At 37.6% G+C, this 72,089-nt stretch overlaps 1 long non-coding RNA gene across 1 annotated transcript; it reads left to right on the top strand.

Moving 5' to 3' along the window:
* Positions 1-37,621: 37,621 nt before the first annotated feature.
* LOC107000486 (uncharacterized) lies at positions 37,622-58,868 on the top strand. Its single transcript, XR_013400149.1, has 3 exons — positions 37,622-37,866; positions 50,937-51,121; positions 57,623-58,868. It is a non-coding gene; the product is annotated as an uncharacterized LOC107000486 (long non-coding RNA).
* Positions 58,869-72,089: the final 13,221 nt, after the last annotated feature.

Raw genomic sequence — 72,089 nt, 5'->3', positions numbered from 1 at the left:
AAGCTATCTATTTGCAGTCAGCATACTTTCCACTTCACTGTACTCTCTTTGAAAATGTTTGAAAATGGGGCATCAAAAACAGAATATGTGCAGCCTGAGATCAGCAGAGCCATTTTCTGAGTTATAATTGCAAGAAAAGCCAGAAGTGAACCCAGATGTTCTCTCTATGATTTTTACTCCCCTGCTACCACTATTATGGCCTGAATTGTGTCCCCAAATTCATGTGTTAAAGTCTCAAGCTGCAGTACTTCAGAATGTGACAGTATTTGAAGATAAGATTCTAAAAGACGTGATTACATTAAAATGAGGACATTAGAGTAAGGCCAACCTGACTGGCGTCTTTAGAAGGAAAGGAAAAGATGCCAAGAGAGCCGTGCACAGAGGGGTAAATAACCATGTTGAGGAGGCGGCAAGAGTCCAGCTAGCCAAGGAGAAAGGTGTGGAAGCAGACCCATCCTCTGGGGTCCTCATAGGAAATCACCCCTGCTGGCACCTTGATCTTGGCGTTCCAGCTTCCAGAACGGTGAGAATGTGTATTTTTGTTACTTAAGCCACTGAGCCTGTGGTATTTTGCTATGACAGCCCAAGCAAACTTATATAACCCCCTACACAGTCTCTTGGAACTACCCATCTGGAAGAAGTAACCAAAAGGCAGCCTGAGGAAACATCCATGCAGAGGGAAGCCAGTCATTAACATTTTGACTCCTGGAAATTCGATCTTCCTCTCCCTGAGAACATGTCTTGGTGCTTCTTTAAAATGTGGATGCTTATGGTAGACTGTCACACCTGAGCTAAAGCTGTTTTTTACCCATCTTCAGACGCCATGCCCGGAGCATTTTTATTCACTATTGGAAGATCCTACCTCCTTTCCTGGTTTCCTTCATCATTCTTTCCTTTCCCAGTTTTACTCCTGCCTCTCTTCTTCAGTTTCTCGATTCTTTCATCTCTCCCTTCTTACCCTATCCACTCTCTCCTTTATCCAGTCTCCCTTCTCTCTAATCTTTTCCATTTTCTTTCCCTTGTCCTGTCTTTTCTCCCCTCTTATGTCTTCCCTTTTCACCCCAACTTTCTTCTCATCTCTCTAAACAACTTCTTTTTAAAAGACAGATTTTCAGTTATTTTTATCCTAGAGCAAACATGTTTTAAATATAAAATACCCAATCAGGTGTTTTCCCTGAATTCAACAGCTGTTTAAATGGCACCTGCGATTTATATCTATTTAAATAAATGTCTCCACCAACCCCTAGTGGAATGGTAGGCATCAGGGAATAGATGTGGAAGGACTTTGCAGTTGTTGCAAGGCTTTCCATGTGGTTACGCTCATATTACCAGCAGACATCAACTCTATCAATTTAAAAGTTCTCCCACAGCCAGGTGAGTTAAAACTTCTGTGAAATTTCTACACTGTGTCAATGTATTAAAAATACTCTACCTCAGTGAGAGTGGAGGGAGGAAGTTGCAAGTGTCAGCTGGCAGACATGACTGAAATGAACAGTGATTATCAAACCTACTGGTATAGGACCAAGCCAGAATGTTAAGCTTAAAACACAGATTATCAGCACCCCTCATATCTTAGGCACATGTTTGTTTTCTCCAAAGCATTTCTTGCCATATTAATTTGAGCTTTATAAAATGAAAATCTCTCAGCACTGAAATCAACATTGCAGATTTTCCTATTGTTTGGGTTCTTTGTAGGAAACAAACGGTGAAGAACTGTCTCAGCTTGTCACAAAACAACATTCCCAACTCTCCACTTCAGCTTTTTTGGATTTCATCCTATATACAAAATAGCATAGTTAACATTCATTAAAAAAAATTCTTAAATTACAGGAGAAATATGGCTTAACACTTCTTGTCTAGCCCAAAGAAAATAATTGGTATCCAAATAAAGTCATTATTGAAAGTAATAAATGTGTAAAGCCTGGAAAAATCATTTTGAATATTTCAAAACAGGACGAAACAGGAAAATGTCTGGTTTCACAGCATTATTTAACAAACATACACTGTCTGTTCAGGAGACCTGCACCTCCTCAATCATGAATTAAACATTGTCTTGTGATGTACCTTCTAATGATGGTATAATCCATGACTTCCAGGTGTGGTTTCAGAAAGAATTTTTAAAGCAAAGCTTTCTACAGTTCTAAACGCTACACATATTAATTACCAGGTTTATCTTGAGTAACAGGTGAATAAGAAAAGGCAAAGCTGCATGAGGTCCTCAGACTGGTAAAATGTACCATTCCTGAAGGCAAACAAGAATGCTGCTGCTTTGATGGGCACGGGCGATCTGTTCTGTACACATTACAGGGAGCATCAAGGCACACGCTAAGTTAAATTTTGAAGTCATGGAACTGGATCATCATTTATTCCCTAGCTATCTCTTTCTACATGTTTCTGTATATGTTTCCCCTTCAGATTTCCACAGTCCTCTTTTCTTCTCTCTTTGCCTACTCACATATGTAAATTTGTTCTCACGGGTATTGGCGTCTCCTACATAAAAATGGAATTTCAGGTGTCAGTCCTAGGAAAAGTACTATTGATTTCTCACAATCCAATAACCATGGCACTTCTACCTGTCAACATCCCTGTAGACAGACCGTACATCACCTTCAATATCACTACAATACTCATATCTCCATTAAGGTATCCATATTCAGACCTACTGCCATAAGTCTAGAGAAGTGAGTTGTCTCTGTAAAGGACCTTGCAGCAACCTCATTTTTATTCTAACTATAGACAGTCTAACTGCTTGTTGGTTAAAAAAAAAAAAAAAAGAAAATAGATAATGAATAAAATATAACTATGTGTCTTTTCAGAGTGTCATAGCCTAAGCAATCCTTTACATAGTAATTCCAAAATTAAAATTTATATCTAGCTCTTTATATCTCTGTGTCGAGTTTTATAAAATATAAATTTCAGAAATGGGAGGGTTGGAAATAAGAGTAAAGGAGCTTTCATAAAAGCTTTAAAATAGAGCAAAAAACAGGCACTGGACTGTCTTGAGTTTACCTGATTCAAATATCTGCCCACTGTTGCTCTAAGTACACTTGCCATTGCCCATTATTTGTCTTGCTTCAATTCTGAAGGTTGTGATGCAAAAGGATCATTGAGCAATCTAGAAAGATGTAGATGAATCATGTCTCACAACTATTTCAGCCGTGCACGTTTCTTTCAGACTGCAGTGTTGTTGAACTTTCATTCCACAATGTCTATACCACTACATTACATATGGACAGTTGAATGAAAACTATTTCTCTTTCAAAGATTTGCTTTAAATCCTGACCCTTTTAATATGGTCTAAACCCTCTTTGCCTCGTTTACTTTCCTATCAAATGGCCATGTTAGGTGAGGTGATATCTAAATTCCCTTTTAAACACAATCATTTTGTGAAACTGAGTTGAATCAATTGTATTCTACATTAGCTCTGATATGAGGAGAAGAAAGGAAATCTACACAATATAGGAAAGACAACATGAAGTTACTAATGTCACCTTTCCTGGCTATGCTGTCACAAGGATTTAGATTTTCCTGTTCCAGACATGGGACACAGAGAGAACAGGCAGAAAATCAGGGTGAGGCCAGTACAAAGTTTATAAACCTAAAGATACTTTCAACCTTTAAAGGTGTTCACAAAGCTAATATACATAGAAGCTTATTCAAATTGATGATTGTTGCACAGGAATCCATCACTCAGGTCTGGTATATACCAGGTGAATATTTTTGAGGCCATTGTTTATCATCCTTCTTTACCAATTTTTGACCACTTAATCATTTGGACTATCATTGAGTTCTAATCCCAAGAGGCAAAAATGTAAAGTGAGAGGTACATAATGTGTTATATGGACACAATAGAGTTTGTGTGTATGTGTAGATATATATGTATGCATATGTAGAGTGTGTATGTGTATATATATATATGTATGTACCCAGTGTGTATGTATATGTATGCTACATATGTACACATATATATACACATACATACACATACACTGATAACATGTACAAACACTCTACAGACACTTATAGCTTCTCGTCAACAGCCTCTAAAACTATTAAGAGAAAATGTTGGAATCAATACACAAATACAGTTTTAGGGCTTATCTCATGCTTTTCTGCACACATACCTTAATTTCCCAAATTTTCATATTCATTGTCCTTTAGCCTATTTTTAAGTCTGTGGAATATCTGCTTTTGCCTATGGGTAAGGTAAGGAGATAGCACTTGACAATATAATAGGCTGGTTTTAAAATTATAAGTAACTTTTTCTAATTTATGGGAAATTTGTTTCACTAGGATTACATATAAATTTTTCTAAACCTACTTGCTACCTCTTGGAGGGTCTTTTCAGTGTAAATAGGAAAGGATCCTCTGGGATGGTCAAAAAATAGGTAATCCTCTAAAACAAAGAGTGATTAGAAAGTCCAGATACAATAAACATACATGTGCACATGTCTTTAGAGTAGAAGGATTTATATTCATATTCCTTTGGGTATATACCCAATAATGGCATTGCTGGTTCTGGTTCTAAATCCTTGAGGAATCTCCATGCTGTCTTCCACAATGGTTGAACTAATTTACATTCCAACCAACAGTGTAAAAGCATTCCTATTTCTCCACAGCACTATTTACAATAGCAGAGACATGGAACCAACCCACATGCATATAAAATAGGCTGCATAAAGAAAATGTGGTATATATAAACCATGGAATACTATGCAGTCATCAAAAGGAATGAGATCATGTCCTTTGTGGGGACATGGATGAAGTTGGAAGTCATCATCCTCAGCAAACTAACGCAGGAACAGAAAACCAAACACTGCTTGTGTTTCACTCATAAGCAAGGACTGAAAAATGAGAACACATGAACTCAGAGAGAGGAACGACACACACTGGGACCAGTTGAGGGGTGTGAGGCAAGGGGAGGGAGAGTATTAGGACAAATAGCTAATGCATGCGGGGCTTAAAACCTAGATGAGGGGTTGACAGATGCAGCAAACCACCATGGCACACATATACCTATGTAACAAAACTACATGTTCTGCACTTGTATCCTGGAACTTAAAGTAATATTTTAAAAAAAGAAAGAAAGAAAGTCCAGATACAAATTGTGGATTTAAAAACCTGAGTAGGATAAGCCAGGAGAGAAGTTTAGTTTTGATGCAGTAAAAAACAAACTAGGAGTTAATCCTTTAAAGAAGTATAAAAATAAATCACATGATCAAGGAACTCGCTGGAGTATAAATTGGCATAAGAAGATACTAACGTCTGGTATTTTTATACTACCCAGAAAGCTATTCTAATAATTCAAGTAAAGGGTGACCACATTGTTGATAAAAAAAAAAAAAAAAGATCTGTGGAAGATTACTGATAGAGTACACATCTGAAATCAGCTGGTCCAGTGGCCTCTGCAATTATATGGAAAGCTTTATTCATATTATACACATCTACATCTTCCTCCTGCCACTGAACATTTTTGATCTAGGTCAACGGTTCATGATATAGAGACAGTGACTCAGAGAAATTAATGTAAGTTTTTGCAAATCAGAATGTTGCTTATGGCTAGGCGCAGTGGCTCATGCCTGTAATCCCAGCACTTTGGGTGGCTGAGGTGGGCATAGTGCTTGAGCCCAGGAGTCCACGACCAGCCTGGGCAACATGATGAAAGCCCATCTCTACAAAAAAATTAGCCACGCATTTTGGCTTATGCCTGTAGTCCCAGCTACCTGGGAGGCAAAAGTGGGAGGGTCAGTTGAGCCCCGGAGGTTGAGGCTGCAGTAAGGGATGATAGCAACACTGCACTCCAGCCTGAGTGACAGAGTGAGACCCTACCTAAAAAAAAAAAAAAAAGTTGTTCATGAACATACGGGGAGCAGCATAAAGAAACTTGCATTGAACCATCCTGGGCACACCAGGATTCCTTGCTTTGGAGAGGGAGAATGTTTTCTCTTAAAGTCATAGAATTGGGAAGCCCTTTGAATCTTCTTGTGTTATTTCTAAATCAAAGTTAAATACTATCACTTCCTTCAATTTCAAATGCACCTATATGTCACCCAAATTTGCACATTCACACCACTAAATAACTGAAGGTTTTGAACTCTGCTTATGTGAAGGGAAAACGCAGTTCTCTCCAATAGCATCTCTTCTATTCTTTGAGAAAGTTGAGTTGAACATTTACTTATTTATTTATTATTTTTTAACTGATCTGAATTGGCTTGTTCCTTCCCTCTGGCTCTGTGAAAGATGTATATTTCTTTGTATAGTTTTTGTTAGGGTCCTTTTCCGTATTTCCATGGGAATCTAGATGGTCTTTATTATCTACATTTAGAAAATCTCAAATGCTTTTTCACACAGCCTGGCAGAGTTTTGGTCCCAGGCAAATTTCAGGTGGCTGTGGCCTAAATACTACATCTCATCTGAGCGATTTGAGTTACAAACCAAACAGACTAAATGGAATCTTAAAAGTCTTGTTAGAATATTGTTGGGGAACCCAGATTTGTTCTACTGAGCCTGCAAAAGAACTCCTGAAGTCTTCCTCTGGTATCCATCAAAATAGATTATTATTCAGCAAGGGGAGTGCAGGTGTCACCCTGAAGAGTTGCAAAGGGAGCCATTTGATCTTAACAACAGAGGTTTATTACACACACTTGTATTTTGTGGTTTAAAAAACCCATCATGCTTTGATGTGCTAAACCTCTTCAGTGTTTGGCTTCCAACTTGTTTTCTCTGACATCCTTGAAATTACCCCACAATCACTATTGTGAATAGTTCTATCACCCCTAAAATTGTTTTTATTCTCCTTGGTAATAGCTTCCTTCCAACTCTCTCCCCAAGTTCCCTTGCAACCCCCCACTGCAAAACAACCAGTGATCTGTTTATTGTTTCTGTACATTAGTTGGCATTTCCTAAAATGTTACATAAATGGAATTACACGATATGCATTCTTTTTATAATTTCCCCTTTTGCCTGATTAGCTCTAATCCTTTGTTTTGCTATTTTAGTGGTTGCATTCAGGTTTATGGTAATATATCTTTACTTTCAAATCATTTTATACTACTTCACATACAGTATATGAATCTTATGATAATATACTTCAATTTTCCCCTCCCATGCTTTATGCTATTATCATACATTTTACTTATATAAATGTTATAAACCCCATATACATACTCTTGTTTTGTTTAGACAGTCAATATCTTAAAGGATATTTAGAGAACAAGTATTTTACATTTTCTCATGAAGTTACTATTTATGGTTTTCTTCTTCCTGTGGGGAGATTCATATTTCCATCTGGTTTTACATTTCTTCTGCCTGTAGGACTTTAACATTTTTATAGTGCAGATCATCTGTTGATGAATTGGTGTTACTGTTTTCCACCGTAACTAGGACCCCTGCATTTTTCCTTTTTATAAGAGGATTAGGGGGCAAACCCCTTTGAACTCCTCCTCTGATGTGAGTTTCAGATCCACTTGGGCTGATCTTAGACGTCTGGTTCCCCACTTACATGCCAGTCTATATATGTATTCATGCTTTTCAGAATTTATTTACCTACTTTAATTTTCTTGACTTTTCAAGGGAATTTTAAAATCTGCTTGTTGCTGTTTACAAAATGGTTTACTTGAATTTTGATTGGGATTATATTGATTTTCCTGAACAAATATAGGAGTACTAACATCTTAATATTGAGTCTTCCAGTTCATGAGCAGAGTATAGCTCTTCACTTATTTAGGTTTTCTTTTATGTTTTTCATCAGTGTTTTGTAGGTTTTTATATATGGATCTTATGTATATTTAGACTTATTCCTAAGTAGTTCAGTTTTGGGTGCTATTATAAATAGTATTATTTTATTATTTTAGTTTCAGATTCCAAATGCTAATGCTGGTATATAGTAGCAATACATTTGACTTTGGTTGGTTAGTCTTATATCCTCTAAGACTGTGCAAAATTCACACATTAGTTCCAGGAATATTTTGTAGAGTCTTTGAAATTTTCTATACAGATGATCATATTATCCATAAATAAGGATAGATTCATTTCTTCCTTTCCAATGTATGCCTTTTATTTTTCCTTGCCTCACTGAACTAGCTAGAACTTCCAGGTTGATATCGAATAGGAATAGCGAGAGAAGCCATTCTTGCCTTGTTGTAGAGCTTAAGAGAAATCAATTAGTCTTTCACCACTAAGTATTATGTGAGCTGTAGGTATTTTCATACATATCTCTTATTAGAATATAAGAATTTATTTTGAAAGCATTGTTATTGTTAATATATGTCAACAATTCATAAACAATGTATGTTTGCTTTTATTGTAGGCTTTTTCTGCATGTACTAATGTATCAATTTTAATATGGTAAATTGCAATTAATGGTGAATGATGAACTCGCCTTGTACTCCTGGGATAAACTCCACTAATTGTGATTTGTTGTGCTTTTCATATATTATTAAATTTTATCTGTCAATATTTGTTATGAATGTTTGTGTCTATAATCATGAGCAATAAAGGTTTATAGCAGTTTTTCCTTGTAATGCTCTATCTGCTTTTGGAATTAGGATAATGCTGGCCTCACAGGATGATTTCAAAAGTATATCCTCTGCTTTCACTTTCTGGGAGAGGATGTGTAGATTGGTAGTATTTCTTTCTTAAATGCTTGGTAGAATTTGTCAGTAAAACTACATAGACCTAGAGATTTTTGTTTTCTTTTGTGTATTTTTCTTTTGGATAAATTTGAAACTACAACTCCGCCAAAGAAAATATACAAATGAACAGCACGTACATGAGAAGGTGCTCTGCCTCACCAATTGTCTGAATAATTCAAATCAAAACCACAGTGAAAAGCTGCCGGGAAGTTTGAACTGGGCGGAGCCCACCACAGCTCTCCAAAGCCATTGTAGCCAGACTGCCTCTCTAGATTCCTTCTCTCTGGGCAGTGCATCTCTGAAAGAAAGGCAGCAGCCCCAGTCAGGGACTTTTAGATAAAACTCCCACCTCCCTGGGACAGAGCACCTGGGGGAAGGGGCGGCTGTGGGCGAAGCTTCAGTAGACTTAAAAACATTCCTGCCTGCGAGCTCTGAAGAGAGCGGCAGATCTCCCAGCACAGCACTCAAACTCTGCCAAGGAACAGACGGCCTCCTCAAGTGGGTCCCTGACCCCCGTGCCTCCTGACTGGGAGACACATCCCAGCAGGGGTCGACAGACACCTCATACAGGAGAGCTCTGGCTGGCATCTGGCAGGTGCCCCTCTGGGACGAAGCTTCCAAAGGAAGGAACAGGCAGCAATGTTTGCTATTCTACAGCCTCTGTTGGTGATACTTAGGCAAACAGGTCTACAGTGGACCTCCAGAAAACTCCAGCAGACCTGCAGCAGAGGGACCTGACTGTTAGAAGGAAATCTAACAAACATAAAGGAATAGCATCAATATCAACAAAAAGGATGTCCACATAGAAACCCCATCCGAAGGTCACCAACATCAAAGACCAAAAGTAGATAAATCCATGCAGATGAGGAAAAACCAGCACAAAAATGCTGAAAATTCCAAAAACCAGAATGCCTCTTCTCCTCCAAAGGATCACAGCTCCCCGCCAGCAAGGGAACAAAACTGGATAGAGAATGAGTTTGACGAATTGACAGAAGTAGGCTTCTCCTCCCAGCTAAAGGGGAATATTCTAACCCAAGGCAAGGAAGCTAAGAACCTTAAAAAAAGGTTAGAGGAATTGCTAGCTAGAATAACCAGTTTAGAGAAGAACATAAATGACCTGATGGAGCTGAAAAACACAGCATGAGAACTTCATGAAGCATACACAAGCTTCAATAGCCAAATCGATCAAGTGGAAGAAAGGATATCGGAGACTGAATATCAACTTAATGAAATAAAGCATGAAGACAAGATTAGACAAAAAGAATGAAAATGAATGAACAAAGCCTCCAAGAAATATGGGATTGTGTGAAAAGACCAAACCTACATTTGACTGATATACCTGAAAGTGACAGGGAGAATGGAACCAAGCAGTAAAACACTCTTCAGGATATTATCCAGAACGTCCCAAACCTAGCAAGACAGGCCAACATTCAAATTCAGGAAATACAGAGAACACCACAAAGATACTCCTCAAGAAGAGCAACCTGAAGACCCATAATAATCAGATTCATCAAGGCTGAAACGAAGGGAAATATTTTAAGGGCAGCCAGAGAGAAAGGTGGGGTTACCCACAAAGGGAAGTCCATCAGCATAACAGCGGCTCTCTCTGCAGAAACCCTACAAGCCAGAAGAGAGTGGGGGCCAATATTCAACATTCTTAAAGAAAAGAATTTTCAACAAGAGTTTCATATCCAGCCAAACTAAGCTTCATAAGTGAAGGAAAAATAAAATCCTTTACAGACAAGCAAATGCTGAGAGATTTTGTCACCACCAGGCCTGCTTTACTAGAGAACCTGAAGGAAGCACTAATATGGAAAGGAAAAACCAGTACTAGTCACTGCAAAAACATACCAAATTGTAAAGACCCTCGACAGTATAAAGAAACTGCATCAACTAACAGGCAAAATAAACAGGATAATAAACATCATAATGACAGGATCAAATTCACCCATAACAAAATTAACCTTAAATGTAAATGAGCTAAATGCCGCAATTAAAATACACAGACTGCCAAATTGGATAAAGAGTCAAGACCCATCGGTGTGCTGTATTCAGGAGACCCATCTCACATGCAAAGACACATACAGGGTCAAGATAAAGGGATGGAGGAATATTTACCAAGCAAATGGAAAACAAAAAAGGAAAAAAGAAAAAAAAAGCAGGGTTGCAATCCTAGTCTCTGATAAAACAGACTTTAAACCAACAAAGATCAAAAAGACAAAGAAGGGCATTACATAATGGTAAAGGGATCAATGCAACGAGAAGAGCTAACTATCCTAAATATATATGCACCCAATACAAGAGCATCCAGATTCATAAATCAAGTTCTTAGAGACCTACAAACAGACTTAGACTCTCACACAGTAATAGTGGGAGACTTTAACACCCCACTGTCAATATTACATCAACGAGAAAGAAAATTAACCAGGATATTCAGGACTTGAACTCAGCTCTGGACCAAGCAGACCTTATAGACATCTACAGAACTCTCCACCACAAATGAACAGAACATACATTCTTCTCAGCACCACATCACACGTATTGTAAAACAACTCAGCAAATGCAAAAGAATGGAAATCATAAGAAAGAGTCTCTCAGCCCACAGTGCAATCAAATTAGAACTCAGGATTAATAAACTCACTCAAAACCACAAAACTAAGGAATGGAAATGGAATAACCTTCTCCTGAATGACTACTGGGTAAATAATGAAATTATGGCAGAAATAAAGAAGTTCTTTGAAACCAGCAAGAACAAAGACACAACATGCCAGAATCTCTGGGACACAGCTAAAGCAGTGTTTAGAGGGAAATTTATAGCACTAAATGCCCACAGGAGAAAGCAGGAAAGACTGAACCAACACCCTAACCTTGCAATTAAAAGAACTAGACAAGCAAGAGCAAACAAATTCAAAAGCTAGCAGAAGACAAGAAATAACTAAGATCAGAGCAGAACTGAAGGAGATAGAGACATGAAAAGTCCTTAAAAAATTCCATGAATCCAGGAGCAGGTTTTTTGAAAAGATTAACAAAATAGACCACTAGCCAGACTGATAAAGAAGAAAAGAGAGAAGAATCAAATAGACACAATAAAAATGACAAAGGGAATATCACCACTGATTCCATAGAAATACAAACTACCATCAGAGAATACTATAAACACCTCTACAGAAATAAACTAGAAAATCTAGAAGAAATGGATAAACCCAGGAGGCAAAGTTTGTGGTGAGCTGAGATCACACCACTGCACTCCAGCCTGAGTGACAGAGCGAGACTCCGTCTCAAGACAAATTTTAAAAAAGATGTAGAAAAGCCTTTTGATAAAATTTCACATCCCTTCATGTTAAAAATTATCAGTAAACTAGGTATCGAAGGGTCATAACTAAAAATAATAATAGCCATGTATGACAAACCCACAGCCAACATCACACTGAATAGACACAAGCTGGAAGCATTCCCCTTGAAAACCAGTACAAGACAAGGATGCCCTCTTTTACCACTCCTATTCAACACTGTATTCGAAGTTGTGGTCAGGGCAATCAGGCAAGAGAAATAAATGAAGGGCATCCAAATAGGAACAAAGGAAGACAAATTATCCCTGATTGCAGAAAGACATGATTCTATATCTAGAAAAGCCCATAGTCTCCACCCAAAAGATTCTTTTTTTTTTTTAATTAATTTATTATTATTATACTTTAAGTTCTAGGGTACATGTGCATAACGTGCAGGTTTGTTACATATGTATACTTGTGCCATGTTGGTGTGCTGCACCCATCAACTCGTCAGCACCCATCAACTCGTCATTTACATCAGGTATAACTCCCAATGCAATCCCTCCCCCCTCCACCCTCCCCATGATAGGCCCCGGTGTGTGATGTTCCCCTTCCTGAGTCCAAGTGATCTCATTGTTCAGTTCCCACCTATGAGTGAGAACATGCAGTGTTTGGTTTTCTGTTCTTGTGATAGTTTGCTAAGAATGATGGTTTCCAGCTGCATCCATGTCCCTACAAAGGACACAAACTCATCCTTTTTTATGGCTGCATAGTATTCCATGGTGTATATGTGCCACATTTTCTTAATCCAATCTGTCACTGATGGACATTTGGGTTGATTCCAAGTCTTTGCTATTGTGAATAGTGCCGCAATAAACATACGTGTGCATGTGTCTTTATAGCAGCATAATTTATAATCCTTTGGGTATATACCCAGTAATGGGATGGCTGGGCCAAAAGATTCTTTAGCTAATAAACAACTTCAGCAAGGTTCCAGGATACAAAATCAATGTACAAAAATCACTAGCATTTCTGTACACCACCAACAGCCAAGCCAAGATCCAAATCAGGAACACAATCCCTTTCACAATTGCCACAAAAAAAGAATAAAATATCTAGGAATACCACTAATCAGGGAGGTGAAAGATCCCTACAAGTGAGTAGAAGTCAGAGAGGCAGTAGAGCACACATTCTGCAGGTCCACGTGTACTAGTGTACAGGCTTTAGGCTTTAGGCTGTACTCCAAATGAAAGAGGAAGTCATTGCAGGATTCTGAGCCAAGGAGTGGCTACTCTTCTGCTGTGTCCCTTCACCATCAACCTGTCCAAAACTAAAATAATTAATTGAATGTACTCTCTTAAGTTTATTCAGGCTGCTATCGTAGAACACCATAAACTCTGTGGCTTATAAGCAACATACATTCATTTCCCATACTTCTGGACAGTGATAAGTCCAAGGTTAAGGTGTTGACATATTTGGTGTTTGGTGAGAGCCAACTTTCTTGATCATAGACAGTGCCGTCTCACCGTATCCTCACATCATTGTATCCTCACATGGTGGAGGGTGAGGGATCTCTCTTGGGTCTCTTTCACAAGGACACTAATCCGATTCATAAGGGAGATTCTCTCATGACCTAATCATCTCCCAAAGGCCCCACTGTAGGGGTTAGGATTCAACATATAAAAGGCTGGGGGAGGGAGATGCAAATATTCAATCCATAACAGTTACTTAATCCTCCAACTGAGCCCTACTACCCTATATTAATTTGTTAAAAGCATTCACTATGTCTTTCAAATCAGAAATAAAATAGTTTATTTCTTGATCATACGATAGTCCAAGGCAGGGGTTTCTTATCAGTGACTGTATTCTGTACGATGATTCAATGACTAAGGCTATTTGCATCTGAAGGTTCTGCCTCTTCTTAGGGCCTCATTATCAGCAGTCATTGTACAGTCAGCAAAAAGAGAAAGAACGGATACAGGAGGTTCTTTCCTCCAGAGCTGGCACACATCACTTTTGTCATATTCCATTGGCGAGAACTCAGGGATACACTTAAGCATAAACGAGGCCAGAACAAGGAGTTTAGCTAGGAGCTCAGCTAGAAGCTCAGAGAGAAAAGACTTATAGGAACAGCTAAGTATTCTTTGCCTTATCCAATAATAATTAAATTAATTGATCCTGCCAACTAAATACCTCCTGAAAATATATGTTACTTTTCCTCCATCAAAACTCTGCTGATTTATTCAGGTCTCATCCTCTTTACCTGAGTTTATGGAAAAATCTCTTAACTATTGTCGAAGCTTTCAGACTTTTCCTCTTCTAATTTATCATTATAGTGACATAAATATAGATGTCTTATTTCTAACACACAAATTTGGACATTTTCGCACTTTTCCATGAACTCTCCATAATTTCTTACATTGGTACTTAAGGCTTTTCCTGATCAGGTTTAAAGACTTGTCTGACGTCAGATTCTGCTTTCCCCACCGAGGCTATAGGTTTCCACAATGCTATGTCATCTGCTGTTTGATAAATTGTCTGTGTCCTGTCACATGCTCCAGAGGCCTAAGTCATACGATTGCCATTTGCTCATGGCAAATGCCAACTCTGCAAGCAACCAATCCATCCTTTGCAAGATGATCTCTAACCTCACCAGAAGACCCCAGGAGATGAGTCGCATGCCTGTAACCCACATCTACTTGGTTATGACCTAGGACACAGTAAGTGGCTCCTGACTTCCAGTCAGCCTTAGGTGTGTCAGCAAATGATATATTTTATTTTTTCCCACAAGATTGATTCAGTATAACAATGTCTCATTTCCTTCCTTCTTTCTCTCTGTCTTGCTTGCTTGCTTTCATCTTTCTCTCATTTTCTTGCTTTTCTTTCTTTTTCTTTCTCTCTCTCTCTCTTTCTCTCTCTCTCTCTGTCTCTCTCTTTCTGCTTTCCTTCCCTTTTAATTTAGACGATGTGTTTGTTTGGACTGGAATACCTCATATTTTCAAAGTGTAGGTGGAACAAAATGACATCCAACATTTCTTCTAGCCTCAGAAATGATAGATTCTTTAGGTCATGAACGTGAGGCCTCATCTTTCATAGCACCTGCCTTGTGGTGCCTCGACTGAGTTTGTGAAGTTATTGTTTCCTGCAGACCCAGGCATATGCTTCAGAAACCACTATCTACACACATCATATTTGTTGGGCACAAACCATCTAATCAATATTACTGGGGGTAAGGAATTAGTAAGGAATTTAAACAGCATGACTTTTTAAGGTCAGAAAAAGATGTCTAGTCCTATCTCATTCTCAAACATCTGAAAAATATTTGGAAATTAAGCAGGTGGGTAACATGTGAGTTTTCTTGATGATGGAATTTCCAACTGCTAGCAGCATTTTTGCAATTAACTTAATATTAGATGAACATGAAGGAACATACTTCTCATCTCTGCAGGAGACAAGATAATTGGGGACACATTATTCTTTTATTCTGATTTGATAATATCTTTCATGTCTTGTATCAAAATTTTTCTTGTAATATACGGAAGGCAGGGCATAAGTATGTACATGTGCACCTTTGTTATCTAAACCTGATGCTTCCCCAGAGTAGTTCAAAGTATATCAGTGTTTTGAACTTAATGATTAACCCATGAAGTTACAGCTATTGTCTCTAAAATTATTTTTAAATTACGTAAAATAAAAAGACATATTATAACAACATTGTGTGAGAACCAAGAAATTTAATTGTATCGACACAATGACTAGCACATATTAGTCACTCAATAAAAATGTGTTGGACCAAATATGTTCTTCCCTTTTATTTTTTTATGTGGAGTCAGATAAAATAAAGCCCATTAAAACAAGAAGAGAAATTAACAAACAATAAATAAAAATTATCCAGATAAATCTGAGCAATTTTCTTTTCCCATAGTTGTTGTAATCAGAGTTGTCTGAAATTTTAATTCTTATTTTTTCTCTATCGAAGGGAGTCTCAAGAGAAAAAAAAAACTTTCTTATAAAATTATGCATGATCTATATTGAATTTCCATGAGTGAGTGCTTTGACTTTACACCAAGGGGTAAACTGCCACAAATGCATGGCTTAGTTTCATTATGTTGATGTCATGCAAACATTAATTTATAAGGCACATCATTTATACTGTCTATATATTAACTCCTTCAAATTTGCTTCTGCAAAAAGATTGCATCATGAGATTCTTTTCAGATTTTAAGTGTCATTAATAGGTTCATGAATCTTTACCTGTATATCAAACTGTGTATTTAGGATCTCCACTGGAATGTTTTGTAGGTGTATGAAAGGTAAAGATAAAACTCGATTTCTTGGTTTATTACTTTCATTCATCTCTGACAAAATGGCTTCATAAGTTAAGGAGTTTCTTACAAACAAAACACAGAACAAAACCAGAAAGCAAAAAAATAGACAAATAAAAATTTCAAGTTTCCATGGCCACCACTCTCTCTCACTCTTGGATTCAATGCACGTTCTGTTAACTTCATCTACAGATTTATCTTGGAGGCACCCACTGTTTTATATTACCACCTCTATGACTCTGGACCAAGCTACCATTTTCAATTTTCTAGACTGCTGTAAAATCCCCTAACAAAATTCTCTTTTCACTGTTGTCATCTCCAATATATTCTTTAGAGAGAACATCCAAAGTAATATTTTTAAAACCTAAAAATAATGCTGCCCCATTACTTAAAAACCTGCAATGATTCCTCACTACAATTATAGTAACATCCAAATTTCTCACCATGGCAATTCCTGCCTGCTCTGGCCTCGGCTTACTTCTCTCTAAAGCCACCACAGCTTGGCCTACTTTCCTGTTCTCACAAAGCTGAGCTCTTTCCCACTTTGTTCAGGCTGCTGTCTCTGTTTGGAGCACCCTTCCTCTGCTGCTCAATGCTATCACCTTCTCAAACTCCAGTTCGTTACTTTAATGGCAACTCTTTGAAAAGAGCTTCTTGAATTAACCTATTAATATTCATAAACAGCTAGTCTTTTTTCACCATTATGTTTTTTATTCTAATACTACATAGCACTATCCACGTATTACAATTTCAGTGGAAGCTTTATAATTTCGTATAATTGGAACCAGTGGTTAATTAGATAAATACGCTCTCCACAAAACAACAACAACAACAAAAACAGTTTAAAAGTAGAATTAATAAAAATGTACATGCGTAAATTAACATTTTATTTTAGCTTAAAACATGCAGATGTGCTTTCCTTTTCTAATCTTTTGCCATAGGGTCAAGGGCTTTTTTTTAAGTATACTGTTGAATAACTGCAGTTATTCTAGATCTTTCTTGTACTAGTATAACCCATATTGTTTTGGCCATGATTTCAAGTTTTGATTACTTAATTTATGTCAAATGAGAAACCAAAGACAGATACCTGTAAAACTATAAGAATGTCCATTCATTTTAGATTTCAATTGATTCCTTTTATTATTTGCAGATGCAACAGCACACTTAATTCGAGTGTTTTAAAAAAAATAATTTGCTTTGTTTTCCATGAATCATTTTAATGTTTTTCAAAGATTTTACTCTTTTTCTCTCTGGTAGTAATCACACCAGGACTCCTTTCATCTTCTACTTTGTTTTTCTCCAGTGGCAAGGTTTTGTGGTCCAGACCTAGAAAGGCTGTGAACAACACGGACATTCTATTGGCTAGTCCCCAGTCACATGATCACACTTAATTACGGAGGAAGCCATAAAATACGTAACTCTGTGCTCAGGAAAAAGAAAAAATGGGTTTGATTAGCAACTAGACAGTCTTGGTAAGACTGTTTTTAAGTTTGATATTATGATACAACTGGGAACAGATGACTAAATTTTATAAGTAGTAGTTGTTCTAGAATGTTCCATGCTCTACTCTGTCTACTTGACTTATCCAAATCTCCTGGTAGGGATTGCTTTCAAAAGCAAACTAACAGAAAATATTACATATACACTTACGGGGTATTTTTTATTGATATGTTATAGTTGTACATATTTTGGAAGTACATGTGATATCTTGATAGATGTACACAATCTGTAGGGATCAATTCAAGGTAAGTGATAGATATTATATTTTATTAATGATGTTCCCTTTTAGAAATTAGACTTATGAAGATAGGATCAGAAAGAATCCTCTTGAAAACAAAACAAACATGTGGGTCATAATATTAGTTTACATTATTAGTAAAATAATGTTATAGACACTAAAATACTAAAATAGTCTTTACTATTTACTAACCTACCAGCCTGTTCCCTTGGCTATCATTTACCTATGAGGTATCTGCAAAATATCTATGAGCTTGAATGAAATGGATGGTATTTGTGACTATATCAAGGTAGTTTTGTTGGCTGGAAATAGTTTCCACACAGATGATTAAGCCTGTGTAGAACCATTTGAAGGCATTGAAAAGAAACCAAATATATTTCATTACTCATTAGTCAGTCACAATTCCTAAGATCCATTATTAAACAGAGTTTGCTAGATTAATCACTATGCTAACATCTTAACTGGAAAGAGGATTAAATTAACCCATAATTTACATTGTTATTTCATCATGAATGAATGTATAAATTACCTGACTATGTAAATAACTAAAGGCATACAGGAGGGAACAGTTGAAATTTTAATGGCAAAAGTTGGAAAGAATAGAAAACTGTGGATGTAGGTAATGAATGAGCTGGCAGATTGGTGGTAGTCCTGAAGGCATTAGGGTAGTAGAAAGTTAATGATAACTTATAAATATAGATTCATCCCTGGACACAGATGTGTACTTCTTGCTAAGGTTCTGCTTGCTGCAAGTGTTGCCCTATTGTTTCTGCTCTAAAAAGCAATTATAGCCGTCCCTTATAGTATGCAATAGCTACTTCCATACAATAGTCAATGATACCCTCTCCTGGTTTGATTGACATATCAAACATTAGATCAATCACATGTCAATGAGAAATCAAGATAGATTTTTTATATACTCCACAGGTGGCAGAGCTGCAATGAAGAGGGTGGAGAACCTGATATCAGAGTACCTGAGTGCAAATCTTAGATGTGTTACTTGCTAGCAATATAAACCTGGTAAGGTGACTACATTCTTTGAGCCTCGTTTAATAAGAAACTCTCTTATTATTTAGTTAGAAGTGAAAATTAATTTAACAATTTCCTAAACTAGGAAAAAAGCTATCACTTTCTTATAAATTGAAAATGCCCATGTTCTATTTATTATAAACCAACAATTTCACAGAATAGAGAAACTTTTGCCTGTCTGCATCAGGAGACATGCATGTATAATTTGAAGGTAGAAGCAAAAAGGTGAAAACAAATATTTATCATAGGGGAATGGATAAAAGTATTGTTGTAATATGTGTAATTAAGTTTAAAAACATGTTATTAAATATGTGTACATTATGAGTATGATGTATGATTTATACAGATGATACAATCCATATAAATCTTGGGCAATTCAAAAATAACATTGATTATAGCTAAATGTGTAATAAGAGACATTTAAAATAAAGGAAAAACATTTTAAACAAAAGAAACATGAAAAACTGTTTGGAGGTTTCTATTAAACATGTACCTGTCTCACAACCCAGGAATTTTGTTTCATTTCTACACAAGAGAAATAAGTATGTATGTTTCTGGAAAGACATGCCTAAGAGTGCTCATATTGGTCTTACATATAATAGCCAGAAACTAAAAGTAATACAAATGTTTATCAAAAGAAAAATGGCCAGTCTCACTGGGGTATATTTATATAATGAAATGCTGCACAGAAATAAAGACAATTGACTATTAGTAGACAAAAACATGCTTAAATGTTAAAAGATTATATTGAGCAAAATAAGTCAGGCACAAAGGAGTATATACTATGTTTATTCAAAATCCATGAAAAAACAAAATTATTGTATGATGATAGAAGTCACCACAGTAGTTACCTTGGGATTTGGGTAAGTATTGATTGAAAAGGTACAAAAGAAAATTTTCTGGAGCAATGAAAACACATTCTTATGTAGAAGATAGCTATATGGTTGTATACATTTGCCAAAGATAGGACTGTATACTTAAGATTTGAGCATTTTAATGTTCATAGATTATACTGAATTTTGTAGAATGAAAAGATTGTATAACTTCTGTAACAAATAATTTTACCATGAAAATGCACACACACAAAAATACCCAATAAAAAATTGTAAAATCTGAATTTATCCTGAATGTTTCTCTTTATGGCACTTATTTCTAATAGATCTCCACTGCAGAGAGAATGAAAGAAGAAAACATGAACAATATTTTTATTTCCTTTTCATTCTAATGAGTGCAACAAAAATTTAAATTGAAATAGCAAAGACATGAAAAATAAAATTAATAACATTGAGGAATTAAGAGATACCAGTGAATTTGAAGTAAGTCCTCCTATGAATAGTCCCCCATGGTAAATGTGTATTTACCACCTTGCACATGATTCTAGAAAACATGTACACATCTGGCTTCCTGCTATTAGACATGAGTTTAAGAATTTTGACCTAGATATTTAAATCAATACACGTAAATCCAAAAGATTAATAGCAAAAGCTAAGAGTTCACATTAGCCCCTTGGCTCTCTTTTCTGCTAAACTAAAGGAGAAGGTTTGACTTAGCTTTCAGAGAGAATTTTTAAAGTCTTAGATGTAATAGACTTAAATGAGTCTCTTAGCATTAGTTTGTCAAGTTCAGGAAAGTCAGCCAAGTTAAGCTCTGAGGTATGTCTGGGACTGATGTAGTTTTCCCTCAGATACTTGTAAGGATTTTACACATAAATTAATGAATTAATCATGACAATGTTACCACACAGACTTCTAATAGTTCTCTAGTTGCATAGTTTCAAACTTATTCCTTTAAAGTTTTCAGAAACAAAAATTATGGCAAACAAATTGTAAATGATTAGTAAAAAATCCTGTTACCTGGTCCTATTTAATAGTACTGCTTAAATAAAAAGCAGAAGTAAAAACAATACAAAAACTCTAAATTAGTTATAAAAAATTATGTAACCTAATAAATGGTAGGTTACTTAATAAATTAGAAGAAGATGTATAATCATCCAAAAGTTGCTTATTAATGAACAGATGTCTGGAACTGACATCTGGAAGGAGATTTTTCAAGGTTACATATTGGGATCAGAACTTGATCCTCTTTTATTGACCTATTAATACAATTTGGGTAGTGAGATATCAATCCCATCAAATGTATAGCTCAATGCTGGGATTCAAATAACTTAAAGAGAGCTGCATAACAAGTCATTGTTTTATTAGCTATCCATTGGTGAATAATAAACCTGCTACAACAATTTTATCTGCTCATGATACTGTTGGTCAGCATTTGGATTGGGCTGAACTGGGTGATTTCTTTTTCTTTTTTTTTTTTTGGTTTTTTTTTTTGTTTTTTTTTTTCCTATTGTAGGATATTTATAGAAAATAAAGTTTAAAAATCCAGAATAAATCATTTTGTATTTGTATATTTAGAAAATAAACTGTTAGGAATCATTTTATTAAAGAGATTAAAGCAATAGTAAGATGAACAAGCAAATTATTCACCTTAATACCTCAGGACAATTTAAAGCTTTTATTGTCCTCCCCTCCCCTCCCCTCCCCTCCTCTCCCCTCCCCTCCCCTCCTCTCCCCTCCCCTCTTCTCCCCTCCCCTCTTCTCTTCTTTCCTCTCCTCTTCTTTCCTCTCCTCTTCTCCCCTCCCCTCCCTTCCCTTCCCTTCCCTTCCCTTCCCTTCCCTTCCCTTCCCTTCCCTTCCCTTCCCTTCCCTTCCCTTCCCTTCCCTTCCCTTCCCTTCCTCTCTCCCGCCCTTTCTCTCTCCCGCCCTTTCTCTCTCTCTTTGTATCTTCCTCTTTCTTTTAGCATAATGCAACCTTAAAAAATTCTTGGTAAGGTTACTGATGCTTTTACCCCAGCTGATACAATTTTCAGTTAATTATGAATTTTCATACTAACTTTCTATTTTAATTTATGGAATTATCCAAATAATATTTCAAAAGCATTTATGCCAACTAAATAACAAAATAGATTTAATATCTACCACAGAAAAATAAAATATTAAATCTATTGACATAGAAATATTCTTTTTCTTCTGACCTTCCCTGGTGCCACTGATACAGCTGCTGTCTGCTGGAGAGTTGTCTGGCGCCTAGTAGTGCTAAGGTGCCTCAGCTGAACAGCATGTCCTTGGTCCTCATGATCTTACCTCCACTTAGCTGGCCTGAGCATGCTTACACGGCAACAGTATGTCTAAATAGGATAAGAGCAAGTAGCAAGGCCTCTTGGGGCCTGCACTTGGAAGCCATACAACCTGTGTTCCATAATATTCTGTTGTTCAAACAAGTCAAAAGCCTAGCCCAGATCCAAAGGGTAAAATAATAAATTCCACCTATCAAAGAGAGAAGGTAAAAATAATGTGTGGCCATTTTAAATGTAGTGCAGTCTTCTCCTTGGCCACAATTATTTATATTCTTCTTATATGCAAAACACACCATTTCCTAAGATCCCTGAAAACAACAGTATATAACCAAGAGTTTTCTAGGAAAAAAAAAAGAAGCCTGGATTTGGAGCATTTGCTTATTTTTGTGGTATAAATACTACCACCATGCCTGATTTCAACATGGCATCACTGAATGCCAGTTGAGAAAAGATGTCTACGATAAGCTCTTAAAAGGAGTTATGAGCTGGAACCCACATAACACTGCCCACAAATCCCATTGAATCATAGCACTGGACTCAAATAGAACATATAAAAAATTGCATCTAGGTCAGATATTGTATTAGTTCATTCTCACATTACTAGAAAGAACTACCTGAGACTGGGTAATTGATAAAGAAAAGGAGTTTAATAGACTCACAGGTCCACAGGCTATAAAGGAAGCATGGCTAGGAGGCCTCAGGAAACTTAAAATTATGGTAGAAGATGAAGGGGAAGCAAGCACGTCTTACCGTGGTGGAGCAGGAGAGAGAGAAAGAGCGCCTGTGACGAGAAAAGTGCCACACACTTTTAAACCAACAGATCTCATGAGAACTCACTATCATGAGAACAGCAAGGGGGAAATTCACCCCCATGATCCAATCACCTCTCACCATATCCCCCCCCGCAACACTGGGTATTACAATTCAACATGAGATTTGGGTGGGGATACAGCCAAACCATATCAGATGTAGATGGTGCTTCTTGACTATGGCTTCCCTTGATTTGTAGACCTATAAAAATATGCATTATCTGCTTCCTTATTCCCAATGCACGATACGGAGATGATGGCATAATAACTACTGTAGGCAGTGCCATTCAAAAAGAGAAGGAACAAAAATTCCATGGCAGACACTGGAGCACAGCAATATAGAAAGAGCACACAGTATCAGGTTTTTATACTCTAGGAGCTGAAAATATTCTGTGATTAAAGCTCTGTTTTGCTCCTTGGGACTAACTCTCTAGTCCACTGTTGTCCTTAGATATTGGTTTGCCCTTTGGGCTTTGACTCTGCCTGCTAGAACGTTTGCTCTGCACTCTGCAATGTCTTTCCTATTCCCAAGGCCATGTTCTGTACTTTCTACTGAGATGCTTTCTCATCTTGTTTCCTGCTTGGTGAAAATTGCGGGGCCTGGGGTTCTGTTTTTATTTTGTACTGCCTGTCCACTTGTTTGTCAAGGTGCTACAACTTCCTACAAATTATTCTGGCTTCCCTATGTATCTAATTATAGTCTACTCCATTCAACAGAAATCACACCCACGATTCTTTATGTGGCGTCTTTCTTAGACTTTTTCAGAGCCACTTTGGAATTAGGCATCCATGTAATGATGCTCTTAATTTCTTAAATGCCTTTTTGTCTATCTGAAAGGGTTTGCTACACACCAACTTAAGTCTTTCAGAGAGTTTAGCAAAGGGTCTTACAGCCACAATTTTGGTTTGACGTTTGTGCTGAGGTGGTATCTTTATTTAAAACGTCTTTGTCTATTGGAAATGCCAGAGATTAGATACTGTTTTGTTTTGTAAACTATCAAGTCCTGGGCCCCCATTATTTCTTCTAAATTATTCTGGCAAAATAAACATCTCCTATTTGAGTTCATCTATCTTTTCTCAACCATTATTAAATGAAGTTTACAAAGATGTTTGTATGTATGTCTTCTCAGTCATATTTACTAGTTATTAGTACAGTACAATAAGTACCACATAGGCATATGAAGAAGAATGGCAAAAGTAACACTGTAGTGGCCAATTAGTGCAGAAGAGTCAACTAAGCTGAGTTCTAAGAATGAGTAGAATTTGGTCAGGGTAAGCCTAAGGAGCACATGGAATTCTTATGTAGTTCAAAATGGCTTCTGTATGGATTGCTAGAAGGTACTATTAGCTGGGACTCCATTATGTTAGAATTTGTACCCTATCCTGAAAGCAGTAAGGGGAGGGTGGCTGGAATGTTTAGAACAAGGGAAAGACATATCAGACCTGCAGTTGTAAAGTTCACCCTGGAATTAGTGTGGAGAATGAAACATTAGAGGAGTCAGGAGACTGCCCCAGCCATTCAGGCATGAAAGGAGGGTGTAGCCTGAACAGGGTCAATGGCATTGGTACCAGGGCAACAAAGTTACCCTTTAAAACTATTTAGGGTGCACAATGTCAGAATTTAGTGTTGACACAGAATGTTGGAGCAAACAAGAATGACTCCCGGGTTTCAGGTTTGGGCAAATGACAAGGAGATGATGCACACATGAAGGGACATTAGAGTAGGTTTGACATGAAATATTGTAAGTTCAGCTTCAGATGGGCTGCATGAGAGGAACTGATAACATGTCTGAGTGGGAATGTCCTCTCTCCCTTGTTCCCTTTCTCATGATGAGGTCAGTCAGCTCCCCTTCACTTCCACCTTGAGTGAAAATAGTCTGAGGCCCTCACCAGATGCAGATGCTGGCACCATGCTATGCAGCCTGCAGAACTGTGAGCCAAATAAACCTCTTTCTTTATACATTACCCAGTCTCAGGTATTTGTTTATAGCAACATAAACAAACTAAGACATCCGCCTTTGAAATTCAGAAGGAGAAGGTTTCATGGATTTAGATAGAATAGGGAAGTGCCTGTGAGTCGTAACTACAATAGGATTTGAGGGGAAAACCCCACATGATTTAATTTTCAGATGTTTGCCTCTGACTTAATCCTGAGGATTGACACAAACATCACTAGTCATAAGATGTAGTCATCAGTGGAGCTTTACTGGGGAAATCTGTAGGGCAAAGAATCAGCAGAACACAAGTCAAGTTCAGTGTCTCACATGTTATAGGAAGGCACACTAAGGCAGGCAGGTCTGAGTACATTGTGGATTATGATCAGGAGAGAGGCCTCATGCCTCTGCTGCCATTTAAAATGTTTACAATGATGTTAGTTGCTTTTCAGTCAGGTAAATTGACCTTCTTGGAATTTGAACTTCAGACCCTTAAGGGAGTTTGCATACAAAAGCCAAGTGTGTGTAGAAATCCCAGTTCCATTGTTGGTGAGCCAGCTCATTGCCAACATACAAAAGGGAACTGGGGAAGGAAGTCTATCTGGGTTGTCCAGCAGACAAAGACTTAATTCTCCTTAACAAATGGTTCACTTCCTCTGTCTTTCCAATTGGGCACCACTTCCCTTGGCCCACTAAAGTAAATCTAGGAAGCATTCATTTTGATCCAAAACGGCCTTGATAGACTAGGTTTTTCAAAGACTAACAAGAATTTAGCTCGGTTTGGAAGGCATATTTTTTCTCTTTGTTATTCCTATGAATAACTATGAGCCTATCTTTTTTTCCTCACTTGGGAAAAAAATATGGGCATGTGTGAGTATGTATGTGTATAAAATATAAAAAAAACATACGTCTCTTGGCCTCCCTGTTGTTTCTTAGATCTAAACAAATATTAATGAGTCATTTAATGTCTATATTCTCTTCAGATACAATTTTAGTGACTTGGGGTAAATATATTATTTAGAAGTGTACACCTCAGAAATGCCAGCTCCTATCTGGGATGTGTGGATGAATATCAATACTCTATTTGCGAAGCCAATGATTAAGATTGCAGACTGAGGAAGGAAAGGGAATTGCCATTAGAAACCCCAAATCACACTTGTGGGAAATGGCAAAATGAAATTAGAATCTAGGTGATCTGACTGTAGTACCAGTGTTCTTCAGCACTTTTAACTACTGCTTCTAAATATTTGGCCAGAAGGCATTTGAGCCAGTATGTGTGTGTACTTGCTAATTATATGTATAACACATGCTCTGTTATGAGCTATGAAATTCCAAGCCCTTGGTCATATTACAGAATGGGCTCTAGTGTATTCTAGATTCTCAACTAAGGCTGTGGAAAGTGTTGATGTTAGAAGTGTACCTACTCCAGTTCTGTGGATAGGTACTCAATATACTCAGATTTAAAGGTCTTTGGTGGTGGAAAGGTCAGAATATTTATTGTAGAATTATTTCATGAAATACATTTTAATTATTTTTTAAAATTCATGAATATTTTTTCCTGATAAATATTTTTTTAAATTACTTTCAATCTATTTTTTTTCATTTTTGAAATGAAATAAAATATTTTCTTATTTGTAAGAGAAAATGGTAATGGAATTGTTAAACTTATATTTTCTTATTTACCTAAGGAAAGTAGTACTTTGTAGTAGGCAGTGAAGTAAAAGCTCCTTTTGAATTTTTAAGGCTTGGAGCATATTCATTAAACATATTCTTGGTGTCAGTGTTAATTTTCCATTTTAAAGATTCTCTTCAATTAGCTTTCAAATGTCAATTCATTTTGAAAAATACAACAAAATCTGAATATGAATTTATGTTAAAACAAAGAACATGCTCAACAAGAAATCTACAGGTGCTAATGTTTAAAATACATGATCTTAGTCTGCAAATCATTATGAAACAGAAATTGTACATTTAATTCACCTGGGCTGAGTCTGTAAACCTTCATGGAAGTATACCTATAACCTTGGTAAACTTCCACTATATAAAATACAGGAGGTGATGGACACAAAGTAGTAAGAGTTTAAGAGGTAACTTTCTTATCCAAACTAAAGGTGTTAACAGCAGCCTGTAAGGCTAACAAAAATATTGTTTATCATAGGCTTTGATGTTGAATACTGCAGGCTAAGCTGAACTGTGTGTATGCTTTTTCTATCAGAATGCCTACTTTAAATGCATTGATACTATTTCTGTCAATCACATTGTTTCTCCAAACAGTGAAGAGGAAAGAGGCAAATATGGGTTCGGCATATTCGTGGAAATTAGACATTTACCCCAGCAGGAGCTGATTTCGCAGTTCTGACCCTGGTGCATGTGTAATTATGTAGTTTCTATGTGAAGATAAGATTTTGCTAACTTTTCTTTATGCATTTAACCACTCTCTACTCTGCTCACACATTAACATATTACATAAACATTACTCTTCTCTTTCTTGTAATGTCTATGTTCCCTTACCTAATGCATGAACCATTCAAGTAATGCCTTTTGGTGTATGTATTGCTATAAAAATTATACATTTTTGCATCAGACAGATCTCAATTGGAATCCTAACCTTCTATCTTACTAACTGTGAAAAATGAAGTATTTAATTTACTAAACTTATTAGACACTAGGTTTTCTCACATTGGAAAAATAATTATCACATTTTTGTGTGTGTATAGTCATTACCAGTTTTGATGCTAATAATAACAATCAACAAGTCTTCAGCAATCCTATGAGGCAGACAGGTTTACTGTCTCATTTCACAGATAATGAAAGGAGTCTTGGTAACTAATTAGCCGATCTAGATTCCAAGCAGGTCTATGGATCTCATAGGCTCTGTAAAAGAACTGATACTATGATATAAATAATTGATCCTTGATACAGGATAGTGCTTACAAAATTTAAAGATTTCAAAACTAAAATATTTCTAAAATATCAAAATGAACAGTAATCAATGTAACAATTACTCATCTATTCACCAACAAGAATGGTCATACACTAATATTTGACATATTTTATCCAGATCTTATTCTTTTTTAGTTTAAGAAAATAAACCAATGTAGATAGAGATGAAGTCTTATTTTGGCCCTCCTCTCCCCTTCTTTCATTTCCCAGAGGCACAGCCAGGGAGGTGGGGGGTTGAATCTAGGCATACACTCTGGTAAGGGGCTGCATCTCCTCAAAGAAGCTGGTTTACCTTTTAACATTTTGTTCAAAGGAATTGTATTGGCTAACAGAAGCCCTGATAAGTTTTTCTCCCAAGCCCTACCACCTCCCCTTCCTCTAACCCTGAGAAAACTACAGTTCTCTACCTACTTTTTCACTCTATATATGTATCTATAACAAGAGCATTATTGTTTTATGTCTTTAACATTTACTATGAATTGTATATTTGTATTTAAGTATAAATAAGAATAGTTAAAGTATACTTTCAGTATTTATTATTGATAAGACAAATGATACTATGATATTATTTTCCAACTTGCATTTTCATGCAACATTATGATTTCAAGATTCATCCAAATTGATACCTATAGATCAAATTTCATCATTTAATGCTATTATGATAATATGATATAAAATATGTACAATTTTGTTATTCATTTCCCTATCAATACTCACATTGTTTGTAATTTTCAATTTTACTACGAATATTGGCACTAGGATAAAAATTTAGTAGTTCCCACCAGTTTTCCCAACTTTGCTGACCTCAAGTTCTACAATATTAATAGATTTCCACTCTTCTTAATTGCTGAGTGGAATCTTTTACCCATAATTAAAGTTTTATTCAGAATCCCATCTGAGTGTTTTTTGCTCCCTACTGGACTTGACATATACTTGATTAATTCAGATTCTGACACTGGAACTCACACAGGAGTAAGACAAGCTCTGGATAGAAAAAGTGGAGTTGGCTTAGCTGGTAGTAAGTGTGTGCAGTCAAGTGGATTTGAGATGATGTCAGAGACAGCAAATGTTTAAAATTATTTTTTGACTGCTTACCTGTATTCCTGTGTTATAATAGGAAGAAAAATTGTCTTTGTCTCCAGTTTCTAGAATTGAGTTCCCAAAAGTCTCTCCTGAGTGCTAGGAATGTCTTTGTTATTCATGGCAAGTCTCTTCTCATCACACCTAAGTTTATGCTAAGGAGGTGTCTCAGGGCAGGAAAGAGGACCCTAGATGGCTTCAGAATGGAGGCTGGTCACCAGAAAGGCCACCCTCCAATCTCCAAAGAGGTGAGGGGGGCTAGAGATTGAGTTGAATCACTAATGGCCAATAATTTAATCAATTATTCCTAAGTAATGGAACTATGATGAAAACTTTAAACAATGAGATTTAGGAGCCTTCAGGTTGGAAAACACATAGATGTGCTGACCAGGTGGTGCGTGGAGAGAGCATGGAAACTCTGCTTACCACCCACCCCTACACCTCACCTATGCATCTCTTCCATTTGGCTTTTCTTAGGCTATAACCTTTATAATAAAACTGTAATTGTAAAGTGTGATACTTACTTGAGTTCTGTGCATTGTTCTGGAGTATTATAAAACCCGAGGGGGTTGTGAAAACCCCATACTTTATAGCAGGCAGAAATGCAAGTAGTCTAAAGGCCCTGTTTATGACTGGCACCTGAAGTGTGTGCAGTCTAGTGGGACTGAACCCTTAAATTGAGGGATCCATTTTATCTCTGGATGGTTAGCGTCAGAATTGAATTGAATTGTTGGATACTCAGTTGGTGTTAAAGAGTTGGAGAACTGGTTTCTCCTTGTAAAACCAAACAAACCCTTAGTAGAGCAAGCATAAGTTTCATGCACAAGTACAATGTCTGATCCATTCACCATTGAATACTTAGCACTAGATAATGATATATGTACAATAAACTTCTTATTTTATAAACCATGTTGGTCTGAGGACAAGTTAGAGAAATCAGCTAGCGTAATTAAGGGACTAGAGAAACATATAACCTACAGTGCTATTGTAGTCCATGAAACATGAAATATTATTGGGAAAAAAAGTTTTGCTCAAAAGATGCTTCGATACTCTACTAATCCAGACAATAATAGAAAAATAGGAAGTTACAAGGTTATTACATTTCTATAAGAGAACATTGTGAAAATTTGTATTTACTGTCAATTTTAGAGGTTTAAATGGGAATCATAAATGATGAATATTTAACCTGGAAAAGGAGAATAAGGCAGAATAAAAAGGATGGAAGAAAGAAGGTGACCTTAAACTTTAGTGCCCAAAAAATACTGGATGGGCCACTATGATTCCAGCAACACTATTTATCACTTGTATTGACATTCACCGAATATCCAACAATTCAATTCAATTCTGACGCTAACAATCCAGAGATAACATAAACCCCACAAGTTAAGGGCTCAGGCCCAGCAGACTACACACACATCAGGTGTCAGTCACAAAGGGGATCCACAAAAACAGGGAAATCCTAAAATAATATAAGAGCTGTTATTTATTTAACAGTATATGCTTTTATATTTGGTTTGCAGGCTAACCCCTCACTTTATGCTTTATTTTGGCCCATTTGTAAACTGGAGGTAAGAATAGCTCTCTTTTCCTGGAAATACCATAAACTTAACAGAATATAAACAGTAACATTTCCAATAATTTTTCTTTAAAAAGATCACTACTATAATTCATTGAGTTAAAATGACTTAAAATTAAATCTTATAAATAATAACTACTAAAAATTTACTTACCCAAAATACTGTCTTCTCTAGTATTTTATGTACCTAAACACCTGTCCTAATTTATTTTTTTCCCTTTTATTGCTAATCTTTTAATAATCACAAAATCCATTTCTACCATCTTCTCTTCCCTTACAACATGCTGATTGTTGGAAGGTATACATTTTGTTGCCTCCATGTCTCTAAATTGAATGGCCTTCCCCTCGTCCCCACTATTGGTACATTATTCAAGGCCTTGTTGCCTCTCATTCAACTAACACAAAATTTTCCTACCTGTTCCCCTTATCACGATTCTCTTCCTGTTTTGTATAAACTGAATATTTGTGTCCCCCGAAAAGTCACAGGTTGAAATCCTAAACCCTGCATGTGATATTAGGAGGTGAGGTCTTTGAGAGGTGACTAGCTCATAAGGGTGGAGCTCCCATGAATAGAATTAGTGACCTTATAAAAGAGAGCCCATATGAGCTGGGGTCCACTCAACTTGCTCCTATCACCATAGCTGGCACCCATCCACATGCACCAACTGTGAGTTTGGGAACTGACCTGCCCAACCCAATGCAGCCACCACTAATACCAGTGCAGACCTCTCCAGTCCCAAAGGGTTGTCCTACCAATGCTACTGCCATTGCCCATGCTACATCCACTGTCAAGGACTTGAGAACCTGCCACTCCACCCAACCCACTGGTGCCATTCTTAGCATTAAAGTAAGCCACCGGGAGGCCCAAGAATTGGCCTACCTGGATTCAGTAATACCAGTGCCAACATACACTGCCCTGTGGCCCAAGGACAGGCACACTTAACCCCGTAAAACTGAATCAGCAATAAAAGTCTCCCAACAGAGAAAAGTCCAGGACTGAATGGCTTCATTGCTGAATTCTACCAAACTTTCAAAGAAGAAATAAACTCTTCCCAAACTATTCCAGAAAAGTGAAGAGGAAAGAATTCTCCCTGATGCATTCTATGATGCCAGAATTATCTGGATACAAAAACCAGACAAGGATGCAACAAAAACAAACAAAAAAACTACCGGCCAATATCCCTGATGAAGACAGATGCAAAAAATCACAACAACTTGCTGGCAAACAAAATCCAATGCACGTTATGAAAATAATACACCATGGTCAAGTGGAATTTATCCCAAGGATGCAAGGATGGCTCAACATACATGAATCAATAAATGTGATACATCACATCAGCAGAACGAAGAACAAAACCTCAATAGCTGAAGAAAAAGCATTTGATAAAATTCAATATCCTTTCATGATAAAAACTGTCAACAAGCTAGGCAAAGAAGGAACATACTTCAACATAATAAAGGCCATATATAACAAACCCACAGCTAACATCATACTGAATGGGGAAAAGCTGAAGTATTTCCCCTAAGAACTGGAACAAGAAAAGGATGCTCACTTTTATCACTCATATTCAAAATACTTCTGGGCATCCGAGACAGAACAATCAGGCAAGAGAACAACATGAAAGACATCCAAACTGAAAAAGAGGAAGTAAAATGTTCCTTCTTCGCTGTTGATATAATCTTCTATCTAGAAAAATGTAGAGTTCACCAAAAGTCTTTCAGATGTCATAAATTAATCAAACCAGGATACAAGATCAAATATAAAAATCAGCGGCATTTATGTATGTCAATAATGAACTATCTAAAAAACAAATCAATAAGGCAATCTCATTTGTAATAGGTAAAAAATACGTAGGAATATATTTAACAAAGGACGTGAAAGATCTCTACAAGGAAAACTGTAAAACATGGGTGAAAGAAATCAAAGAGGACACATACAAATGGAAAGACATTCCATGCACAAAGACCAGAAGAAAAACAAATGTTGTTAAAATGACTATGCTGCCCAAAGCAGTCTGCAAATTCAAGGTAATTCCTATCAAAACACCAATGTCATTTTTAAGAGAAATAGAAAAAAAATCCCTAAAATTTGTATGGAACCCAAGAAGAGACTGAATAGCCAAAGAGATCCTAAGCAAAAAGAACAAAGCTGGAAGCATCATACTACCTAACTTCAAAATATATTACCAGGCTGTAGTAACTAGAACATCATGATAGTGGTATAAAAACAGACAAAAACCAATGGAACAAAATTGAGAATCCAGACATAAATCTGCATGTTTATAGACAATGTATTTTTGACAAAGGTACCAAAAATATACATTGGGGAAAAGATACTTTCTTCAATAAATGGTGCTGGGAAAATTGGATATTTATATACAGAAGAATGAAACTATACACCTATCTGTAACTATAAAATCAACTCACAATACATGACAGAATTAAATGTAAGACCCCAAACGATAAAACTAATAGAAAAAAACATAGTGAAAGCACTTCAGGACATTGGTCTAGGCAAAAGTACAGGCAAAAAATAAAATAAAATAAGGTTCAAAAAATAGACAAATGGGACTGCATTAAACTAAAAAGCTTCCACACAGCAAGAGAAATAGTCAACAAAGAGACAACCTGATGAATGGGATAAAATATTTACAAGCTATTTATCTGACAAAGGGCTAATATCCAGAATGTACAAGCAACTCAACAACAATAACAACAACAAAAGACACAAATAGTCCTATTAAAATGTGGGCAAAATACATGAATAGACATTTCTCAAAATAATACATACAAATGGCCAATATTACTAATTACTTGGGAAATGCAAATCAAAGCTAAAATGAAATACCTTCTTGCCCAAATTAGAATGGCCATTATAAAAAAGAAAAAATAATAATAGACGCTGGCAAGGATGCAGAGAAAAGGGAAATCTTATACACTATTTGTGGGTATATAAATCAGTACAGCCATTATGGACAAGAGTATGCAGATTTATCAGAGAACTAAAAGTGGAACTACCATATGATCCAGTAATCTCACTACTAGGTATTTATTCAAAGGAAAAGATATGAGTATATCAAAGGCATACCTGTACTTTCATATTTACTATAGCACTACTCAACGATAGCAAAGATATGGAATTAACCTAAGTGTTCATCAACAGGTGAATAGGTAAAAATAAAGTATATATACACGATGCAATAGTATTGCCCATAAAAAATAATAAAATGTCATGCACAGCAACATGAATGGAATTAGAACTCACTATGTCAAGCAAAATAAGCTAGATGCAGAGAGACAATTTTTTAATGTTGTCATTCACATGTGGGAGTTAAGAAAGTTGGTCTCATGGAGGTAGTGAATAGAATAACAGATACCAGCGTCTGGGAAGAGTGTGTGGGTGGGAGGTGGGGACAAAGAGAGACTGGTCAATGGTTGAAAACCTGTAGTCAAACAAAAGGTATATATTCAAATGTTCCTTAGCAGAGTAGGGTAACCATAGTTAGTGACAATATATATTTCAAAAGAGCTAAAAGAGAAGACTTTAAATGGTCTCAAAACACAGAAATGATAAATACTTGAAGTGATGGACACTCCAAATACTCTAACATTATCATTACACATTCTGTGCATAAAAAATAATATCAAATGTATCCCATCGATATTTAAAATATTGTATATCAATATAAAAAGGAGAAGAGGGAGCTAGGGGAAAAGAAACAACAAGCGAAAAGCAAAATATAGCCACTATTTGTCCATATATTTTTGACTGAGCCCATAAAGCAAGTCATTCAGTAAAAAACTGAGTGATACTTCTGAATGTTGCATAATTCCCTATTGTTTTATTTTCAGAGAGAGATGCTTCAGTATAAGGCTAAGAAAAAAAACTCTGTCATTTATCCTTAAATAGGAAAGAAAGAGGAGAAACATTTCACAGGTTACCCGAGATAAATTACAAATATAAAAATTTAAACTTTTTTGGTCTAATTAATACAATGCATTCGATTAGAAAAACATTTATTAAATTGGTATACGTATCTATGAGTCTTTAAAAGTTGAAAGAAAATATTATAAGGGATATATTTGGAATAAGAATGTATGCTATGAAATTCTCTATTGCATGAAATGAGTAACTGAATTGGTGAACTAATGAGTATTAGACTTAAGGTTATCAATTATCAGTGATGAATTGTCATCTACTCCAGTTGCAGAACTGAAAGTGAATACTTGACTTCTTCCTTTTTGAATACCTTTGAGAAAGAATTTTGTCAACAGTGCGATAACGTAGAAATGTGATGTTCTGCACTTCTGATTCTCTTGATCAGTAAGACACTGTACTAAGAGAAAAAGCAAAATTTTGAAACATGACTAAAACCTCAGATATATACATTAATATTCAACTAAACTCAGATAACTTGATTCTCCACAATATTTAAAGACTTCTTAGCAAAAAATAAAGTTTTAGACTTCAGAAAAAATAAAAAGGAGAGCTCCCAGAAAGTTACATTGCCCCTTTCTGCCATGTAGGACACAGCAACAAGGCACCATCTATGAACCAGAAATTTGGCCCAAACAATTTGCCAAATCTGCCAGTACCTTGACTTTGGACGTCGCAGCTCCAGAACTATAAGCAATAAATGTTTGTCATTTAAGCTATGCATATTTTTGTTATATTTTGATATTTTTGTTATAGTAGCTCAAATGAACTAAGATGCTTTCTCTAATCATTTTGTATGAATTGTCAGACTAGCACTTGTTAAATTTTAGCCTACCTTTTAACATTTTTTTCTCATTTCTTTTTTTCTTTTACCAACATCCTCCCCAGGATTTCCCACTTCTAGATTTTCAATATTTTCCTATGTCTTTTATTCTGTCATTATCTCCCACCTAGAACACCTTTCTCTTCCACTGTACAAGCCAGTCAAAATTTGATCCATACTCCAAGACCTGTATTAAAGATTGTCTCACTCGTGAAGTCTTTTCTGACCATTCATTAACATCCTTGGACCTAATCAGAGGACTCCTCCTTGCTTGCACTCACTTAATAAATTGAGTATAATTATTCTTCGAGAGACTGTTACTCGTGCTCCCAAAAGTCAGTATCAGGTCCTTATTGAGCCTGTGGGCCTGGAGTCACTGCTTGGATTTAGAATCTGGCTTGGCTGCTTACTGTGTGACTCTCTTAACCTCTCTGTACTTTCATTTTCTCACCTGTAAAATAGAAATAATGAGAGAACCTTCATAGAGTTGTGGCAAGGATTAATTGAGCTAATGCTTACATAGTTTTAAAACTTTGCCTATCATGTAGTAAATGTCAGCTGTTATTACTTGTCTCCCTTCTGTCTTCCCAAATCATCACCATTTTGACTCTGTATTTATCTATCTATCTATCTATCTATCTATCTATCTATCTATCTATCTATCTATCATCTATCTATCTATCTATCTATCTATCTATCTATCTATCTATCTATCTCTAGTTCTGTTTCTCTGGAGAGAGAACCCTAACACCCTCCTTTTCTATAATATACAATTCTCAGAAGCATTTTCTTGGTTACTTGTTAATCATCTTTCAGATCTCAGTGTGAGTTGAGTTCCTTTGTTCTACTCTCTAAATCAAAGATCAAGATTTCTGTCTCTTTGAATACTTATCTCAACTTCAGTCAACATGCAATTGTTAATTAGATAATTTATTCAGGAAATATTTATTGAATTATTGCACCATGCACGGTTCCAAGCTTTGAACACATGGCAGTGGCACAGCCTCATACTATATATTAGTGTAATTACCTGATTAATATCTATTCACTCCTTTATGTTATAAGTTTATAAAAGCAAGGACCTTGCTGTATTACCAAAGTGTCACTGAATCCTAATTCAATGCTTCAGGCATGATAAATGTTAATGAATGAATAAGGTTTTTGAAAGGCAGGAACATTGTATTGACCTTACTCATAGTATCTTTCATAGGATTGTGCACATCCACACACTAAGATGTTCTACATTCAGTTAGAGTTCTGTACATTTTAATATGTGTACTGTTTTCATGCTACCTTAAGCTCCTTATAATTATGGGTACTAAATAGAGTACAATCAAATGGCATTCAAAATAATTAGAAGAGTTAATTTGGGGATCATAGTTTTCTACTAGAAAAAAGATTTAATTAAAATGTATTACAGAAGGCCAGATTTTTCTGTTTAGATGAGTAACTCTTCCTGAATCAGGGTAAAAATCATGTCACTTTATAAGATGCTATAAGTCTTATGTTCCACAGGAAGGGTGGGAAGGAATCCAGCGCCCTTAAGAACTTGCTATTGTCTAGGCACCTTAGGCATTAGATCTTACAAAAGCTCTGGGAGGTTGATTTTTATCATTAGCTCATTTTAAGTCATGATAAGACAGAGACTTAGAGATGTTGCATAATCTTCTCTGCCTAGATCCCTAGAGTCATCTATTAGTAAAGTTGGGAATTAGAAACCAAGCCTGTTGGACAGAAGCCAAGGCCCATCCCAGTCAACAGAATGGGAGAGATGACACACCATTTTATCCTCATTCAAATAACCCCTTTGGGGTCAGAATCTCCTAACTTCTCTAAAGGAAAGTATTATAGGAGAGTGCTGACCAGGTGGAAAGACTCACAGAATCAGATACACACACACACACACACACACACACACACACGCACATGTGTATATATAGATTGTATGCACTGTATATACATACACTTCAAAACATACTCCTATTGTAAATTAGGCAACACAATTAGAGAACATGTAAACATGAACATGTAATTTTTTTTTGGTTTGTGTATTTGATTAAGCCAAGCCTGGGACAGATGGCATCTAAACTGGAGTAATATGGTGTAAACAATCCCCTTGCCCTTTCTTGTATGCCCTTCTCTTTCTCTAGAACTTCTTCTCAGAGTTCTAACTTAGCTTCTGATGTAGCTGACAGAATTTCTTCTCTCTCGTTCCCACCACAGTATATATCTGTTGAATTGTTGAACGGGATTATGTCAGAAGCATTAATTGGAAATCATCACTCTGTAGAGAACAACAAAAACACAAAATCTCATGACCAAGGAAGAGCCAAAGAGCTTGTCTGGATTTCTTGACCTCACCTCTCAGAATGTTGACAATGAACTACAACCAAAACACAACCATGGCAACAAATTACATATTTGTTGAATCAGGCCAAGACACAGAAATATACTGTATGCCAAAATGTAAAGGTGACATGAGTGATCAAAAGAGAGGGAAAGTGAAAGGTCAAGGGAGAAACTCTCAGCATGTAGGTACGGAACCATTTCCATGAGGTCAGCTACATTCCAAAGCGGCTGCGGCACTGGATGGGGAGCTGTCGGGGCATGATGCACAGCCCAAGACAGTCTTTGAAGGTTTGTACCCACCCTCGTTTCCTGGAGATTTATGAGGCCAGTTCTGACTCTGTCTTGCCAGTGCTACATCACAAACATGCATCTATACTCTTTTTAAATGAAACATGGATCTATACTCTTCTTAACTGAAATAATAGGCACCACAATAAGAAGGGCTGGGTGTATAGGTTGGGCAGATTTCACTCATAACTCTTTATGGACAGATTACTTTGGTAATTATAAACCAAATGGGTAGAATTAATTCATGTTTATTGAGCATTGAATTCTGGAGCCTGAAATCACAATATTGTATGTATTCGATGTGAGTTTCTTTTTTTTCCTTCATTCCTCTTTTCTCTTCTCCCTCATCCTTCCTTTTCCTTTTCATTCAACAAATGTTTACTGGTGCTTACTCTACCAGGCACTGCTCTAGGGGCTGAAAAGACATCAGTGATCAAGATAGATACAGCCCCTGACACTGTAGAATGTATCAAGACTAAAAGAAAAGGTTGTGTGAAGGATTTCTTTGAAAGTCCTATATGCTCATTTCTGAGGAATGATCCAGGGGTTTATAAACAAAAATAGAGGTAAATTAAAATATTTCATGATCTTAAATGTGTGTCAAATATACACTGGCTGTATATAGAAACTAAGAAACTAAGAGAACTGGAGGAGGTAAGGCATACGATGGGAAGAAGTCGCTGCACCAGGAAGCATAGAACAGTTCAGATCAGTGGTCAACTGATCTGTGCTCTGTGGTATTTAAGAGGCAATGCCTCTGCCCAGAGATAGAGCAAGTGCCTGGGGAAAGTAGCTGATGAAATCATCAGACGGTCTGGCTTATGACAAAAGGGTGCATGGAAAGTTCAAGAGACTGAAGAAATTGTCAGAGTGGCAAGGAAGCAGAGAGGGGCATACATGTGTAAAATTAGGCTGTAAAAATAGGGGTTAACCAATCAGGCATTGCCTTGCAGGTCATCATTAGAATTTTGGTCTTTATCTCATGTGAAATGAAGACTTAGATATGTTTTTAAGTATGCCAGTTTGTATATGTCTCTATGTGTGTTTCTAAGAGAGGAAAAATATAGGGCAATTTTTGGAAATTCCAAGTGTACTGCAGTGGCAGTGAGGTTACTGTAAGGCAGTAAACTTAAAAACAAATGACATTAGCCTGGAATAAGGTAATGGCCTTAAAGCGAGAGAGAATAGCCAGCTTTGAGTGATGTGAAAAAGATAAAATCCACAGGGCATGCAGTTGGCTGTATTTGAGAGAAGGTTATAAAGGTTAACGCCTAGATTTCTGGCCTTTGTAACATATGGATGATAGCGTCATTCCCTGAGATAGTAAACATTGAGGGTGGAGTCAATTTGTTGGAGAGGAGGACAATTAACTTTATTTTGAAACTACTAAATATGAGGTGGTTTAGTGATACCCAAACAGAGATACCAAAGAGGCAGATGAATGGATGGGTTTGGGGCTCACAAAGTTTACGATAGACACACTAATTCACGAGTCATCTGTAGTGAGGTGATAATTGAAGCCATTGGCCCAGATGGGATCTCTTTGTTTAAATGCAGAGTATAAGAAGAGGGCGTAGGAACAAACCTTGCGAAATAACATTTCTTGGCCAGATAAATGAGATTAAAGTTGAAGTGGAGATAAAAGAGAAGTAAACAAAGATGTAGGGGGAAAACCAAAACAGTCTTGTGACACGGAAACAAAGAGAAGAGGGAATTTTAAGAATCAACAATTAGTCTATAGTGCGAAGTACTTCTTCTTCTTTTTTTTAATTATACTTTAAGTTCTAGGGTACAAATGCACAACGTGCAGGTTTGTTACATATGTATACTTGTGCCATGTTGGTGTGCTGCACCCATCAACTCGTCAGCACCCATCAACTCATCATTTACATCAGGTATAACTCCCAATGCAATCCCTCCCCCTTCCCACTCCCCATAATAGGCCCCGGTGTGTGATGTTCCCCTTCCCGAGTCCAAGTGATCTCATTGTTCAGTTCCCACCTATGAGTGAGAACATGCGGTGTTTGGTTTTCTGTTCTTGCGATAGTTTGCTGAGAATGATGGTTTCCAGCTGCATCCATGTCCCTACAAAGGACACAAACTCATCCTTTTTTATGGCTGCATGGTATTCCATGGTGTATATGTGGCACATTTTCTTAATCCAGTCTGTCAATGATGGACATTTGGGTTGATTTCAAGTCTTTACTATTGTGAATAGTGCTGCAATGAACATACGTGTGCATGTATCTTTATAGCAGCATGATTTATAATCCTTTGGGTATATACCCAGTAATGGGATGGCTGGGTCATATGGTAGCAAAGTACTTCTTAAAGGTGAAATAAAATGAGAATTGAAAAACATTTAATCTAGGGGTGACAGGCAACCCAAGGTAACTCTTTTACATAGAAAGAAGGGGCCAAAGGCCAGGTAGAAATCAGTTGAAGGGAGAATACATCATGTTAAAAAGGAAAGGCTGAACACCCATCAGATAGAAAGGGTCATGGTAAGAAGAAATTGGACCTAAAGTGTAGGTTCCATGGACAGCTAAAGGGTCAGCTCTCTACTGACATTTGAGAGACAAAGGATAGGGTAATGTGGATGCTGAAAAGTTTGCCAAATTCATAGAGGTAAGTTGAGGGAGTTAGCATTATGTGGTCTCCATTATCTCTCTAAAGCATTTGGCTATTTTTTGAGGGTGAAAATACTACATTGCGTTGGGAATTAAAGCAGAAGTATAACAAAGAAATCAGGCAGGAGTTTTGTATTAGCTGCTTATTGTGACAGCAGTGCTGCATGACAAACCAACCCAAAGTGAGTGACTCAAAACACTACACTTTTTAAAAAATTTGTGTTTCTGTGAATTAGCCTCATAATGCTTCTGGAGTTGTCTGAGATTGATCGCATATTTTGAGGCCGGGTGGCTGTCACTGACCTAGGTTGGCTTCATTGGGAGATAAGTGACTCCTGAGATAAATGACTCCTTTCCACATGTCCCTCATCTCTAGCAGGCCAACCCAAGTTGTTGTCATGGTCAAGGCAGAGATGCAGTAGCAGAAGTGGGAATGTGCAAGCATATTTTCAAGCCTATGCATGCATTATATTTGCTAATATTCAAATTCTATTGGCCAAACCAAGTCACATACCCACATTCAGGATCAAAGAATGGGGAAGTAGATTCTCTGCAGTGGAAGAAACAATAAAGTTACATGGCAAGTGGATATGAATACACAGAAGGACAAGGAATTCAGACCCTTAATGCAATCCACCTACAAGACAGTATTAAGAGCACATTCACCATAATTTAACTTCATTTGATAGTGGAATCCAACAGTTCTATTGTGTGGATGTCTCCAGCAACATTTGATTGCTTAAGTAGAACACCAAAAAGATATTTTGCACTGTATGTGGAATTGCTAGAATGTATAAAGAAAGTGCAGAAAGACAGATAAGCAAGACCATGTAAGATATAAGTAAGGCTGTTATTGATGTAAAGCCATTTTAAAGTATCCATTGGCCAATGAGGCAAGTGAAGGTGTGGGAGAATGGAAAAAGGGGGGCTTGTGAAGCCAAAAGTTACTCATAGTGAAAATGGTTTAAACCATGACAAAGAGGGAGTTGAAGTCAGGAAGAGGGTGCTTGAAGTTTTCAGATAGAACAATTTTATGACATAACAAGGTCTAAGAAGTGGCAGTTTGAGTAGGGAGCTGAGGTAAAGCTAGTAAATGGGGAAGGCAAAGGAAATGCAGTAAGGGAAGAGAAGAGTGTTGAGTCATTCCTGTAATAAATGAAAAGATGAAAAATCTAAGTCCAGTGCTATCATGCTGGATGTGCGAGAGGCAGTAACCAGGAGTTTAGCAGGTAAGTGTGGGGAAAAGGAAAATATAAAATAGCCAAACAACAAAGGATGCAAGAGCTGCATTTTATGGTCTGATTGATATAGTTGTTGTTATTGGGGAGAAGGGTTAATGAACCAGATGCAGCCATAGGAAGCAAAGATGCCATCAAGATTTTCTCTCAACCTTGAAACATATGGGCTATTATAAAAACAACCAACCAATAAACTCTGGGTTGTAAGAAAGGCAAGATGGAGGAACCTACAACTTTTCTTTGTTGAAAATACATAGTTTTGGAATGAGTAGCGATGCCATGTTGTATAAAGTTGCCTAGCCAAACTGGTACAGATGTTCCAGAACAGGACAGAGAATGACAAAGTTGGGAAAGGGAAGGTGTTAAGGAACAAAATGGTAGGAGAAGGCCACAGAGCATCATTCACCGTTCCTCTCTGTCATTCACTGGCAAGAAGCCAGTGAACTCTTCCTGACAGTAACTCTTTCTCTGTCCTGTTCACTTTCCCCACACTTATCTGCTAAACTCCTAGTTAGTCCTCCTCATGCATCCAGCATTATGATACTGAGCTTATATTTTTCATCTTTTAATTTACTACATCTTTTCTGTCCTGGGAAGGACAGAAACCATTCTCACACTTGGTGACCTCAGAGTCCTTGAAGGAAAATAATTAAAAATTATGGAGATAATGGGAGGTAACACAGAGATTGTACAGGAATAACATTGTTATTTACTTTCTTCTTCATATGAGAGAAAAAAAGAGAAAACATATTCAAAGGTCTTTTGCTGTCTTCTACTCATACTTGCCTATTAACTCAAGCCTTGCATGTTAGCAAACATTAATGATTTTTCTTGTAGGGCTGGCCTATCATATTTACACACCCACACTCTCTGAGGTAATCTTGAGCCAGGCTCCTTCTGATTATATTTTGCTTTTTCATGCTGCTGTCCCAGAAGACGTTGACGTCATCCGGAGACACAGTAGCGCCATCCTTCTTCAGAGGTTCAATTCATTCTACCATCCAGAAATTCTGCCGACAAGGCGGCCAGTGTTAGAAATTAAGCTTGTGACATGCAGGACATGGTGGAGTGCAAACATTGGTCAGTGCTTCCTCTCTCAGCCACAGAGGAAAGCCACACTGATTGGTATTCAGGAAAGGGACCTCCTGTTTCGAAGGATTCCTTCGTGCTATTCAGCAATGCTGTTTAGGGTGGATTTTCCCATTTGAACAGCAGAGCTTAAACACAAATATTAACTACCTGAAGCTGCAAATAGCAGCATAGTACATTAAAAAAAAATAATGAATATATTAACCAGCCTCTCCCCTACCAAGAAAAATATTATGCAGAGACAAGGCTGATTTTAGAAAAAATGCCCAAGGAAACATTAATAAAAAAGTCAAGTTTCCTTTCAAAGTTTGTTTTTGCTAAACATTCATAGTTTTGCTTTTTCCAATGCAATTTTATTATAACAAAGATATTCCACATGTGTACCTGGCATTGCTTTTAAAATAATCAGTAATATGCACACACAAAAAATGGAAATAGTGGGTGAGTTCTTAAGTGTGACAGAAAGGGCAAAATATAAGGAAGGGAGATAGTTCTTTGAATGCACGTAAGTTTGTAGCCTCTTTAGTTATAAGCAGATTTTCATGTCCTTATTATTTTGACTATTTACATTTTAATATTGTTCATTTGGAAAATCCAAGTCTATCTGATTCTTAACGGCAAGGTTTCTTCCCATGAAATCACTGAAGGTGCAATATCGCTTGTAGTTAGTAGAAAACTGACATTTTAGAGCTGTAATTCCAGGTTAGGGCAACAAATGGACATTCTATTACCTGTTGGATAGCTTCTTTGGTATTTATTTATTTCTGTCCTTGGTGAAGATTAAAACTAAATTATTGGGCTTGAAGAGGCACTTCACACCTGTAATCCTAGCACTTTGGGAGGCCAAGGCTGGAAAATCATTTGAGCCCAGGAGTTGGAGACCAGCCTGGGTAACACAGAAGATCCCTATCTCTTAAAAAAAAAAAAAAAAAAAAAAAAAACAGTCTAGGTGTGGGGGCACATGCCTGTGGACCCAGCTACTCAGGAGGCTGAGGTGGGAGGATCACTTGAGCCCAGAAGGTCGAGGCTGCAATCAACCATGATCATGCCACTGCACTTCAGTCTGCATGACAGGGTGAGACACTCTCTCTCTCTCTCTCTCTCTCTCTCAAGAAAAGAGAAAACCTAAATGATTAAAACATTCTGTTCAATAATTCTCATTCTCAATTGGTAAAATAGGAATTTTAGACTAAATTTAGTGAATAACAAAATGCTTTTGGTGCACTTTCTTTGTTCAAGGCTCTTTTTCTCAACATTTATATCATTACTTCCTCATAACAAGCCTGTAAAGTTGGTATTCATATTAACCCATTTTCCAGGTGAGGAATCTGAGGCACACAGAGACGAAAAACTGTCCAGGCAGTTGAGTCAGAATTCAAATGTTGGCTGTCTTCGTCTGGAACCCACACTTTCTACCTTCCTCTTGTGTTGTAAGTTAAACTCAGATTTAAATTGGCTAACTTGGCTTTGCCTGGTTTACTGTTAATCCACTGTCATTTAATGTTGGCTTTTGTTTATTTGCTTTGTTGTTTTTGTTTAGTTTTGTCTAATTTGTGAGTTATAAATCTTTTTTGTAATGACAGTAAAACATGGGGCAGGGCACCTGGGTTCTAGTCACAGCCTAGCTACTAACTTTAAACAAGTTTGGATGTTGCATAAACTCAGTTTCCTTTCTATAAAGCAGATACAATGAGAGAGCATCCCTTTCTGCGTCATAGGCAGAAATCTACTGTGCTAACAAATTAAAAATATTATCATAGACTCTTCTTTCACTAAGCCAAAGGGATGCACCAAGCTGAAGTTTATGGAATTCAATTTGGCAACTTGGATATTAAACTTCTAAATTATTTTTCTGAAGAGGATGTTGAAACTAATGGAGAAAGGGAGATTTAAGCTTACTGATGAATTTTTATTCATCCATTTACTTCACTTGAAGAGTTAGTCAAGACTGAGTTGTGACATGTATTTGGAACAATTAAGAACAATGATTGACCTCACCTAGGTTTCTGTAATATCAAAAATGTGGGAATATCTACAAGGACAAATGGATGGTGAAATAAATTTTGAATGCCAAGTGATATTTTGTGTCACTCTTTGAGGACTGCTGAAACTATTTCTAGGAAACCACACACAGGCACATGCTACAGTTCAAAGGGTCATCATAATATTTGTGAGTTCTTAGCATGAATTAATTTTGAAGACTATTTTAAGACAATTTGTTATTTTTATTCTCAAACATTTATTTGGAAATCTATTTATCCTCACCCACATAGGAATATTTATCTACATCTCTAAGTTTCCATTTTAGTTACTTCCTTGTATAGTATTCTTCCTACTTGAATCTTGGGATCAAATTCCTCAGTTTTTGCATTGTTTAAAATAAGTTATCCTGCCATCCTTCTCTCCCAAGCTGGTGGTATCCTATAATCTGTGAAAATGCACTGCAAATGAAGGAAAACCCTCATGTAAACATTCTACCCTATTTTCTGAAAGGGATAATTCCTCCCTTTTATCTTTTAGCACAGTCATTTGAAAGGAAGTGGTCTTCATGGCTGGAAAGCCAGGATAGTTTTTGCATATTTTTTGAAAACTTGAGGCCCATCAGTTTGAATCATTAGATACTGTGCTTGTGGTTTTGGTAGTTTCTTCTCTCTGGGACATCCCGCCCCCTATCATCCTTAATAACTCACTCAGCTTTGCTGTTACCTCATTTGATGACTGGCAGAGATGGTGGAGCAGCAGAAGCCACCATAGTATATTCAATGAATTATTTAGTAAATCCTTCTATAAATATTTAGTGAGCACCTGCTGTATGAAGGAATGGTTTTAAGTACTAAGGCTATTACAGTCAAATGCCAGCTCTGTCCTGCTCACACAGTGGTGACATTCTAGGAATATTGAACAGAGAAACAGAAAATAAATTATCTATATTAATATTTATCTAAATGAATACATATATCAATGAATATTTAAGCTAATATTAAATAATGATATAAAATAGAGGGAATAAAATGTAATAGAGGTGTATGGGTTAAGAGAGGGATACGTTGGAGTAGTCAGGCTTCTGAGAGATGGCTTTTGAAGGGATACCATAGTTAGGAGAACAGCTAGCCACCTGAAGAACATTTTAGACAGAGGGAACAGCACACACAAATGCTGCAAGATGACAGCTACTGAGAATGTTGAGTAATAAAAAGAAGATAAAGTGAGAAAGATGGAAATTATACAGGATGAGGTCTGAGAGGTAGAACAGGACCATTTCGTATATGCCTTTATAGATCATGGAAAGGGCTATGGATTTTGTTCTAAGTATGATGGTGTAGAACAATGATTCTCAAAGTTTCATGTGGATCAGAATTACCTGAATAACTTGCTAAGGTATAAGTTATTGGGTCCATCACTAGAGTTTCTGACTTAGTGCTTCTAGAGAAGAGCAAGAATTTTCATTTCTTACAGGTGATGCTGACACTCCTGGTATAGGAAAAACACTTTGAGAACCACTGCTGTAGTCAATAGCTGTTATGTGTAGCTACTCAGAATAGATTTCACCAAAATTTTACAAGTGAATCTTGATTTTCTTGTGCAAAACATCTCCTCTGTATTCTTAGCCCAAGCAATGTATTTTATTACCTTGGTCACAATGAGCTATTCGATGATGGACATATGACTTTTGACAGTCAATTGAAATCTAATCCAGGGAAACTCTAGTAACTATTGGAAAGTGAAAGTTCTTAAGCTACTGGACAAGAAGCTCACAGTCAATATGTAGGGAAATTCTCTCCAAAAGCTAAGTCAGGGCAGATGAGAACTGAGCTGCAAGATGACAAGAGACTGAGCTCTGGTACCTTCTGTTTGAACCCCTAGATGTAGTCATGCCTAAGTCAATTATACTTCTGTGATTTCTATTTCCATCACTAATTTTCCCATCTTACGGTTTAGGAAATTTCTCTTTGGGTTCTGAAACAACCAAAAATATAAATACAAATAAAAAGCTATAGTAGATATACCACTTTTACAAATTTAGATGCACCCTGCTTCATCACCAAACACCAGATAAGTGAGTTTATATGGCTAAATACTACTCTGTACATTTATAAAATAGATAGGCTTTGTATAGGCAAATGAGATATTTCAAAATAGAAAATCTCAAGCAAATAGGAGAATGAAGTAGTTAGTCAAATTAACATAGGCATTTGAAAATGTGCTAAATATCACTTGGTGACACTATATCTTTGCTGGCAGCATCGTTACCTATTATCTATAATATGACCCCCAAATAAAATTTGTAATTGTATTTTTCTGTCCTTTTATGTGGAAACCTCACATTCTCTACAAGTCGATGCATGTTTTCCATTACAATTATACAAAGCAGTTTCTCATCATTTAGCTTCTATCTAAATGTGATCTTTTCAAATAGTCTTTCTTGACTGTTCTATTTGAACTGTCATCTCCCTACTCAAAACGAAGTCTATCAAGCCATCATATTTCATTATTTTCTGAGAAAACATTTTCCCCAATTATTTCATTTGATCATTTTTTTATCCCTCAGAATATAAACTACATGAAAGCAGTGGTGTTTTCTCTTATTTACCTTATTTCTCTTATTTATTGGGTTGCATTCTGTAACCCAATTGATATTTTTAGAATAGAAAAATGAATAAATTGTACACTTTTGCCTTTCCTTAAATACATTTTAAAAATTTGAGTGTTCCTTTCCTATATTTGTATCTATACCTTTGGAACAATTTTAGGTCATATTTCGCTTTAGCCACAAATCCTCCCTGACCACCATCACCCAAAGCTTCTGAGCCTGAGAACTAACCTGATAATATGAAAATTATGTTGTCCCTACTTGTGTTGAGCTTTTTTGTGTGCAAACTTCTCTTCCTTATCAGACCTTCCTGAGGCAAGGCCAGTATTTTTCATTTGTATTTCCACTTTATCAATATTGCCTTGCATAGACTACAGACATACAAATATTTGTTGACTGCATGAATAGATGGATGCATATTTAAGAGCCAAAATGCCTATAGTAATTTAAAACTCTTGCATTCTCCAAATAGATATTTTCATATTATATATAGTCTTAAAGGCTGTGAACTATGCTGTAAGTGAAAAATCTTAATTTCTGATATTATATTGAATATTCATAGAAACTGTACAATATTTATAGAAATAATCAAAACAGTCATAGAAACCATAAAATAAACAGGTAAATAAGTAAAAATTAAAGTCTTTATTTAGGAAGATGAGTGGGAAAATATGGGAATGGCCTGTAATTTTTTATTTATGCATCAGCTTTATGATTCCAACATGCTGCCACTGACCCCTTGGCCATAAGTGAATCAAAGTGTTTTCCTGCATTGGTGCAGGATTTGTGCCAGCCTGTCTGTGCCTCCTCCCTTGTCCAACCTCATGACCCCTTCAGCATGGACTTCTAGGTCAAGGTGTGGGCTTTGGCAGACCTGAAACATTTTGGAAAGGAAGCTGGTGTTTTGGGGGCAGTGGTAAGTCTGTTTTGAGACATGTTATTTCTGAAGTAACAGCAGGGTACTGAGCATGATGTCTATATATATGGAGTTGTATGTAGTTAGAAATACGGCATTGCAGATATGAGAGAAGGATAACATCATTGGTCTTACATATTTGAGAGTCATAAGCATATAGTCTTAAAGAAAATGTGGATGAACGCAAAATACAAGTTAGCGGTGATCTCTGGGGTGAGACAAGGGCTGATGGTGTTACATGTATGGAGGATAATTGAGGGATAATCTTCAAAGCTATTGGCAATCTTTCATAATCTTGTTGGTATGTTTTATTATTTTTTCAAAAATCACACATATATATGAATGCTATGTATCTCACAATAAAAAGCTTTAAAAATATGGTTGCCTTTCAGAATAAAAATGTGCAATGGCAAAAAGCAAATCTTTAATATTTCAAATGTCTTAATTTCCTAAAATATGATTACTTGAAGCACTTAGTTGGAAGAACTGAAGTGCTTACAACAATTTGCCTCAGCTTCTAGCTATTTCAGGAACACTCTTTTAGATATAAATGAACTCATGATGTTTTTTTCAATTCTGTTTACTCTTGGTGAACAACCATGACTCTTTTCTCTTCACACTGAAGCTTCCTCCTCTGTAAAAGACGATTTCCAACATCTACAACAAAAGGAATGGAGGAATTTGTCCCCAAATTGAATCCTTTATTAATGAATGCATGACACATGTACCAGTTACTTGTTGACATAATGATGTTGCATTACAAACCACCCTGACATTTATTGCCTTAAACATATCATGCATTTGCAGGTTGTCTGGGAGACTCCTGCAGGTCTTGAACGGGCCCTTCCTGCACCTGCAGTCTGCTGCAGATGAGCTAGGGGGCTCTGCTGATCTTAGCTAGGGTCTCCTATGTCTGGGATACGCTGTCAGCTTGTCTAGGACCTCCGCTGGAAAACTTGGACAATTCTTCTCTGCCTTACTTGTACCATCTGCTGAGCATTTTCTCATGCCAAAGTTAGAAGAGTGAATTAGAAAAGAGACACATTCAAGGACTTTTCTGGAGTTTCCTGACTCTGTTGTCGCCATATTTGTTCATGATTGGGCAAAGCAAGAATCAGCGGATAGAACAAAATGCTGTCCAGAGTGGGAGGGCACTGCACGGTATGGGGCAAAGAGAGAGAAGAGTGGGGCCACTGATGCAGTTCATCTACCACCACATGTTCCTCCCCTCCTGGCCCTTGCTCATTCTCTTTCTATGATTTCCTGCCTATTAGGATTCTACAGGCTAGCCATCCCTCGAGGCTCAGGTCAGGTGTCCTTGACTCTATATACAGTTATTCCAGCCTTCTCTCCCACCCAAAACTTTAAGGCATTCCGTGTTTGCTTCCATCATTTTAACTTTTTTATCTCCATTGCTGGGTGTTGTTTCATAACTGACTGTCTCATCAGAAAATGAGGTATTAATAAAGGATATTTGTTTTGTAACCCTGCAAAATCTGGTAGAAACAGGGTAGAAAATAGACCCTGATCAATAGTTTTGATTCTGTGTCCATTGATTTACTTTTATAAATCTGTTCAGTCACAAATCCACACGGCCCTTTTCTAGAGTTCTGGTATGTTAACACTGATTCTTTTGGCACTGGGTATAACCCATCAATTTCTTCCTTCTTTTTATTTCTTTTCACATTTCTTCCTATTTCCTTCCATCCTTTCTTTTTGAAAAGCTTTTCTTTAGATTAAAAGAATTTGACTTGTTCATTAAAAAAGGTCTAAAAACGCTTTTCATCACAGTTAGATTTCTGACTTGTTCTCTATAGCCAGTATTTCTTCAGCACATTACTTGAGCACACCCCTAAAAACAGGTGTCAAAACACATTAAAGGCACAGCTTCCTAAAACATCAAAGGAAACTGTGTTCTCTATTTTCATAAATGCCACCTCAAAGCTAAAAGCCTGTCTAAGTCAGTCACGTGAGCCATTTTACTGGTCAAGATATGGGTAATTTGAGTGCTGCCCTCAGTATTGATCTCATCTCATTTATATGTGTTTAAAATTCTACATTAATCCAAATTCTACTTTCTGCATAATTTATGCAGAGGCCAAAGAAATGTCAGGTTTGCAAATAACTGGAGGACCTTTATAGAGATTCCAGGTAAAAGTATAGAGCTGAAAAGTAGAAAGAAACAGTGCAAGTCTTGTTATGTGGACTGTTCAAGGGCACAATAGTTATCAAGTCCAACCTTTCAATTTCACAGTCTAGGGTTTAATGAGAGCCTCCAGGGCTTAGGTTTCCCACCAGGGAGGTGACCTTGGCCCAAGCCATCAGCAATCAGGATTTGAAAAACATTAAATCTATAACCTGCATTAGATTGATCACATGTAAACTGGATGGTAAAATGGGAAATTTGAGATGCAATATTTGAACCTTAGATCAATTGGGCAACAAATATAATAAGGCATTATTATTCTCATTCCACAGTTGAACTTCTTCAAATTTAACTGTATAATAAAGAAGCTGAATGCCTTGCCCAAGTTCACACAACCAGCAAGTACAAGAGTATCTGGTTTATCTGGCTCTAGATTCACTTTCCTTTGCTTTCTTAACAGATGGCTGGATGTATGACCTTGTCATGTACGTAAAACATCCGCAGACTAACTGGAAAAGGACTTTACCTCAGCCAAAGTGAGTGCATTGCAGAATAAGTGCAGAGAGCTTACCTTGGTTTTTAAAGATATTCCAATCCGTTTTAATTGGGGATCTCATTGCAATGTGCTCCTATGTCTTGAGACAGGTAAGCAAAACAAAACGAAGGTGATTAGCATGGGGAAAGATGGGGCATATTTGAAGCAAACCCACTTTTTAAAGAATTTCCTCATTCCTCACTCTTTATTCTTCACTTAAAACCTACTGTGACATTTAGCTGTTTTTCATGGCAATATATCTTTTTCTCCTTTTCATGTTTTTGATTTCTCCTTTATGTTGAATAAATTGCTCCATGAGATTTTTCTCTCTTCCTTCACTTCCGAAGACACCCTAGACAATCCCTCACATGAAATCAACCAGGTTGGTCCGTCTGCTCATGCCTCCACTGTTCTCATAAAGAAAGAGAAGAAAGGGGCTCAATGCCTGGAGTGTGTGAAAATGGGGTAAGGTGAGGGCAGAGTGTGGCAGGTATTGTGCTGAGGCCATGAATGCATAATCACTCCTGTCACAGCAAATAGATTCTGTCATGAGGAATTCCATGGTTTTCCAGAGGAAATCAGCTTTCCCTGCAGGCTGCCAAGCCCAAATGAGCTCCTTACAGCACCTGCAGATCTGAGCATCAAGCAATTATTCCACTATCTTGCCTAAAAACAAAGACTTTGCTACCCTTTGACAACCTCTGACCTTTTCCAGCTAACATAAACTAATTATATTTGCAGCAGGAGGGGAGGAAGGCTTTCGTAGTCCTCCATGGGAGTTGTCTTTCATGCTTTGTGCCACGTTGTCGGTTCTGGCAATCCAAAAAATGACCACCCTTCAATCAAGGGAGTTGCTGGACAAAGCACTTAAAGAGATACAGGGAGGCCCTTATCACAAGTAAATCTCACTGTCTAGGCTTGGTCAGAGTAGCCCACACTGTCCAGTTAGCAATAGTACAAGAGAGCCATTGTTAAGTGTCACTTAGCAGCAATTACAGCCTGGTCAAAACAGTTTTTTTTTTGCATGTGTTGTTTTGTTTTTAGACAACCTGTTAATGGGCCCACAATTAGGTGTAAGGAATAACCCAAGCCACAGGCACTGAAGCAAGGTTAGAGGTTAATTGAGACTTTCTATCCCAATAATCTGAGTTTTTGCAACTTTTTGCTGAGAGAATAGTCTTAAACAAAAAGGAGATAATATGATACAATTAGTTGGAAAGCAGGAGGGTCAAAATTCCCAGATGAGAAAGGAAAACTGGCCAAGGAAATCAGGCCAGAGGGACCACCTGGGCCACTTCAGATGCCAAGAATATCTGTGGCCATTCTTCTGGTGGATGAGGCACAAAGCGGTGTGCCCTCCATTCATCACATCCCTCCTGTCTACCAAAGAAAATACAAGGTCAATGCCATAAACAGGAGGCATCTCGGGGTAATTGAAATTCCAGAAACAGCCTCATTAGAATAGCTTACAGGCAATCATGTTTTTCTTTTCCTACTGAAGGTATATTCATGTCTTGAAATTGTATGGAAGGCCTTCTTTGTGGTGGCTGGGGTTGCAGAGGGACTTTCTGATAGTTTTTGAAGGATTGTGTCTAAATAAACAGCTCCCTTCATAGCTGAGAGGAAGAACCCAACAGAACCTCCTGGGCTTGTTGGCGATGGCACGGCACACATAACGTCCACACCTGCTCCCTTGCTCTTAACTATCAAAGGGCCCCTCTTTCTCCATTCCTTCTAGGTCATAATCAAGGTATTGTGTCTTAAGCAGCTGTTCTTTATCTGGTATCCTGAAACTATTATTGGAGGTTTCTGGGCTTTAATCTTTCTTACAGGTTTTTTTTTTTTTTTTTTTCTTTTAACCCTTTCCCTTACTCACACCTGGCAATGCAAACTTTGACACTTCCAGCTGGCAGATCCTTCTGATTGGAAGTGGACTAAAATTTGCTAAATCATTTTGTTTCTTTCCTTTTTTTCCCAGTACAGCTGGTGCCAAAATGTGATGATTTGTTTTGCTCCAGTCACTGAAGTTTTTGTTTTCTTTTATTTCAACCCCATACTGGCTTCCCAACTTGATGCTGAGTCATCTGGTGCAGGTGTTCTAAGCGGCTGGTATTTATGTCACTTGCAGATGGTTTGGGTAAATCACACAATGTTCCTGCAGCCCCATTGAGGCTCTCTCAGGTCCCTTTGATCCTGGCCTTCCTGTGGGTCTTGCACATATGCAGAACTTCAGTGAACTCTTGGATGGATTCTACTCAAAGCTGGTTGGGTTGCTATGGGCCCCACAGTCTGATGGGCTTCAACTGAGGGTGAGAGAGGTTAACTAAAAGAAAGATCCCTGAAATCACAATGTACCGCAGCTTCACCTACATAGAGAATTACATATCCAATGTGCAGTAGAACCTAAGTTAATGCTACAGCTTCTTAAGTAAATTGGAACAAAGGGACCACATTCTCTTTCTGAAGGAGAAAGGTATGTAGGAAAGTAAGGGCTGGAGTAGTGAAATTGTTAAGTATTAAACATATATATTGAGTGTTTTTTCTTCATTACCTTTGTCTGACCCCATACTGTCTCTAGCCCCTGTTCCAATGCTCAGTGCAAAGACTGGCTCATACACAAGAATCTGAAAATCTCATCTATTTATACTGTACACATACAGCTTCTATTAGAAACTTACAAATCCTTGCTCCCTTCTATCTAAGAAGGCTGCTTTTATCATGAAGCAATACACACCACTTGGGAACACTCAACATCTTTTCCTCCTGTAAAGATTTACAACTTAGTGAGAGAAATTTCTGTTTGGTCATAGCCAAAGGCAAGACATATCAACTTAAATTTTCAGAATAAAGTTTTTGGGAAAACTGTGTATTCCTAGGACTGCAGAAGTCCCACCATTGTAGGTGATATGGTTTGACTGTGTCTCCACCCAAATATCATCTTGTATTTCCACATGTTGTGAGAGGGACTTAGTGAGAGGTAGTTGAATCATGGGGGCTGGTCTTTCTCATGCTGTTCTCATGATAGTGAATAAGTCTCATGTGATTTGATGGTTTTTAAAAAGGGGAATTTCCCTGCACAAGCTCTTCTCTTGTCTGCCGCCATGTGAGACATGACTTTCACCTTCCACCATGATTTTGAGGCCTCCCCAGCCACGTGGAACCCTAAGTCCAATAAAACTCTTTCTTTCGTAAATTGCCCTGTCTTGGTTGTGGTTTCATCAGCAGCATGAAAATGGACTAATACAGTAAATTTGTACCAGTAGAGTGGGGCACTACTGTAGATACCCAAAAATATAGAAGTAATTTTGGAACTGGGTAACAGGCAGAGGTAGGAAGAATCTGGAGGGCTCCAAAGAAGACAGGGAAATGTGGGAAAGTTTGGTACTTCCTAGACACTTGTTTAATGGCTTTGCCCAAAAGGCTGATAGTTATATGAACAATGAAAGCCAGGCTAAGATGGTCTGAGATGGAGATGAAGAACTTGTTAGGAACTAGAGCAAAAGTGACTCTTGGTATGTTTCAGCAAAGAGATTGGGGGCATTTTGCTCTGCCCTAGAGATTTGTGGAACATTTAACTTGAGAGAGATGATTTAGGGTATCTGATGGAAGAAATTTCTAAGCTGGAAACCACTCAAGGTGTGACTTGGGTGCTGTTAAAGGCATTCCGTTTTAAAAGGGAAACAGATCATAAAAGTTTTAAAAAATTATACCCTGACAATGCAATAGAAAAGAAAATTCCATTTTCTGGGGAGAAATTCTAGCAGGCTGAAGAAATTTGCATAAGTAACGAGGAGCCGAACGTTAATCACCAAGACAATGGGGAAAATGTCTCCAGGGCATGTCAGAGACATTTGCAGTGGCCCCTCCCATCACAGGCCTGGAGGTTTAGGAGGAACAAATGGTTTCATGGGCCAGGCCCAAGGTCCCTCTGCTGTGTGCAGTCTAGGGACTTGGTGCCCTGTGTCCCAGCCACTCCAGCCATGACTAAAAGAGGCCAAGGTACAGCTTGGCCTGTTGCTTCAGAGGGTGGAGGCCCCAAGCATTGGCAGCTTCCATGTGACATTTGAGACTACAGGTGCACAGAAGTCAAGAATGGAGATTCGGGAACCTCCAACTAGATTTCAGAAGATGTACGGAAATGCCTGGATGCCCATACAGAAGTTTGCTGCAGGGCCGGGGCCCTCATGGAAAACCTCTGCTAGGGAAGTGCAGAAGAGAAATGTGGGTTTGGAGCCCCTATACAGAGTCCCTACTGGGGCACTGCCTAGTGGAGCTGTGAGAAAAGGGCCACTATCCTCTAGACCTCAGAATGGTACATCCACTGACAGCTTGCACTGTGCAGCTGGAAAAGCCACAGACAGTCAATGCCAGCCAGTGAAAGCAGCCAGGAGGGAAACTGTACCCTGCAAAGCCACAGGGGCACAATTGCTCAAGACCATGGGAACCCACCTCTTGCATCAGTATGACCTGGATGTGAGACATGGAGTCAAAGGAGACCATTTTGGAGCTTTAAGAGTTGACTGCCCCACTGGATTTCAGACTTGCATGAGGCCTGTAGCCCCTTTGTTTTGGCCAATTTCTCCCTTTGGAATGGCTGTATTTGCCCAATGCCTGTACCCCCATTGTATCTAGGAAGTAATGGACTTGCTTTTGATTTTATAGGCTCATAGACAGAAAGGACTTGCCTTATCTCAAATGTGACTTTGGACTCTGGACTTTTGAGTTAATGCTGAAATTAGTTAAGATTTTGGGGGACTGGTGGGAAGGCATGATTGGTTTTGAAATGTGAGGACATGAGATTTGGGAGGACTGTGGGGCAGAATGATATGGTTTGGCTGTGTCCCCACCCAAACATCATCTTAAATTTCCATGTGTTGTAGGAGGGACCCAGTGGGAGGTAATTGAATCATGGGGGGCTGGGTCTTTCTCATGCTGTGCTTGTGATAGTGAATAAATCTCACAAGATCTGATGGTTTTAAAAAGAAGAGTTCTCTTCTCTTGTCTACTGCCACATGAGACATGACTTTTACCTTCTGCCATGTTTGTGAGGCCTCTCTGGCCACATGGAACTGTAAGTCCAATAAACCTCTTTCTTTTGTAAATTGCCCAGTCTTAGGTATGTCTTTATCAGCAGCATGAAAATGGACTAACACAGTAAGCTACTGCATGGGTTTTCACAGAGTGATCAACCATCCAAGGGGTTTCTCAGGATTAACTCTGCTAAGATCAAAACAGTCCTGGCAAACTGTGGCCAACCTAATGTGTGTATTGCATTACCTGCAGAACTTGTTAAAAACATAGATCCCTGAGCCCCACCCCTACAGGGTCTGGGGGAGCCCCGAGAATTTGTATTTTTAACAACCTTCAATGTGGTAGTGAAACTGCCAGAACAGGGCTATTTGTGGAGTTGGAAGGAGCAGCTCTGTAGAACTTGTGAAGAGGAGCAGATGAAAGTGAAGAGCACAGATCTGGAGCAGTGCATATGATACAGAAAGGCATACTATTTTAAGTGACTCACCCCAATGTATCAGGAAGTTATTGCCACCATAAACAACAACCAGAAAATCTCAGTGACACGAAACAGTGAACATATTCTCATGCTCACAGAACAGCAAGGAGAATATGGTTCAACTGGTCTGGGCTCAGCTGGGTGGTTGTATTTCAGTCTGTAAGTTGGCTGCAGGTCTCCTCCCTATGTCTTAGTGTGGTCAACTGACACATGTTTTACTTCTGTTGAGAGTCATAAGTGGAAACATGTGACACTTCAGAAAGCTTAGAGTCAGAACTGGCACAATATTGCTTTTCATTGGCTATCACCGGTGAAGCCCTAAAACAATGGAGTGAGCAGTGTGCTCTTCCAGTGAAAGTACGGAGAGAGTAAATATTTCCTAAGTAATAATCTAATCTACTATAGTGATCTCAGAGTTTTAAGAGTACTCAATCTAATTGGGTATATAATTGGATATATGTCAGTGACTGGTATACAATTGCTGTATGTCTAATGACCTACAACAAACTTTCAGATTATTTTACCATTCAGGTAGGAATAAATGCCAGGAAGCTGAAATATTTACTAATTGCTAAAATACATATTTGTCCCAAGCCATTTTCCCACCTCTGTTGCCCAATAACTTGGAATAGACAAAATTCAATGTTTTTCCAATTTATAAATGTTTGGTTAGGTGTAAGAGTACTGTATTTTATTTTTATTTTAAGTGTTTTTTTAAATTTTGCATTTTGTTTTCTTTATTTTTTTCTCTAAAGTCCTCAACCAGCTTTTATTTGGTTAAATAAACCTGAAAATTTAGTGGATTTTCCCTATGTAATTATTAAAAATACTTCCTGTGACAGTGATATATCATGTAAGAGACTTATAGATAAAACACAACTACCAAAACAAGTAAATTTTTAAAAAATCATTTCGAATTTATAACACAAATATACTACCTTCCAACAAAAGACTACACTAGAACCATATTGTTCTTTAAACATGTCTGTTGTTCCTGATTTTTGGCAACAAAGTATTTAATGGAATCTATCAATAGGCAAAAAAGTATTTAATGGAATCTATCAATATACAAAACTTAAAAGGTGTTTGTTATCATTGGCAGGGCCTTCAAGAGGATCAGTATTTCCAGAATGTTGGTATTAGCATCCATTTTTTGCTGGCTAGATATTTTCCAACAGAGGATGTGACTCTCATCATTACAGCAGAGGAATACATTTACCAAAGTCAAGGAAGTCATTTGCCATCCGGATGGCCCAAGAAGCATACATATTTATCATTGAGCCTTGGAAGAACTCTCTATTATAAAAAGATTGGCTAATTTCTGAAAACCACTCCTTCAATAAGGACCCAGGTTATGTGCCATGGTATCTGTAGCTTTCTGGCTGGGTCAGGGTGACCTGCACACAATCCTGGCAGGATGCCCTTGGACAGAGTATTTGCATCCCTTTGGTGTGCCAATGTATCAAGCATTCACAGGTCACACTGAAACACTAAAGTACAAGCTGCGCAAAGAGGTCATCAGTAGGCATTGTTTCTCCAGAGGGGAATAATCTTACAACTGTTATGAAGGGTCAAAGGTAACTTTCATTTTGAGATGCTAATTACTCCAAGAATTTGATGCAGGAGACAGCTGGTTAAAATGAATGAGCGCTGCAGTGTTGAAGGGGAAAAACAAATAGAGGGTTATAATAAAAGTGCAATATGCAACATAGTAAGTATGCAGAAAATAAGGGACAATATTGTTAATAAACATCCGTTAGTCAATATGATCTTTGTAGAGCTGGGCTCTTTATTATTATACCTGCTAATCACATGCAATTAAATTTAAATTTAAGGTGGTTAAGGTTAGAAATTCAGGTCCTCAGCCACATAGGCCACACACAAAGTGTTCAATAGCCACATGTGGCCATTGACTACCATATTGGAGAGCCCAGATATAGAACATTTTCATTACCACAGAAATTTCTATAGGACACCAATGACCTGGCGTGTTTTGCTATTGGAGGGATTTTAGACTTAGTGCTTTTATATAGGAAACATTATTTAAAAAAAAAAAAAAAAAAAAAACCGCCATCCCATGGAACGCTTCTCTCATTCAGTTCTGTAGTAAGGGATGCCCTAAATTCACTTATGCCCTAGAAAATTCACTTATCATGAATGAAAAAACTGTTACTACTATTAATAGTATTTTTGTCCTGGTGAATATTTACATTGTACCACATACTGTGCTACATGCTTTATACATATTGTGTCATTTAATTCTTACCTTAGAGACTAAGATCTATCTGTGAATTACTTTTAGATAAATCAGGTTGAGAGAAAATAAAAACTGACCATAGATCACAATTAAGTAAATATATTTAAACCTAAGGCAATTATTGCTCTTTGAGTGTGTGTGTGTGTGTGTGTGTGTGTGTGTGTGTGTGTGTGTAACTGGCAGCCCAGTGTTACTGAGATAACTACACAGAATTAAGCAATAAACTCTGCCAGAGCCTGGGGATATGAGGACAAGAATACAGACGATTATCAGAGACAAGGGAAAGAAAGAGAAAGTGAGAGGTATTTGAGGATTCACTAAAGAGGCTGAGATATAGTAGAAATAGTTGAGGAGCCTCAGAAATTTCATTGTAAGATCCAGGCAAGCATGGAGAAAGGCTGCACTTAAGAGATTTGTGGGTTCCCGGGCTAACTACAGAAAAGAGGATTAGGGCAGCAAGACTGATGTTGAAACCACTAAATGGTCATATTAACATCCTAGCGTCCTTCCAAGATCAAGTTGGATCCAGTGTATAGATGAAAGGATTTAAGAACATGAGGTTGGATGTGGATTGCTGTTTTCAAAGACTTGGACAAAAGAAAAGTCACAGCCTCTTAATTTCTCTCAGTGAACTTCAGCTTAGCCATTAAATTTCAGAGGAAGCAGATGGCACACATTCAATGTTCTGGGATATGACTGTACACAGTCAGACTAAGAAAAGGTCACAAAGAAAGAAAAAAATATAAGGAATTGCTGAGTGTTGTATATCAAGATGGTTGGTAATGAAAATACCCTGTCCTACTCAGTTTATAGTAAATTGCTTCTGTATAATTTATTAAAATCTCAGAACATTAAGGATTGCCAAGTCTTGATTTATTGCAGAAAAATTTGCCATGGTGTTTCCATTTAGAAACTTATTTCTTATCTTACACAAAGTAAAAAAAAAAAAAAAAAAAAAAACAACTCTTTAGCACCTGGTATTATTAGTGAGGTATAACTGGGGTGACAATATAATTTATTGTCTAAATAGAGACACTTTTGAGAATGAATGTAATTATTTATAATTACAGCAAAACCACAGGTGTAATCCAGAACTGTCCAAGGCAAACCAGGGCAAACCAACAACCTAGGTATAGACCACAGCTGGATGCAATTGGATTCAAGCCATTTTCCCAGTCCAGCTGCCGAATATGACTCAAAGGCTACTCTGCTGTCAGCTGATTTACAAGCTGATTGAAATAATGATGCAAAGGCACAATGAGGAAGATGTCCAATGCCCATTTTAGGTAAAAATAACTAGTGTAAAGAAAAATACCATTGGTCATTGTTGTTGAGTTTTTATTTTTAAAGAAACAGTGACTTGATAAAATACAACCAAGAAAAGAGAGTCTAATAAGCAATCTCTACTCAGCATAGGAAGGCATTTCTCTTCAATTTTTTAAAATAATAAATTAAAATAAATACTATCTTTAAGGTACTAAAGATAGTAAGCTTAGATATACTAGTTCAGCTAATCTACATTCCCACCAATAGTGTAAAAGTGTTCCTGTTTTTCCACAGCTTTACCAACATCTGTTGTTTCTTAACTTTTTAATAATTGCCATTCTTACTGGCATGAGATGATATATCATTATGGTTTTGATTTGCATTTCTCTAATTATCAGTGATATTGAGCTTTTCTTCATATGTTTGTTGGCCACATAAATATCTTCTTTGAGAAGCGTCTGTTCATGTTTTTTGTCCACTTTTTAATGAGTTTGTTTGTTTTCTTGTAAATTTGTTTGAATTCCTTGTAGATTCTGAATTTTAGACTTTGTCAGATGAACAGATAGCAAAGTCTTTCTCCCATTTCCCATGACTGGGTATAAACCCAAAGGAATATAAATCATTCTATTATAAAGATACATCCACACGTATGTTCACTGCAGCACTATTCATGATACCAAAGACATAAAATCAGCCCAAATACTCATTAATGATAGACTGGATAAAGAAAATATGGTACATACACTCAATGGAATACAATGCAGCCATAAAAAGGAATGCAATCATGTCTTTTGCAAGGATGTGGACAGAGCTGGAAGCCATTATTCTCAGCAAACTAATGCAGAAACGGAAAACCAAACACAGCATGTTCTCACTTACAAGTGGGAGATGAACAACACACACTGGGGCCTTTTGGGGGTGTGGAGGGAGGGAGTGGATCAGGAGAAAAAGCTAATGAATACTGGGCTTAATACCTAGGTGATGGGTTGATAGGTGCAGCAAATCACCATGGCACATGTTTACCTACGTAACAAACTCTCACATCCTTCACATGTACACTGGAACTTAAAAAAAAAAAAAGAAGATATACTAGTTTAGGTGTATCCTTAGGCATTAGAAGAACTTGCAAATTGAGGTGCACCACTGGTATTCAGTGAGTAGGACCTAGAGTTGTAGATGTTCTACAATGTACGGAATAGTCTCACACAATGAAGAATGAATCTAGTCTCATGTGACATTCACATGAGTGAAAAACATATTTATATATTAAGCCTAAAACTTAAATTCATTTTACATACAAATACAAAATATCTCTTTTACACTGTATTAATAGCAACTACCAGACACACTGAGAAAATATATTCTTTATTTTGTTTGGCAATTTCTCAAGAATTTTTTGCCATTTCAGAAAAATCACATCACAGAAGGCAACCCTAGTCATTATTGTTAGTAGCTACACAACATATCTACATCTGTAACTGACATTTAAGGTGAGTGAGTATAAGCATGACAACTTAATTATATCTTCTAATGTAGTTATGCCCATTTACATGTTGAAATACTTATTTTATCATAAATTATTTTCCTCTTAATTTCATTTGCAATTTATTTTTACAATATAATTAGACCATTATATTGACTTAAAGATAAGTGTGTGGGTAGTTTATATTATCTATGAATTTCATTTTAGAATAGTAAAGCCTGTGTTATAAAATATCTTATATAAATAGGGGCCTGACAGGGCTGTGGACCAGGGCTCCAAGGCAGTGCTATTTCAATGTGGTCTCCGAATTGGCAGCAGAGAGCTTGTTAAAAATGCAGATTCTTGGACTCCACCCCAGACCAACAGAATCACACTCTCTCATGCAGCATCCCAGTGACATGTGATTTATCAAGCCTTCCAGGTGATTCTTACACTGCTCTTATGCATGCAGTGATCTGAGGATTATTGCTCATGGTAAGACAAACATGAGTAATATATTGTCTTCAAAGAACCTATACTCTACCAGGAGATGTAAAGATATCTTTCTACTTGAGTTGGATGAGTAAGAAAATCATAGGGATCATGATCACCAAAAACACAATAGAAATGTGGCAATAACCTAATTCCAGAGACTATACACTAAACATGACATATCAACAGCAAAAAGCTAGATTCAGAGACAAGTTTAAACTACACAACTCTGATTAAAATGAACAGGACTCATGCTGTTAAGACTCTGTACAGTCCTAAAAACATACCCAGCAGAGCACTTAAGCTGTTCCAGAACACGTCATTCTCTACTTTTTAACAGGGAGCAAACAGCTGGGATGTGTTACTAGTAAGCCATGTTTTCATAGGCTTTCTGGTTTTCTCTAGCCAAACTCTTACAACAGTCTTCAGACAAATTAGTGCCTGAAGCTATAGGAAGTCTTTAGTTGTCTTGGAGAACTGCTGAGTAAGTCAGGTCTCAAAGACAACATGCCCACAAGGACTTGCCTTGCCACCTTTGGCCTTTCCACCTTGGAAATGCCTTCACAACCAATTACACTATTCTCAAATGTCTGTTTATTTTTAATGACTCTAGTTAAATGTTAAGAGTTATTCCGATGACCTAGTTCAAGACTCTCAGAAAAAAAGCTTAGACAAATCAATAGACTGAAGTGGGAAGCTTGCAAAGAAATGAACAAGAATCTAATCAGTATCTTAACAAAAGACCAACAAATAGTTGAGTACTTATATACCTGCGTGGTTCTGAGGCAGACCTCACTTTTCAAAAGACATTAAAGAGTTCAACACGGAAGCAGTGTTGTGAGAAATGACTTTCTGTTTCTAGATACTCTCATGTCCACTTTTGCTCTGGCGAGTGTGTGTGTGTGTGTGTGTGTGTGTGTGTGTGTCTTGCTTTTCTAAATTGTCTGTACAGTGAAATAGTTGTCATGGGTTCACCAGAACAACTTTCAGAGATTTCTTTCTGAATTTTATTGGGAAAAATCCTGAAACATTCCCTCTTCTTCCACACACAAAAAGGCAGCCTCCCTAAGGTTCTTCCTTAGGTTTCCCCGGCACCTACATGGGTATCGGCAAACATTATTGAATCTCAACAAGCACATTTATTTCAGATTCTACAAATGAAGGGTTTTCAAAATACTCTTCTATATCCATGGTACATAAGTCCATGGTCCAGAACATCTAGTGTCTTTTTATAGCCCACAGGCAATTGCTACAGCTGTATAACCCTATTGAGAATGAGAAAGGGAGAATGTCACTAATTCTTTGGATATCTTAGGATGCAAATGTCTATGTGCTAATGTCATCTGCGTAAAAGTATATACTCCCCACTTCACTTTGGCTGAAGGCAACTACACATTAACGGTCACATCCCCTTTGGTACTAAGAGCCACTCAAGGAAGCATTTAGCAACAGGTGGTCCTAGTTGCACTTAAACCATTCCCCTAGGGAACAACACATGCTTATACTGTACATTCCCAGGCCAGTAAACCCATGACAAAATTATAACTCCCAGTAGTCAGCTCATTTAGCCTTAGGCAATAGAATCCATCCTCTTTTTTGGGAATGGAAAATGTATTCCTTTCTGAAAAAGAGTACAGTATAATAGAAGACATGGGAAAAAATCATTGAAAATTTACAGACTCGGGAAACAATAAAAATTCTGCCAATGATAAGCTTTGGAATTTAGAGTAATAACTTAAGATTTCTGCTCATTAACAGTGTCAGCATGTATAAAAATTAAGAGGTTTAAGATTCCTAGAAGACCTATGAAAGGAATTTAGGAAGTGCAAAGATACATGTATTTGAATAAAAATGTGGTGCTTGTCAAGCCATGCTTTCTCTTTTTTTTTTTTTAACTGATTTTTACAAGAGTAGATATGACCAAAGTGTTAAGAGTAATGGGATAAAATTTCTCTAAGGAAACTGTATCGCCGTAATAATCACTGAAAACTTCTATAAGTCAATACACTGTGTAAAGCTTTGAAATACATGAATAGATAGTACATAAACCCCAAACAGCTTACTGTTTCGTGGCTTTTTTTTTTTTTTTTTTTGACACAGAGTCTCAATCTGTTGCCCAGACTGGAGTGTGATGGCGTGATCTCAGCTTACTGCAACCTCCGCCTCCCAGGCTTAAGTGATTCTCCTGCCTCAGCCTCCTGAGTAGCTGGGATTACAGGTGCGCACCACACAAATTAGCGTCTGGCTAATTTTTGTAATTTTTAGTAGAGATGGGGTAGCACCATGTTGGTCAGGATGGTCTTGAACTCCTGAACTCAAATGATCCACCCCCTCGGCCTACCAAAGTGCTGGGACTACAGGCATGAGCCATTGTGCCCAGCCACAGATGACTCTTATTCGCCGAATTCAGTACATCACTAAGGAGCACCTGCATCCTTTGAGAGCTTATTACAAATGCAGCATCTCAGGTCTCATCCAAGTCCTCTGGAACCAAAATTTGCATTTTGACAAGATCATAATTCATATGCATGTTAAAGGTTGAGAAGTTCTGGTCTATAACACTCAATGGTTCCACTTCAACCTTCTCAACTAAAGAATTGTGTGACATGACCCGTCTTCTAAAGAAGCCTTCACGTTAGTGTCATTACCTTTGTCTTCAAAAAAATGTTCAGTTTTTTTTAAATAATCATTTAGAAAAATCCAGTAAAACAAAACTACAGTCATTTGTTGCTAAATGAGGAGGATAATACCTCCTGAGGAATGTGCAGTTGGGTAATTTTTGCCCTTGTATGAACATCATAGAGTGTACTTACACAAATCTAGATGGTATAGCCTACTATACTTCTAGGCTATATGGTATAGTCTGTTACTCCTAAGCCATAAACCTGTATAGTATGTTTCTGTACTGAATACTATAGGCAATTGTAACACAATGGTATTTGTGTATCTAAACATATCTAAACATAGGTAATGTCCAGTACAAATACTATCTTATAATCTTATGGCACCATCATTGTATATGAAGTCCATCATTGACCTAAATGTTGTTATGAGGCACATGATTGTGAATTGCAAGCAAAAAAAAAAAAAACAAAAAAAACAAAAACCTACCTTCTTATTTCTGTATCTAAACATTTCTGTGTTTAATTTGTTCAGTTACAGGATCACATTGATATCCCTAGCCTAGCACTACCGTAGTTCACAGCAATTGCACAGTATATTTTGAATGAGTCAATATCAAGAACAATAAAACAGACCCCAGGTGTGGTGGCTCACACCTGTAACCCCAACTCTTTGGGAGGCTGGGGCAGGAGAATTGATTGAGCCCAGGAGTTCAAGACCAGCTTGAGCAACATAGTGAGACCCTGTCTCTACAAAACAAAATGAAACATTAGCCAAGCATAGTGGCATGCACCTGTATGTTCCTGCTACTTAGGAGACTGAGGCAGGAGGACTGATTGAGCCCAGGAGTTCAAGGGCTCAATGAGCTATGATGGTGCTACTGCACTCCAGCTTGAGTGACAGAGCAAGATTCTGTCTCAAAAAAAAAAAAAAAAAAAAAATTAAATTAAATTACACACCCCACCCCCCCCACAAAACAAGTTATCAGAAATCTTTGGTTAAAAAGTAAGAAGTGACTTCTACTTCTGGCCAAGGAAGAACAACTGAAAAACACAAAACTTATGAAACAAAAGTTTGCCAGACACTGGACATGAGGCAAGAAGGGCGAGTGATTGCTGAGCGATGGAAGTCAAATGAGATGAGTCTTTCAGTTACCCCAGGTGACTGTCTCGAGTACCTAGGAAAATCTCAACAAATTCCTTATTGATATTAGATCTGACAGTCTGCAGAGAACAATGTAGCTGAAGTTGGCAGGGCAGAGCACCAGAGAGGAGAGAGATGTAGAGAGAGAAGACACTGGAGGTCTGTCGAGGGTTCCCTTTTGTATTTGATTTGTTTGTGTATATGAGGAAACTACTTGAGACTGAGGAAAGAACCACCTGAAAAACTTGCCACTGTCCTGTCTAACTGGATTCGCAAGAGATTGGAAATCGTGCCCATTCCCATCAGCCAGGTTAGTTACAAAACCTCAAGATTCAAGGGGCACTGTGTAGAGTGCACAGAAAGATCTTGCCTTAGTAATGGGTAACAATCAGACCAAGACTGAGTGTGCTCATGCCACCTAACACATTTCAGAAACAAGACTCAGGAGGATTAAACTATTACTATTAAGTAAGTAATTTAACTGTATTCCTAAACAAAATTCAAGCATATTAACGTAAGTAAAAGACTATTCAGTACCCAGGAAGCAAAACTTCACAATATCTGGTATTCAACCAACAATTTACAGGCATGCAAAGAACGGAAAGATACAATTCATTATGACGAAGTCAATCAGACCTTCCCAATGAATCCTAAACTCTCTCACGTTAGAATTAGCAGACAAGGACACCATTAAATTTTGAATTAATTAATATCATTTAAAAAAAAAAAAAAAGGAAGTATCATTCTTTTAGGAGAAACATCACCATCTGGTGGTATTTTCAGGTATTGCCAGTAAAGATATTTAAAACAGGACACGTAGTTTTTCTTGGCGTTTACAAATACATGTGTAAATTTTACAACTACATCTATGAATAAACAGCTCAGCAATTGTATAAACTATATCATTTTTATTCAAACACTTGTATAACGTTTATGTATATGTTATTTTATATATACACAAATATATTTATATGTAAGTATTCAGAATTATGTAAATTGAAGATGCAACAATAAATAGACTTTCTGAAATAGTTGTTCTGAGAATTAAATATCCAGTTACCCATTGTTGTGTTGCCTTAATGACTTTTTCTGTCCCTCTGTCTTTGCCCTAGGGTCTTTCCACAAGCTTTCTCTTGTTCTAGGATAATCTTCCTTCTGCCTTTCACTTGGTCACTTCTTCCACATCCTTCAGATTTTACATTACCTGTCACCTCCTTAACAAGCTTTCTCTGATAATTTAGAGGCAATTAAGCCTCTATCACAAATACTCTCAGGTAATTTACTAAATCCCTTGAAATAGTATCCACATTTGTGGTTATGAATTTACTTGTGCACTTACATGGAGAAGGTCTTCCTTTCCCGCGAGGTGCAGTGTTCCATGAGGTCACTTCTCCTCATTATGCACCTCTCAGAATCTAACACAAAGTTGGCACACTGTATGCAGTTGCTGGATTATGTTTCTCCACCCAGATTTTCATCTCTACTATTGAAATGTGATTAGAACTTAGGCTTCACAGGTAAACCAAATGCAGCCTTGAATTTCAATCTCAAATTCCAGGACATGTGGAGGTATGAAATCACTACTCAAATCAGCTTGTTTAAATTCCAGAATAAAAAGCTTTAAGTGCTTCTCAGCTTATACAGTTTTTTTCTGCAAATCCCAATTAAGGAACTGAACTTCATTTAATTAAAAATAAAAAAAAAAATTCTGAAATCTGTATTAGATTTTTCCAGAGAAATAGAACTGATAAGTATCTGTGTACATAATTTCTTATAATTAATCTCTCTATGCATGTAGGTCAAACATTCTGGACGTGTCTATGAAGGTGCTACTGAATGAAATTAACATTGGAATGGGTAAACTGAATCTCCTGATGCATATATATGTGCGTGTGTCTATGTACACACACACACTCATTATATATTTATAGATAGATAGATATTCATTATAAGAAACTGACTTACGTGATTATGGAGGCTGACAATCTGCAGTTGGCAAACTGGGAACCAAAGAGAGCTTACGGCATATTTCCAGTCCAAAATGCTGTACTGGAAAAAACCCATAAAGAAAATATGTCTCAACATGAGTCTAAAAGCAGGAAAAAATCCAATGTCCCAGCACTAAGACAGAAATTCCCTCTTATTTGCAGGAGGATTAACTTTTTTGTTCTATTAGGGCCTCCTTCAACTAACTGGAAGAGTCCCGCCCACATTAGAGATGTCAATCTGCTTTACTCAGCCTACCTACTCAAATGCTAATCTCATTCAGTGGCACCCTTGCAGAAAGGCCCAAAATGTTTGACCTAATGTCTAGGTACTCCATGGCCCAGCAAAGCTGATACATAAACTTTACTATCACAATGCTACCCCTTCTCATCTTGGCACATATACGCATCTCCTTAAACCATACTGATATGCTTTGGCTATATTTCCACCCAAAATCCCATTGTGAATTGTAATCTCCACATGTCAAGGGCAGGACCAGGTGGAGGTAATTAGATCATGGGGGCGGTCTCTTCCAGGCTGTTCTCTTGCTAATGAGTGAGTCTCCTCATGTGAGATCTTTTTTTTTTTTTTTTTTTTTGAGACAGGGTCTCACTCTGTCACCCAGGCTGGAGTGCAGTAGTGCCATCTTGGCTTGTTACAACCTCTGCCTCCTAGGTTCAAGTGATTCTCAAGCCTCAGCCTCCTGAGCAGCTGAGATTACAGGTGTCCACCACAACACCCAACTAATTTTTGTATTTTTAGTAGAGATGGGGTTTCACCATGTTGGACACACTGGAATCTGCTGGTTTTGTAAGTGTCTGGCATTTCCCCTGCTTGCGCTCACTCCATCCTGCCACCTTGTGAAGAAGGTATCTGCTTCTCCTTTGCTTTCTGGCAAGATTGTAAATTTCCTGAGGCCTCCCCAGCAACACGGAACTGCGAGTCAATTAAACCTCTTTCTTTATAAATTACCCAGTCTTGGGTATTCTTCTTAGCACCCTGAGAACGGACTAGTATACGTACTTAATCTCCAAATAAAGAACATAGCAAGGCCATAATTTCATAAAACATGATAGAACTATTCTGCACATAACTAATCTCTTCCCCCAAAGAGCAGGTAAAGTTGAGTGACTTTTACTCTTCTCTTTGATATCTTATAACTTAAATACTATCACATAAAATTAACAACACAAATATATGAAGTCAATACCTCTTATGTTACATAATAAGGGAATAGGTGAGGGAGGTTAAATGATACTGTTTTCTTATACAGACATATTCATAACAAAATATGGAGGAAATAGTCATGACATATACCGTCCTCATTTTGATAATGGTCACGTAGTTGGCTATAGCTGGTATTTACAACTATCTTTCCTCACTATCCATTCTATATTCTCTTTGCTTTCAGCAAGCACTTCATCTGTGGTGGTTCTTCACCTGATGGTGTAAAACCTTCATTCCTGAAAAGTCTGGATATCAGTGTCCTCCTTTGATTGGGTGTTATAATTTCCTTTTGACCTAATAACAGGACATGGTGAAACTAAGAGATGCCTTCAGGGATTTGCTGCATGCCCAACATATTATAGAGAAGTAGTCCAATTTCCCCCTGGGGAGTCAGGACCAATCACCCCACTCAGCACAGTAATTCAGTAATTTCCCTCTTTCTGATGATTCAGATACAGGAGGAGTCCAAAGTGATGATGTAGCATTAACTTCCAGTGAAATGAAATCATTGCTGTGTCTCCTGGTAGCAATGTTCCCCACTGCGGAACTAAAATCTGTATAGGTCAGGGGAACATAAGGCCGTGAAAACGGGAAGGAAAACTTTCTAGTAGATCACTAGAGGATAATAGTGAGTGGTACCTGGCCCATTTCCACCGCTTTATTCCTGGACGCATGAATCCTGGCTGTGGGAGAAGTAGCACCATGTACTGGAGGCTGATTCAGACAACACACAGCCTGCTGGAGAATCTTTCTCCTGTCCCATTCTCCAGTCCCACAAAGTATTGCGACCTAGCTGACACTGCAACTGAGTATTCAAGAGGTCATTACACAGTTCTATCCATCCAGCTGCTTCAGGATAATGAGGAACAGTGAATTGCATGAACATGGGTAATTGTCACACTTCATTTATTGGGTAGTGAGTTCCTTAATCAGAAACAATGCCTTATGGAATATCATGGTGGTGGCTGATGAGTTCTGTAAGCCTACAGATGAGTTTTTACAGAAGTATTGCATGCATAGAAAGCAAATCTGTATCCAAAATACGTGTCTATTCCAGAAAGAAAGTACTGGAAATACTGCCCTTTCCATGATGGAAAGAGTCCAATGTAATCATGTCACCAGGTAGCTGGTTGATCAACAAAGGGAATGGTGCCATACTAGGGGCTCATTGTTGGTCTCTGTTGCTGACAGACTGGACACTCAGCAGTGGTCACAGCCAGGCTGGCCTTGGTGAGTTGAAGTCCATGTTGTTGAACCCACGCATAATGTCCATTCCTACTACCATGGCTACTTTGTTCATGAGCTCATCAGGCAATGACAGGACTGGATGGGGAAAGAGGCTGACACATATGCAGAGAATAAGTCATCTTATTCACTTGATCATTACAATCCTACTCTGCTGAGGTAATCCACTGGTGATCATCCATATGGGACACAAATATCTTCACATTATTTGCTTGCTCAGAGATATCTATTCACATACCTTTTCCTCAAAGTTCTAGTCGTGTTTCTCCCAAGTCCGTGACCATCCAGGGAAACCACTGGCCACCTCCCATGAATTAATGTATAGTCATACATAAGGCCATTTCTCCTTCTGAACAACATCAACAACCAGGTAGATTGCTCACATTTATACCCATTGGGAGGATATTTTTTTTTCTCCTCTATTCTTCAGGAATGTCTTTGAAGTTGACTGCAGTGTTCTAATTGTCCATTTGGATCCTGCATTCATATTGTGCAGAAACATCTGTGAATCAATCCCAATTGCTATGCTTTGAATGTCTGTGCCCCCTCTAAAATTCATGTTGAAACTTAATCCCTAATGCAACAGTATTAAAAAGTGTGGTCTTTAGGAGATGATTCGGCCATGCAAACTCGGACCTCAAAAAGGGATTCATTCTCTTATAAAAGAGCTAGAAGAAACCATCTAGGCCTTTTCTGCCCTTCTGCCCTTCTGCCCTTCTACTGTGTGAGTTACAGGAACAAGGAGCCATCTCGAAAGCGGAGACCGAGCCCTCACCAGACACTGAAGCTGCTGGTGCCTTGATCTCAATCTTCCAGCTTCCAGAACTGTGAGAAACAAATTTCGATTTTTTATAAATTGCCCAGTCTCAGGTACTGTTTAACAGCAACATGGATAGATTGAGACATCAAATCTTCTCTTCCCCTGTCAACTGATCCCTTGGAAGCTTCTCATGAAGCCATGGGTACAAGCTGGGAAAGAGACAGTAATATAGCAGCACTGAGGACCGTGGACATTTTGTCTACTTCTTTGTGTAACTTAACTTGAGCCTTCAGGGCCTGTGTGGGTCCAATTAGATACATACCACTTTCATTTGATGATGGAGCTCTGTTGTACACATCAAAATTTATGGAATAGTGAGTCAAATACTAGCTGGTTCTTGATAGGAAGCTCAGGTCACCTGGTAATTTACTAGCCCATGTTAAGCACCCGGCCTCTATAAAGGCCCAGTAGCAGGCCAAGAACTGCTACACACACACACACACACACACACAGAGACACACACAGACACACACACACACACACATAGAGTAATTAACTACAGAGGACAGCATGGCAGGATATTGCTCCAAAATCTTAAGGGCCTGCTCCGTGATTCACCTTTAGGGGTCCTGCCAAAGGCTCCAAATAATGTCTCTATTGGCTGCTATCACTTCAAGCACTGTTTGATCTGTTGGAGCACATGCCCTACATGACAGAGCAGCTTGCACAGCAGCCTGAACTTGTTGCAGAAGCATCTTTTATTTTGAGCACCACTCAAAACTAATTGCTTCTGTATCACCAGGTAAATGGGCTGGGGCAAGACACCAAGTGAGAAATGGGTTGCCTCCAAAATCCAATAAGGTCCACTTTTCTTGTGGTGCCTCTTCTTTAGCTGTAGTCAGGACAAGATGAAACAAATTATCCTGCACATTATAAGAAATTCCTCAATATGCCCCATACCACTGGGCCCCTAGATAACAAAAGTGTGGTAGAACGACCCTCTGACACACAAATGTCTTACCAATATGTCTAGAATAGACGTATAGTTGCTACTTCTTGTTCACCAAGTTCAGTCAGCATTATGCTACCAATGTCAAGGACCAGCATGA

The sequence above is a fragment of the Macaca mulatta genome, chromosome 10 (assembly GCF_049350105.2).
Source record: "Macaca mulatta isolate MMU2019108-1 chromosome 10, T2T-MMU8v2.0, whole genome shotgun sequence".
Taxonomy (NCBI): Eukaryota; Metazoa; Chordata; class Mammalia; order Primates; family Cercopithecidae; genus Macaca; species Macaca mulatta.
This window is presented reverse-complemented; position numbering and strand designations above follow the sequence as displayed.